Raw genomic sequence first — 72089 nt, forward strand, 5'->3', positions numbered from 1 at the left:
AACGCATGACAAAAATCATTTGGACCTGATGTTGGGTCTGATGCTAGACGTTGTCGATGATGATAAGTCAGAAGTGGTGGCACTGTGACTAGAGATGTAGAAGTAACTGTAGATTCATCAAAGTTCGGTGTAAGTAAAACCTGAGGTATAGGTAAGACCTCAGAGATATCAGGATAAGGTAAGGATACCTAAAGTAGGGTTGAGACTCAAAAAATGTGGATTGGCAGACATAAGATATCAACAGAGATCAGGTGAGAAGCAACGATACCCCTTTTGAACCCGAGAATAACTAAGAAAGACACATTTAAGAGAGCGAGGAGCTAATTTCTCTGTCCCCGGAGCTAGGTTATGCACAAAACATGGGCTCCCAAAAATACGAGGAGGACGAGAGTACAGATATGACCGAGGATATACTATGGAACATGAAATCTGATTCCGAATAGAAGATAAGGGCATTCGATTAATTAAATGGCAAGACGTGAGGACTGCATCACCCCAAAAACTCAACAGAACATGGGATTCAATGAGTAGAGTACGAGAAATCTCAATGAGATGCCTATTCTTCCTTTCTGCTACCCCATTCTGCTGAGGGGGTGTAGGGACAAGATGTTTAATGAATAATTCCTTGTTGAGTCATAAACTGCTGATACTGGGAGGAATTATATTCTAAGGCATTATCACTATGAAAATTACGAATAGAAAGACTAAATTGATTTTATATTTCAGCACAAAAACTCATGAATATAGAGAATAACTCATAACGATCTTTCATTACGAATAGCCAAGTACATCCGGAAAAATCGTCAATGAAACTAACAAAATAATGAAGTCCTAAAGGTCAACTGACTCTACTAGGACCCTAAATATCAGAATGAACTATTGAAAAAATAGACTTTGCACGACTCTCAGCACTACGTAAAAAGGTAGTGCGAGAGTGTTTCCTAAGTTGACATGACTCACAATCTAATTTGGACAGACTAGACAAACTAGGCACCATCTTTTGTAGCTGGAACAGACTCGGATGTCCCAATTGTTTATGGATCAAGTCTGGAGGATCTGTAATAGAGCATGTTGTCGAGGAATTAGGAGAGGTAAGTATTAGATAGTAGAGGCCTTGTGATTCATATCCTGCACCAATCACCTGTCCAGTATTGCGGCTCTGCATAACAAAAGAATCATCAAGAAATATTATGGCACAATTTAGGGCACGTGTCAAACAAATGACAGATGTAAGATTAAAAGGACAACTAGGGACATAAAGAATAGAGTTTAGAGTGATAGAAGATAGGGAATTAGCTTGTCCAACCCCTTTTGATTTTGTTTGGATCCTATTGGCTAAAGTAACAGAAGGAAGAGACTATGAATAAATAATATTTGATAAAAGTGATTTGTTACCAGAAATATGATCAGAAGCGCCTGAGTCAACTGTTAAGCCTTGTGGTTTTATACATTTAGAATCATCGTATGTAAGCTATCTTAGTTTGGATACGAGGATTTGTCTTCAGAGATTATATGAGATTGGACATGCCTAACTTATGCTTAAAGGTGTTTAAGTTCATGTTTGGTAAGCTACGGGAGGACTACAGAGTAAATGAATCAAAGCGGAAAGGTTCGTTAAAAGTTATTTCTGGAAAATATAGGATATGAGCTATATAAGTGAGATATGGTCGGCCAGAAAGTTGGCCGTATAATGCTATACGGCCAAGTATACGGCCAGTATAATGTAACGTCGGTGGAATTTTCCAAATTTTAAGTATGACGACCCCTCTTCATTTTAAACATAACCCTAAGTTCAAGAAAGCTCTAGAGACTTCTCCAAACATATTCAAACACATCCCCAAGCCAAAATCAAAGATCAAGGTGAAGATTGAAGTGTTTAGGGTTTCCAAGTGAGGTTTACACTTGTCTCCTCTTCTTGAAGATGCTTGGGTGAGTATTTTTAAGGTGGAGTAACCTTAGAATTAAGTGTTCTTGAATTTGGAGGTAAGATTTCATCTTAGTTTCATACTTATGATCTTATTTGGTAATTATGCTAAGACTTGAGCAAAAGAAATTGGAGAAAGGGTCATAAGGTGTTGTGTTGAATGTGTTGTTATGGATTGATTATGATAAGAAGTTCTGGGGCTGAATTGAGTATAATTTGATTATAATCTTTTGATTATGATATTGTTGATGTTTTATTGTGGTTTTGGGAGCTATTTTGGAGTTGGTGCAAGTAGATGATACTGAGAAAATGTTGTCCAATTTTCATCAGCTTACCAATTAATTTAGTTTGACCTCGTGAGAGTTTCAATGACTTAACCTTAATATGAATCATTTTGAATGTAGATTTGTGAGCTCGAGAGGATAGGCGTTGAGTAGTTAAGGAGACAACAAGGTATGTTAAAGTTGTCCATTTCTTTCTTATGGCATGATCATATTGACACAAAACTCATATAAATGATATCCATTGTGTCCCTATTCCTAGAAATACTAGAAGTTCATGTTTCTTGATGTTCTTATGATGTTATTAATCGAGGTCTCATGATTATGGATCTTTTCATATGATTATTGATATTGGTTATTGTTGTTAATCTCATCTTATGATTATTGTTCCTTCAAGGTGAGATATGTCGATGATGATAGCTCCATAATAGTAATCGGAGGTTGCCGATCTTATGTCAATCGGATAGAGTCATAACATTTCCTTGGGCTCTCATGCATGCTTATATACATATATATACATAATACTGTACCTGGCCATAATATATATATGAAAAATGTTTTTTTTAAAGGAAAGCATGCATGAAATCCGCCTTAAGAGGCATTTCAGATGTACATGTTATTTCTTTTATCTCATGTTACTTGCGTATCTTTCTTATGTTGTTATTCATGACTTACATACTCAGTACATTATTCGTACTAACGTCCTTTTGTGTGTGGACATTGCATTCATGCCAGCAGGTAGATAGGGAGACGGATCAGACCCTAAGGCTGCTTCCTCGGCGTTTGTACAGGACCACTCCACTTGTTCCAGTGCTGCAGTTCAGTTGGTATGAATTTTTTTTTGTATATATGGGCATGGAGGGGTCCTGTCCCGTCCTTATTATGTTATGCACTCCATGTAGAGGCTTGTAGACAGATACGTAAAGTTAGATGTTCTGTGACCTTCTCGGTCCATATTTTGTCATATCATTTTGAGAGCCTTGTCGGCTTGTATATATGGGCACAGTTGATGGCGTGTATATATATGTATATATCTCTTAGGCTTATGTACCTTACAGTTTATGATGATATCTATTAACTAGTATTGTGGCCCACTCAGGTATGATGATGAGATGCATGTATGTCATGTGGTAATCGGTAGGTTAGCTCGGGTGCCGGTCATGGCCCTCCGGGTGGGTTGTGACATCAATGACCCACGATGGAGGGATACTAGACTGTGAAAAACAAGCGAAGGAATTACCAACAATAGAAGTATTAGGCTGAGAATCCGTGGCTACTTGTGAAAATGTCTGCGTACTTGCTCGATACTGAAGGTACTCATTATATTCAACTTCATATAAAAGCCTCGGATTTCCTGTAGTGTCAATCTGAGCAACACGACCATTGTTGGGTGGTTGACCATGCAAAGCACGACATACGTCACAGGTGTGTCCAAACTTATGACAAAACTACACTGAACATCATTGGGTAGTGGACCATGTAGAGCATGCCATACGTCGCGAGTGTATCCAAACTTATGACAATAACTACACTTAGTTTGAGATTTTCCAAAGCGACCTCCTCCTCGTCGATTATCCATAGATTGAGATGTTCGATTCTCTATGGTTTGAGATGCGAGAATAGAGGAGTCAACGGTTGGTGATGAAACCACTGTGTGATTAGGAGGCGCATCAAGACAAAGCAAACGAGAAAATAGTTCATCAATTGTAGGAACTGTAGGACTAGACAAAATTTGATTGCGCACCGAATCAAGGTCAGTAGGAAGTCCAAAAAGTGTAAGAACTAGAAACAACATCTGTCTTTTCTCCTGTTGTTTTTCAACGTTCGTATTGACTGGCATCAATTGCTTAAATTCCTCTATGACTGCATGTACCTGTCCCAAGTAAGTAGATATATCTGATTCCTATTTCTTTAAATTGGTCATCCGAGATATCACATCATAAAATCGAGATATGTCATTAGTGTATAAAGCGCGAGCCTTTTTCCAAACTGAATAATATGTTTGGAAGCAACGGAACAAGGTCATCAACTTGGGATCAATAGATCGTCACAAAAGGATACATAATTGAGCGTCAACCTTCCCCCACTGTGCTTTGGCCTTTCCATATGTCTCACTAGCCTTTTCCTTTTTGTCAACCACAATAGCCTTTTGCGTTAACTGATCTTGAACACCTCGACCCTTGCACCACAACTCAACCTAGGAGGCCCAAGCTAAATAGTTTAACTTCCCATTAACGGTTCGAAAGTAATCATAGGGCTTGAAGTTCTGATTCTCGTGTTTTTGGAGCCAAAAATATCATATTTGAGAGACATGGCTCAAAACTTCAAGAAAGACACACAAAACAGGGACAAAACTTAGCTGAGGGTGCTAAGAAAATAGAGATCCTGAAGTTGCCAGAAATTAGCCGTCGAAATTTTTTGCCGGAAAACTAAAAGTGATCGGAAGTTAGAAATAACCTTCGGGGAAGGTGCGGAATTGCTGACACACCAGGCAGGGAACAAAAATTTGTCAAAAAAGTGGTCAGAAACAGCGCAGCAATCACCGAAACCCTAATTTCGGCGATCAAAATCTTTTGCAAACTGATAGAAAGTGCTCGAAAGACCTGGGCGACCTCAACTAAAGAGAAACAGATTGGAAAACAGTGTTATATCACCGATAAAATAGTGCAGAACTACCGAAAACACTGTTCACACTTACTCTTCACGTCGAAAAAATTGTTCCGGTGAAAATATTCTATTATGGCTCTGATGCCATGTGAGAAAATACGGGAGAAAAATAATATTATTGAATTGTGTATCTACATTATTACATTGAGCTCTATTTATAGACACTACATCCTAATCCTTTTCCATGTAGAATACTATATACAAATCCTATTCCTATTCTAACAATCTTTGTGATGGAACATGTGTTTTGACCAGTTCCATTCACCCTGTGCTTTCACCATTTCCCTAGTCTTGCCTTGACACACATATGTTGATCATCTTTGTTCATGTGTCTGCATTTGTCTCTCTTTGCTTTCCTTGCAATGGAACATGTCTATGGACCTATTCTAGCCATCCTGTGTTATATGCTCCTTAGGCCTTTTATATTGTCTGGAACTTCTGCTACAACTGTTTGGCATTGTTCAGTTGCCTTGTCACTTCTCACATGTATCTAGACCTGGTTTTTTTCATTGTAGGTTCACTTTGTCAATCATCAAAACTTCACATATGGCTTAATAACAACATATTGTTATAAAACATAAGTGGGGAAATAGTCTGGAAACATGATAATGTAGCCTACAAGGACGAACATAACTGAATGCCCAACATGACATGACTGACCAGTCTAAGAAACCTCTAACATGAATATGAAATACTAAACAGTTGCTGGGACAAGGCTCTAGCATACCTGACTGTCTAACATGACATTACTGCTGATAAATAAAACAACGCCCTGAAGGAAGTGGGCCTCACCAAATAGCTGATACGATGAAGTCCTAATGAGCAGATCCGTCATCCTGTAAATCAATACCTGCATCATGAAATGCAAGCCCCGAGCAATAGGGACGTGAGTACATTGGAATTGTAATTATATGTAAAGGAACTGAATGAAAGGACAGTAAGTGGGGTGATCGGGGAGTGGGCAGCCCAAATTAATAACATGGATACATGAAGTAATCTAAAACTGTAATTGCAAACTGAATCTGTATTGTAAGTTGTAAATCGTAACTAAATACTGTAAAGCTATAACTGTAACTGAAACCTGGACATGACCATGATTTGCATGACCAACCTATAAACTGAGTAAAATATTTAAAGTGGGAGAGCCTTAGTGTCATTGGCAAACTGGAGTCACCACGTGGGTACGTGGAGTTTGGTCTTTGTCCCGGCCACGTGAAAATGATCTCATACCTTGCCAAGGCATGAGGCACAAATTGACATGAAAGCATCCAAATCGATAGTCATAGGTTATCATTCTAATTGGGTAGAGCGACCCTTACCCTTCATTGGCATACGTAGTTTCAGATGTCTGAACCTTCTCAGTAAACCTATGCTACTCCCAAAAATACTGAACATGTACATAGTTGGCTTAAAAGCTCATAAATTTATAAACATGGTTTCTAAGTAGTTTTACATGGAAATCTGTATAGATATATGTATATAATTAACATGAAAACATGTAAAAAAATCCATAAAATGGAGCAATATGAGCTCACAACTAGTATCTGAGAGCTCATGGAAAAAATTACACGTGCATGCATCGATTACGAACAGGCTCATGACAATTGTAATGAGTTACATGAATACAAATTCTGGAACATGATTGATTTTAACAATACATATACATAATTAACTGACTTGCATCTGAGGTTTCTCATGAACTGAGACATAATTCCTTAATTATGAGGAGAAATAGGGTTTCAGGAATTAACGTGGTGTGGGGAAGAACAACAATTTTTCCATACTGAGATAGAATCCCTACATACCTTAATTGCTCAAAAATACCCAAAGAAGAATCCAAACTTTGAAGAAGAATCCCAAAAATCTGAACTTGAATCCTTGAGAAGGGTTTTCTTGAAAACCCTAGGTCTGCAGCATAGGATTTTGCTTAATTCATGTATAATCGCTAGAATTACTTAGAAATACATAGAAGAACCTTACCTTGATATGGAAGGATGAGGAGAGGAGAGAACATTCGTGGTAGGGTTTGAAGAAGTAAGGAATACAAAGAAAAATCAGGAAACAACACACTTAAAAAGGTTGTAGGGATCGCACGCCGTGGAGGACACGTTGCGTGCCTAACAGTGTGCGCCGCCTTGCGTATGAATATGTATGCACACGCACTCAATGGGCCTCACTTTTCTGCCCTGATGCGCACGACATGGCTCTGGGACGCCAATCTGCTCGCGTCGCGAGCCTGTGGACGAGCACCATTGACAACTCTTTAGTAAAACGTACATAACTTTTTGTACAAGGATCCATTTAACCTGATCAATGTATCGATGGAAAGGTATTTCAAAGGTCTACGACATTCATCAAATAAACTTTCCTAAATTCCCAACAAATAAGGGGTTTTAGTCTCTTGAAGAAAGCCCTCATGCAAATTCACTTAAAAACATGGTTCGTAGTGTAGCTTCCAACTCTAATTTGCCCAAATACTCTTCTTACACCCTTTATAGGTTTCAAAAAAATTCCTAAACCTCTCATATTAGTTCCATTATACTCTCATCTTACGAGTCAAACCTTAGCCTGAATGTACGGGGTGTCACATTTAATAGCTTGCTAAAATCTGCACGATGATAGCTCGTTACTGCAATGGTAAGAATGACATTCAGGTAGCTTGTGGAGTAGTTCGTGACTAGATCAAAGTAAGTAAAATGATTAGTGGCAGAGAGGGAAAAATGATGTCAAACCCTATTAAACTGTATGAGCATAATAACTGTATGAGCATAATAGACAATACTCAATGTGACACACTATTGTGAAGTAAAGAGCATAAGTCAATGTATTTGAACTCAAGAAAGTGTACATCGAGGTTTCGGAGGTAACACTCACACAATTAATTAAAAAGAAAGATTATGCCAATGTAACAAGTGGAAATCATACCACATGTTGTGATCTCATGCGATGAAGTGTTTCGAGCATGTTGGGATACCTGTATTTCGTTATGTGGCATCGAAATATAGTGTGGCAAGATACGCAAGAATGTATGTCGGGCAGTTCTTACCACTTGGTGATGCGGCTTATTGACCACCACATTCATTTACTATGATTTCTAACAAGAGATATTTGCATAAAGTACGTGTGGGAGAAAACAACTTTCCAATCAAATAGATATTACAAAAGGCACATACACTCACAAGTGCGGAATATGCAAGAAATATGGCCATTATAGGTGTAATGTAACCGACAGGATCTTGAAGGAAGTACCTCACATAGTAGCAGTAGATATCGTGATGTAAATACCTTCAGGCGTTGATGATTGCTTTGTTGTTCTAATTAGGGTTTTATTTTCGAACCTTATATTTTAAGTGTTTCATATTTTGAATAATGCAATGAAATATACTATTTGGTCTCATTCATATTTGTCTTTTAATTCAGAAATAACTTATCTTATAAAATGATAAGGTCTTAACAAAGACAGAGTACTTGGAGTGAAGTTTAGTGATGTAATTCACGAGGCAGGTATGGAAGTGAGGATTGATACTCAAGTCGTCTCTAAGAGAGAAATTTTCAAGTATCTTGGGTTAATAATACAAGCAAATGGAGAGATTGACGATGCTATGACACATCGCATTGGAGCGGGGTGGATTAAATGGAGGCTCGCATTTGATGTCTTGTGTGATAAGAATGTGCGACCAAGATTTTAAGTTTTATAAAGTGGTTGTTAGACCAGGTATATTAAATGGGACGGAGTGTAGCCAGTAAATAACTCACACTTTCAGATATTAAAAGTAGCGAAAATGAGGATGGTGAGATGGATATGTGGGCATACGAGGAGAGAGAGAATTAGGAACAAAGATATTCAGGACACGATAGGAATGGCCTCTGTGATGTACAAGATGAGAAAAGTGAGTTTAAGATGGTTCGGGCATGTGTAGAGGAGGTACACAGATGCTCTAGTGAGGAGGTGTTAGAGGTTGGCTATGATGGGTCTGAGGAGAGACGGAGGTAGGCCAAAGATGTTTATCTTTTTGGAGAAAACATATGATAGGGTATCATGCAAGGCCCTTTAGTGGGTGGTTGAGAAGAAAAAAGTTCATATTAAATATATAAATGTCATAAAGGACATATATGAAGGATCCGTCACTAGCCTAAAAATGATAGTAGGTGATATATACATAGGAGTTTTCCATAACAGTGAGTTTATACCATGGATTGGCTTTGAGTTCTTGCTTTTTCACCCTAGTTATGGGCAAGATAAACAACACAATACAAGATAACGTCTCATGGTGTATGCTAGTTGCTGTGTTAATTAACGAAACTAGCAAGGGTGTCAATCAAAAGCTTGAAATATGGAGAACACATTAGACGGTAACGTTTTAGGATAAGTAGACGTAAGAATGAATACATGCATTGTATGTTTAGTCAACATGAAAACAAAGAAGTTGAGGTGAGACTAGATGGGATTGTGGTGCCAAAATGCAAGCAATATCTAGGCTTGTTATTTCAAGAGAATGGAATGATAGATGAAGATATTATTCATAGGATTAAAACTGGATGGTTGAAATAGAGAAGTGCTATCAGGGTGTTATGCGATAGAGGGATGCCTACTAAATTGAAAGGCAAGTTCTATAGATTAGGTATAAGACCAGCAATGTTATATGTAGTGAATGTTGGAGCTGCTAAAGTCAAACATATCCACAAGATGAGTATTCTAGAGATGCGGATGCTAATATGGATATGCGATCATACTTGATTAGATAAGATTGGAAATGACCATATTCACCGGAAGGTGCAGGCAGCACACATTGAGAATAAAATGTGAGAAGGTTGCTTGATATGGTTTAGGCATGTTCTGTGTCGACCTACAGATGAACCATTTCGTAGGTGTGAAACTTTGGTAAGTGAAGATGTTAAAAAGGGAACTAGACCTAAAATCACATAGAAGAAAATTGCCTCGAAAGACATACAAATGCTTGGTATCAGTGTAAACATAGCTAAAAATAGGGCACAATGGAAGAAAAAGATCCATATAACTACTGGTTGAGGATACATTTTAGACTTGTTAAAGAACTTTTAGGGTACATATATATATTAGTTTTGCTAACCTACAACATGAAGTTGTAGGCTAGCAATGTACACGTTTTTTCCGCTCCAAAATACCCTTAAAAACACATTACAAGATATTAACTAATGGGCATTTTTGTATTTCCCTATAACTAAACCCAATTCTAGTTTTCCTCTAATTGGACCACATTTTCTTCTTCTTCCTTCTTTCAACGCTAGACTCCTTCCGTTCCCTCCGTCAACAAAAACTTCAATTCACAACAATTAACATTGATAAAGAGTTTTTAAAAAAAATCTGAGTTAACAATGAAAAGCCTAATCATGAATGTTGCTGTAATTGTTTCCCCTCTAGAAACAGAAGCAAAGATTGGAAGGTTATTTGGGAATTTGTTTTCTTTTTAATTCTTAATGTCTTTCTTTGCTTTTGAAAAAATGATAACTAAAATTTCATCAACAAAAACCAAGATGAGATCAGAAGTATGATGGGTGAAACCAAATAGGGATTCACAAAACTTGCACAAATAGTGCTTGTAAACCCCATCATAGAAGAACAAAGAAAAACAAAGGCACAGAGGAGAGTAACAATTTTGTAGCTAGCCAGAGAGAAAGATCTCGAATCTGGAGGAATTCAATGTTGGTCGGAGAAAGAGGCATTAAACTCGAATGGGGAAGAAGCCAAGAGTATTAAAATGTTGGATAAAGACAAAAATACCCATTAGCTAATGTGCTTGTAATGTGTTTTTAAGAGTATTTTGGAGAAACAAAAAAATGGGTATATTGCATGTTGTAGGTTAGCAAAAACCCTATATATATGGCTGAACCCATCGGGAGACATCTGTGGTTGGCAGGATTTTTCACTTAGACACCTCAACTAAACCTTGTACCATTTAGACACCTGAAGTAGGACCCTAATGTGCCATTTAGACACTTTCAGCTGACTTGGCACATCATGTGTGATGCACCAATTCTGAGCGCGCGAGGAGGTTTTTTTGGCAAAAAATATATTTTTTCTCCTTGTTCTTCCTCATTATTTCTCCCTGCTGCCTACTCCACCTTCCACCAGAGCACCGCCACACTAATTTTGGAGAAGGAGGAAATCTGATGGTTTTGTGCTGGTTATCAGAACTCAAAAGAGAGTGAAGGACGGTGATTCAGGGCTCACATAGTGGAAGTATAAACTTGGGTTTGATCTGTGTCAATGGAAATTATGAGCTAAAAATGAAATGTCAAGAATCAAGAAAAAGGGTGCTGTGAAACCATTGATATGACTGATTTTTGGCCTTGGCAAAACATACTATTTAAAACCTTGTTTATGGTTTTCCATTTACATTTACCTTTCCGTAAGAAATAAATTATCCCTGCAGCACAAAAACTAACAAACAACTACAAAATAAAGAAGAGGCGACAATGAACTTGACTTTGGAATTGAAATTATTGTCTTTATAAGCTGGTTCGTCGTAGTTGGGCCATAATTCGCTGGCGTCGAACTTGTTTCGGATAGATGAACAGTGGATCATCGCTTGGAGTTCGTTGAAGTAGGTGGTGTTGGTGGTTCGTGGTGGTTAGCTTGCAGTAGTCCGGTAGGGGTGGGGTAGGTGGGGTGGGATTTAGAAAATAGGGTTTTTTATTTAATTTTTTGTTGAAAAATAGTTTTTCTCTTCTTTTTCCTTTTTATTCATTTTTAAACTATTATTTTGCACCCAAATACCACATGTCCTCTTTTAATTAGTAATCATGCCACGTCACCCGGGAGTGTATTGCACACACTTTGTAATTTTAGCTGATTGTCCAATCTAATTGGAACAAATTCGATGTATGAGTGCTCAATAGGTACAAGGTTTAGTTGAGGTGTCTAAGTGCAAAATGTTGTCAACCACAAGTGTCTCCGGATGGGTTCAAACCTATATATATATATGTATCATACTAAATAAAAAGTAAATATATATATATATATATATATATATATATATATATATATATATATAGAGAGAGAGAGAGAGAGAGAGAGAGAGAGAGAGAGAGAGGGGCTAGATGAACAGTGGCTCATTGCTTGGAGTTCGTTAAAGCAAGCGGTGTTGGTGGTTCGCTCGCAGTAGCCCAGTAGGGGTGGGGTAAGTGGGGTGGGATTTAGAAAATAGAGTTATTTATTTATTTTTTGCTGAGAAATAGTTTTTTCTTTTCTTTTTCCTTTTTATTCATCTTTAAATTATTATTTTGCACCCAAATATCACAGGTCCTCTTTTAATTAGTCATCATGCCATATCACCCCGCAAGTGTATTGCACACACTTTGTAATTTTAGCTGACTGTCCAAAAAGTGTCTAATTGGAACAAATTCGATGTAGTCTGAATGCTCAATAGGTACAAGGTTTAGTTGAGGTGTCTATATATATATATATATATATATATATATATATATATATATATGTGTGTGTGTATGTATATTTACTTTTTTATTTAGTATGATAATGATATGCTATGAGTTTCAATGAATAAAGGGGATTCATATAGCCAACCCTAACTTGTTTAGGGCTGAGGCGTAATTGCTATTGCATAATATACTCCTTTATATTATAGCATAAATTGTATAAAAGATTGCTCAATTTAGAACTAGTATCGCAAATATTAGTGAATTTACTGACTTTGGATCAGGGCCGGAGGTAGAAGCCTATATCCGAGTTTTGCTCAAATGATGTATTTTTGCTAGAAAATTCATATATATATATATATATATATATATAGAAACTCAGCTATTAGCACTTCAAATCGTTATTTAAAATTTAGAACCCATAAAATTAAAATATCAAGTGTCACTTCTGCCTCCGCTTTGGATGGCCTAAGAAGAGTAAGCATAATAACGTACAAAAATATACCAATCCCCCCTAATAAACTTGAAAGCAACTTCTTTTTGAATATTCTAAGACAAGCTGCTAATTTCTAACTATTTATTGCTTTCATGATGATAATTAGGGCTATATGTGAGCCGCCCCATGTTTCTTTTTATGTTTAAAAAGAGATAACTCGAAACCAATTTTCTGGCAGGATCAAATTTCATTCGCTTGTGTGCAAGAATCTAATAGAGAAAAATTAAAAATAATTACGAGATAAATTTTACGTTCTATAAAATTGTATTTGACCATTATATAACTATATTTATGACTTTCAAATATATTAAGAATTTAATATTTTTATTTCAATGAACTAATATTAAGGATTTTGAAGTTTAATATAAATTTGTCACTTTGAGTTTCCAAGAATTTTTGGCATGATACAATTGAAAAATAAGTATTTGATTTTCTTTTTTCTAGAGATAAGTTCGACATAATTAATTCACCACGTTGAAAAAAAAAAATATAATGTTAACGACTTGGTTTCATAAATCCCATATACAGAGTATTCTCATATACTTAGGTAGGTTTTCCTTGTCCATTTTGTTGATACGAGTAATTGAAAAGTAATATTGATAATAAAACATAAATGATATGAATATAGAAGGATTTAAAGGGTACATTATAAATTCACATGAATTCAGTAATTTTTGGTCAAATTCATATATATATATATATATATATATATATATATATATATCATATATATATCATATAGAAGGATTTAAAGGGTACATTATAAATTCACATGAATTCAGTAATTTTTGGTCAAATTTATATATATATATATATATATATATATATATATATATATATATATATATATATATTAAAAAATTTATTAAATATTCGATAATAGATGCGACTGATAGTTAATATAAGATATTTGAATTATAACCGAAAAGTGTTGATGTCAATGCAACTTGAAGATTCTAAGTTTACTACTCTTTTAGTTAATTTGAAATTTTGATTTTTTACAACAACCCCAATTTAATAATAATATACTCATCAACAGTTCCAATATATCTATTCTCTTACTTTAAAACACTGGCTTAATATTTTTTTCTTCCTATCTTATTCTTCAATTTTCATTTCAAGGATATTTACATGGGATGTATATGTATTCAGATTTAAGGGGCAACTAAACTTGACAAGACTAAAAGCTTATTAGAATTAGATAATAATGTTGTAGAGTTTTATGAGAAACCCCCCTTTAAAATGCGGGCAGCTTGAAATATCCGCAACAATTTTGATGCATTAAGTTCGTAAGGATTTTGAGGACCAAAACTTCCTATCAGAATTGTTGGTTAATATGCATATCTATTTCCTTTAGGTCACAGCCCAATTATTCCTTCTGCTGCTAGATAAATATATTTTGATTCAAAAACATTTGCCAAGGCAAATGTGCAAATATACCCCTTAACTTTGCGATTTAGAGCAGATATATTCCCATTAAAAACTGATGTATATATACCCTTGCCGTTACAAAATGGTGCAAATATACCCCTGCCCTTACATAAATAGTGAAAATATACCCTTTTCGCTAACGGAATTGTTTTTAAAAATAATTTAGCTTATTTTTTAATTAAGAAAATGCCATGTGCCTTTACAAAAAAAAGTCTACTCATTTTTTTTTTGGATACACATATTTTTCTAACGGCACGTGGTAAATTTTTTTCTGGTGAATCGGGTCTGGTTCGTTTAAAAAAATATCTCCGTGGCTTTAAAAAAAATAAGTCTACCCATTTTTTTAAACTAACCGGACCCAACCAGCAGAAAAAAATTATCATATGTCTTTAGAAAAATATGTCTACTAAAAAAAATGGGCAGCCTTTTTTTTTTTAAAGCCATGTGGTATTTTTTTAATTAAAAAATAAACTAAATGATTTTTTTTTAAAAAATCCGTCAGCAAAAAGGATATATTTGCATCATTTTATAATGGTAGGGGTATATTTACACCACTTTTATAACGGGGGTATATCTGTTCTAAATCGCAAAGTTGAGAGTATATTTACACTTTTTTCCTATTTACAATGCACATTTGTAAAAATTAGTACTCCCTCCGTCTCAAAAAAGATTGTCCTCTTTTGACTTGACACAAAGTTTAAGAAATAAAGCAAGACTTTTGAAATGTGTAGTCCAAAACAAGCCTTAGATATTTGTATGGTTGTAAATCATCTCATAAAGTTAAATTGTTTCTAAATATAGAAAGGAAACAATCTTTTTGGGACAGACCAAAAAGGAAAGGAGGACAATCTTTTTGGGACGGAGGAAGTACATATATATGTAATAATAATAATAAAAAGTTTGCCAATCACCATTGGGTTGGAGGGTAGCTCACGTGGTGTGAACCCCTCATCCTTCACTATGTGGTGAGGGATTGAATCCAACTCTGTAAAAGAATATAATCATACAATGGCGATGATTATAAGGCCCCGTTTGGACATGGTTTGAAATCATATTTGGATATACAATTTGAATATTTTAAGTTGTATTTTCTCTTATAGACATAAAAAACTCCACAAATTGTGAAAAACTATCAAAACATTCTCAATTCTTATACAATCTTACCAAATGAGCAAATCATAGTTTATAACAAAATTAGTACACTACTAGAAGGCTTTTTTTAAAAATGCAACATCAATTAATCAAATTTACTTCAATAAAATCGAAAATTTAACATGAATAGTAATGTAACTACTATTTAATATAATCTTCCCACATAAATTAAAGATAGATAGACATAAATAAACGTTAGTGAAAGTTAATGAGATTGGTAAATGATTGATGGGGTAATTGTTAAAAATATTTACCAACTTATGAGTTTTTTTTTACAAAATATTAACTTATGGGTTAAATTTTGTATTTAACAAAGTTGAAACCATGGTTTCAAACCTAAACCATGCTTTTTTGGATAATTTGGGTTCAAACGCTGGTTTGAAACCAGGTTTCAAACCACGACTTAAAATTAATGGCCAAACGTTGGTTTGAAACCATAATTTCAAACCATGGTTTCAAAATTGATGGTCAAACGCCTACTAAGTCTTTCACTTTTAATTAAAGATTTTATATACGAATCTTGAGAATATCTAGTGAAAGCAAATTCATATTAATCAAATTAGTGAATTTGGATACAAACGGTTAAATAGAAAAAAATATCCTACCTAACAACATGATAGTGGACTGGTAGGGCTAGCAGAATGCGACTCGACAATTTGCCTTGTCATTTTCCTTTTTGCTAGCACACAACACAGTCAATGTACGCCACGTTTAAATTTTATATAATTCATAATGTTAACATAATTGAACACAACACATATATTAAGCTGGTCCACTCCTATTACAATAATATCACCAACTTTTTATAACATCAAATGTGCTAATAACTCTTGATACATGTATCACAAACTGTGAATCCCATTACAATTAAAACATACAACCAATGTAATGAACATTAGAAACGCTAATAATGACATTATCAACTCTATCCAGATTTCTGTACTGAAGCACACAAGATTCACGAAAACTCTCAAAAAAAAAAGGGAAGAAGAAGAAGGAGGAATTACAACTTTATAAGTAAAAAATCTTGATTCATAGGCGCCAGCAACTTGATATCTGTCAAGAGTTAAAAAGGAAAAGGATTCGCATGGTAAGGAACACAGTGTCTTCTTAGCAAATTGACAGAATACTTGTAAAGAAATTGCATGTTTGTGTTTACACCAAACTAGTGATAACAAAACATGCATCTTCTACAATTTTATTATTTAACCTAGTTAATTATTGTGTGTTTTCACTTCAGTGTATTACTTAACCATGGTTAAAGCACGTGATTCGACATAAACGCCGGGCATAAGTTGTTGGATATGGGTCGTGGGTCACTCTGTCCGTAGGAAGGGACAGGAATAGAAGGTTAAAGAAAAATAATTTCCTGTAGATAAGTCTATATAATTATTTAATAATGGGTAAAATCAGTTTTTCGAGATTAATGCTCCTTCTTCTCTGTCTTTGGTAGAAAACGTAGCCCCCTCTCTCTTGCACTTTAACATGGTAGAACTCTTTTCTTGTTCTTCCAACAACAATATACACAAAAGATGAAATTTTAGTTCGTGGATTAAATTTTGCTTACCAGTGAAACGAAATTTGAATTGGGATAACTTTTTGGGTGGTGAGTTTAGCGATATCCATAGCGTTGTAAAGGTGCACAATTCATTGTTCTCTCTCCCCGATTTATACTTATATAAGTAAATTTTGCAATATTACTCTTATTAGCTTAGTATAAAGTAATTTGTAAATTCAAGCAAGGGAAGGGCGGCATTTGAGTAAGATTACCATGTGGGAAGAGATGATCAGTTCTTGGTAAGGACCCAAATAGCATAAATAATACCAGGCAGCCATCCGAAGAGAGTCAGCAAACAACAGATCCAGAATTCACACTGTTTTTTATACCAATCAATACAAAAGGTTAATTCAACAAGATAGACATACATCAAAAAGTTGGGGATATAAACTTTATAGTTGTAAACCTTTTTTCTCCTAAACTTTATATATACTGCCTCCGACCCAAAAAGACTGTTTGGATTCGAATTATGGGGTCAAACTAACTAATATTTGATGTGAATTTGGACATAAAATCTTTAATTTTTTTAAAATAAAAATTACATATTTAGAAACTACATATAAAGTACTAAGTCACAATAATTGACAATTTAAAATATTTAAAAAATATCTGAAAAACTTATGATCAAAGAAAATACTCTTTGACTGTCCAAATAGTAACTATGACATCTTTTTGGGACGGAGAAGCATGTTATGTTTAAGTAACAGATATGAGATACTGCACAACTTCCATAACTAAAACAGAGAATTGAAAAGGAAGGTTACCTTGCAACCAAACTTGAAGAAGACACCAAGGGGAGGCAAGATGATGGCCAAAAGGATGTCTATGCAAGTCATGGCCCCCATTTTTTCTTTTACTAGTCACAAGAAATTTACTGAAAATATATATGGAAGAGAGGGAAAGTGATTTTTCAGTATTGATAGAAACTGAAATTGTGAACTGCCTGCTGATACATAGGCAAAGTGAGACACCCCCCAACGACCATGTGTTTCACGTTTATTCGATGAATGAAATATGCTTTTTCTACGTTTACGCGGAGGCTTCGTGTTGCCTAGAGCCCGTTTGGATTGCACTTAGAAGTTCTTTATAAAAATTTGTTTTCGATTTTTTTGAGTGTTTTGGTTGGTCAAATTTTAAAGTCATTTTATGCATAAAATAAACCTAAAAAATAATTGAACGTTTGGCTTAAAGCTTATCTAAAGCACCTTATAAGTTGAAAACATTTATAAGTAAAAAAAAAAAAAGTTAGCCTACCCCAACTTATTTTTTTTTTATTATTCTTCGTTTATTTTGCCTCATCCAAATAGGCTCATATCTCATCAGTTTACTTTCTTTTTTTTTTTTCTTTTTTTTTTGGATTTTTTCCTAATATCCGGTATCTATATTGAAGCCCCGACTGATTTAAATTCACGCCGCATAAGACTCATTTAAAGACAAAGCGGAAGGGCTTCTTAATTTTTTTTTTCCACAGGCAGGACTCGAACACAAGATCCCTATTAAGAATGAAGGGATCGTATCCATCGCACTACAACCTTTTGGGAAGTGTTTCTAATAAGTGAATTTACTCAAAAGTGTTTTTTAAAATAATACTTTTGGAAAGAAGCTATTTTTTCAACTTCTCAAAAAAAAAAAAATTCTACTTCTACCCCAAACCATTTGTACACTATTAAATAAAATAGGCAATTAATTTAAAAATGATAGATAATTTTATTTAATAGTGTACAAATGGTTACTTGCCTATTTTTTCGCGTTCCGTCGAGTTAATGAAGCCTTTACTAAATGTAGTAAATATCATTTGCAAATTAAATTAATATTGTACTTCCTAAATAGTAGCCGGTAAAACTTGATCGATATTTGAAAAAAAGTAGTATTGAAGTTAAAAGCCTATTTGGCCAAACTTATAAAATTAGCTTATTTTGAAAAATATTTTTTTCTATGAGTGTTTTTCAAAAAGGTATTTTTGGTGAGAAGCAATTTGTGTTTGACCAATTAATTTAAGAAGCACTTTCGAGCAACGATTAGGATTTGACCAAGCTTTACAAAGTGCTTCTACGTGTACTTTTTCTCAAAAGTGCTTTTCAAAAAAGTGTTTTAAGAGAAAAAATTATTTTTTAGCTTCTCAAAAACAGATTTTGCGATTCCCCCGGAGCACTTATTTTTTCCTAAAAGCTTGGCCAAACACCTCACTTTTTTTAAAATAAGCACTTTTTGGTAAAAAAAAAAAAAAGTTTTTGCCTTCCAAAAGCTTAGCCAAACAGGATATAAGTTGAATAAAGATTTTTAAAAAGTTGATCTTTTTTACAAGTTTGGAGTGAAAAATTAACACAGTGTATAACTAATAATTTTAAAATATATATATATATATATATGTTCAAACGAGTTCTTAATAAGATGAAAGTATTTATATTAATTGGAAAAGGGCCAAATAGCCCTAATGTATTGAAAATGGTTCACAAATGCCTTCCATTAACCTTTTGGTCTATAAATACCCTTAATGTTTTTTTTTGGCTCAAATAAACTCCTACAACTAAGAAATTTTTTATCATGGTTGAGGCACAACCACAATAGTTGTGTGAGGGCACCTTATATTTGTGACAAGTGTTTCCGTGGCCCCCTTCAGGACACCCTCCTTTTCACTTTCGTTTGAAAATTCCCCTGTTTTCCCTGTTTCTTTTCTTTTTCTTTCTCTCCAACGCTTAAAATTTTAAATTCAATTAATTAATGGCATTAACAGGTTGCTACAATTATGCTTTTCAGTTTAGCAGCTTTTCAAAAAAAATTACTATATAAATATTATTGCGCAGAAATCAAAAGTAGAACGTTAGAAGATGAACCTCCCTTAATTGGAGAAGATGTGTTACATGTAGCGATCTATAAAATCTGCACCATAATTTTATATGACTAGGATTTCTTCTTCCACCTATAATTAATGCCTTTTTGAAAAAAAACTATCAAAATTTTACTTTAATTGTTGTTAAATTAAAACTAGCAATAGTTTCAACTATTGAATCTCGTGCGAATTAAAATAATTCTGTCTTTTCATTCTGAGACGACCGTATAGTGACTCATTCCGTTTGTACTCGTATTAGAAGATCTTGTACTTATGACACTAGGTTTTGGGGTTGTGCTTTAGTATTCCACATGTTTATGAGTATGAGACCCAGTTTATGATTTCAATATGGTTATCACTTTACTTTACCGCACATTAATTGATTAAGTGTTTAAAATGGCTTACGGTTCGCCTATTGAGTTTCAAGTATCTTGGGTTAATAATCCAAGGAAATGGGAAGATTGACAATAATGTGAGACATCGTATTGGAGCGAGGCTCGCATTCGGTGTCGTGTGTGATAAGAATGCCCCACCAAGACTTGAAGTTTTATAAAGTGGTTGTTAGACCAGTTGTATTATTTGGGGCGGAGTGTGGCGGTCAAGAACTCGCACTTCCAGATGCTGAAAGTAGCAGAATTGAGGATGATGAGATGGATGTGTAGGCATATTGGGAGAGATAAGATTAGGACCAAAGATATTCGGGAAACGGTAGAAGTGGCCTCTGTGGTGGACAAGATGAGAAAAGAGAGACTGAGATGATTCGGGCATGTGAAGAGGAGATGCACAGATGCCCGAGTGAGGAGGTGTGAGAGGTCGCTATGGTGGCTCTGAGGAGAGATAGATGTAGGCTGAAGATGTTTACCTTTTTAGAGAAAGTATACGATAGGGTGTCACGCAAAGTCCTTTGGTGGGTGGTGAAGAAGATAAACATTCATATTTTCTATTATATACTAGTTCATGAAAGCCCGTGCTGAGTCCGGGCCCAAGGTCAAGGTAAAGAGTACTCATAAAAGTTTTAATTAGAAAAAATTAATTTGTGTTGCGTTCTTTTCTGGAAAACTCCTTTAATATGGTTGCTTTTTAATTATGTATTGTTAAAATTATTTAGGGCTGTTTGGAAAGCCACCCAGGTAATTGGAATTGGGTGTAATTGGGTGTAATTACACAATTTGGCATGTTTGTTTGACCAGGTAATTACACAGTTAGGTGGGAATTGGGTGTAATTGACGTGAGGTGTAATTACACTCTCCAATTCTCAAGGGAAATTTGAATGGGTGTAATTACCCCCTGTAATTACAGGGTTATTTTTTAGTTTGTTTATTTTTTTCTTTAATTTATTTTTATTTTTAATTTATTTTTTATTTCTATTATTTTAATTTTTTTGATTTTTAATTTTTTAATTTCTATTATTTTAATTTCTTTTTTATTTTTACTTTTTAATTATTTTTATTTTTTAAAATGTATTTTTCTTTTTATATTATTTATTTTTCATTTTCTTTCTTTTCATTCCCAACCTTTACTTGGGGTTTCGTGTAATTCTTTCGTATTTTTTTTTATTTTATTCATTTAGCATAACCGTGTTATTATTCTAATATTTGAAACTACACCTCTTAATATTGGAAAGAATGAGTCATTAACAAACTTGACATATAACGAGTGACGTTATTAAAGTAGAATTTCATTGTGAATGAGGTTATAAACTTATATTTTTCCTTTCTTTTGAATTATTTACTTAAGTTACGTTGGAACTTACTTATGCAATATTGGAATTTGACATAAGAGTATTATGTTGAACTTTTTCTTTTGGATTTTGAATTTAGGTTATATTCCAACTTTAAGTTATTTGCCTTCACATTGCATGTTGTTTATTTTTCACTTACATTTGATGGATATTTTGTGTCAAACATTTGAATAATGTTATGGCATTATATTTATTAATATTTTTTTTTTGTCAAACATCCAATCCATGACGTTCTCACAAAAAAATCTTCTTTTAAGTTTTATAATTAATTAAAATTAAATATTAATTTGAAAAATATATATCAATTATTTTTGTTACAATATTAGTTACAAATATATAATTATTAATTAATATATTTTCAAGAAACAATGTGTTATTAAATAACTAATTTAATATCATTTATAAAGGCAATATTTTTTAAATATTAATTTTAAATTTTTTATAATTAAATTTTATTTTTAAATTAAGCGATTGTGTAATTACACTTGTGCAACCAAACAAAGATGCTTGTAATTACACTGTAATTACATTATGACAAACAAACAGGTCGTTGTAATTACACTACTGTGTAATTACTAGGCAGTGTAATTACTACCCTAGTAATTACACCAATTCCAATTACCAGGTGGCTTTCCAAACAGGCCCTTAAGTTAGTCACATAATTAATAGGCGTTTGGATATGCAATTTCATCTCATGAGATGTAATCCCAAATCATCCAAAAAGGCATGATTTGGGATTTCAAATCATGATTTCAAAATTTTTAAATATAAAACTTGACCCATAAGTTTATATTTTGTAAAAAAAGACCCATAAATTTTTTAAATGTAACAATGTTGGTTCATTTTCACGGTCATCTGATCGGGAAATGCATGCTCGGCGTAAAGAGATTGTTCGTACCATGTGGGAGGATTATATTAAAGAGTAGTGGCATTACTATTTATGTTAAATTTTACTTTTTATTGAACTAAAGTTTGATCAATTGATGTTGGATTTTTTAGAAAGGCCTTCTAGTAGCGTATTGATTTTGTTATGAACTATGACTTGCTCATTTGGTAAGATTGTATAAGAATTGAGAAAGTTTTGATGGTTTTCACAACTTGTGGGGTTTTTATGCTATAAGAAAAAATACAACTTAAGAAATCCAAATTGCATGTTCAAATATGATTTCATCTCATAATTTCAAATCATGTCCAAACGGCTCCTTAGATAACTTACTTAAAAGAATTGTTTATGAGGAAGCAAGTATTGCAGGAAATAAGTATTAAAGAGGTAGATATAACTTAATGTTTGTAGATATAACTTAATGTTTGTAAGCTAACATAATTTGAAGTATGTAAAACAATTTCAAACTAACTTTAATTAATTGTAAACTGAGAAGTCATTTTATGAATTTGTTAACATATAATTTTTAGTTTAAGATAAAAATAGATGTTTTGGTATATATTGAATAGCCACTCGTAATCTCATCTGCTTATGCTAGTAAAATATGATGATTAAAGCATATGTCTAAATACATCTATACACACTATATTTATTCTTTCATTGAGAGATTTAGCGAACTTAACTATAAATAAAGATAAAATTAAAAATTAAAAAATAAATAAATCTGAACTTATTTTAATAGATGCTAATTCTAATTAAATAAAAAAAATGTATTAAAATTATCAAATAATAAATGTTTTTCTTAATTTAAACTTTCTTTTCCTTTCAAAAAATACATGCGAGGAAACGGTATTTCTTTTCGTTTTTCTTAGTCTTAGTGGAATATTATTTTGTAAAATTTACATCATAATAACCTTATGCTAGTTATCTCAAATTAAGTTAGGATCGACTAAATTTAAATAATTTAATCATGTCTCAATGCGACGACATAGCTAATAATTTTGTAAAATTGTGTTAAGATATAATACATAAATTTATACTTTCAAAATAAAAATTAAATATCATTAATGAATTAGAGCATGGGAAATTTAATAGTAATTTTAAAATTTACCAAGTGAAAATACCATCTACATTGTACTTTTTCAACAGTATGAGTTCTTTAAAATTATTGTATTTTCTTATATTTGTCACAATTGTTTCTGTTAGATATGAAATCATCATTTTAGACAACTTCTGAAGCATTTTAAAGAATTTCAATCTTGTTATATTTACCCACTTGAATGTGCAATCTAAGTAATAAAGAAATAAAGTAGGGGTAAAATTATGGGATAAAAAAAAGTACACATCCACATGCAAAAAGTTAATTTGAGGGATCATGTATTACCCAAATAGGTTTGGAAGTGACTTGATTTATTGAAAATATAATTTGGCATATATGCAATAAATATCAAATACAAGGCCAAAATTGAAAGTGCAAACCATTTGGTTAGCAAACTCCCCAACAAGAAAGTTGAGAACTAACTAAGGCCTACAAAACCCATTATATTGTCACTGATTATATATATAAATAAGTGTGGTGGGAGGACTAACACAGCTTTGAAATCTTGTACCAAAAGCTTTATAAATTGTACACGCAATGAATGCTTATACTAAAAGCTATATAATTTGTAAACTTTCACCAACTACTTTTTTATCCCACGTGGACATATGTCATAGTACTTAATATTTATTCTCTTCTCATGTATACACGTATACACTTATTTATTTCCTCTATGCACTTTTACTTGTTCACTTTTGACTTTTCACGTTCTTTAAGAATTAATAAATCCCACGTAGACATATGTTATAGTACTGAATATTTATTCTCTTCTCATTTATAGACGTATGTACTTCAATTTTAATTTTTCGACACATTTATTTCCTCCGTGCACTTTTACTTGTTCACTTTTGACTTTTCACGTTTTCTTGAATATTTATTTTCTTCTCATGTATACATGTATGCACTTCAATTTTAATTCTCCGACACATATTTATCTCCTCCATTGGTTTTTTACATGTTTGCTTTAGACTTTTAGCGGTCTTTAAGAATTAATAAATGAAGTACTCCCTCGTCCCATATTACTTGGCCACGTTATCGACTTTTCACGTTCTTTAAGAATTAATAAATGAAGTACTCCTTCGTCCCATATTACTTGGCTCCATTCTTATACTTGACTTTTCACATTCTTTAAGAATTAATTAATAAATAAATCTTTCGTCCCATATTACCACACATTACTATACTCGACTTCACATTCTTTAAGAATTAATAAATGAAGTACTCATATTCGTCCCATATTACTTGGCTACATTACTAAAAATATATGCCTATTTTTCTATTCTATATTTTTCTTTATTATATATAAACTCCCAAGATGGACGAACCCAACAATAATAAGTTGTACAAAAAGCAACTGAAATTGTACTCTAAGCAAGAACTAACATGAGTACATTTTAGAAGTTGAACATTAATTCTATCTCTTGTGTGTTTACTTTTTAAGTCCCCATGGGTCCGCAGTGTCTTAATTATCCTTTCATTTCCTTCATTTGGCATATACTCCCTTTGTCTCAATTTAAGTATCTACGTTTGACTAGACACGACGTTTAAGAAATAAAGATAGACTTTCAAATGTTGTGGTTCTAAATTAAAAATGTGTATATATAATAAAATATCCTTTGAATCTTGTGATTATAAACTTGACATGTAGGATATTTGAATTGTCAACTTACTAAATAAAAAAAGAGGCGGACATAATCAAAATAAGACAATTTTTTTTATTTAACAACAAACGCCCAAGGTGGACGAACACAACAACAATAAGTTGTACAAAAAGCAACTGAAATTGTACTCTAAGTCGGGACTAACATGTGTACATTTCAGAAGTTTAACATTAATATTACCTCTTGTGTGTTTACTTTTTAAGTCCCCATGTTTACTTTTTAAGTCTGCACGTGTCTGCAGTGTCTCAATTGTCCTTTCATTTTCTTCATTTGGCATATACTCCCTCTGTCTCAATTTAAGTGTCTACGTTTGACTAGACACGGAGTTTAAGAAATAAAGATAGACTTTTGAATCTCGTGGTTCTAAATTAAAAATGTGTATAATATAATAAAATATCATTTGAATCTTGTGATTATAAACTTGACATGTAGGATATTTGAATTGTCAACTTACTAAATATAAAAAGAGGCGAACATAACCAAAATAAGACAAATTTTACCAACAATTGAGAAATTAAGGGGAAAAATAAGAGGAAAGGAGGAAAAAAAATATAAAGACTCACTAAGGAGAATCGCAGTATCATTTGCAAAATATACAAATCATAAAGACTAACTAAAGTGAGTAACCAAATTAATCATGTTGGGCCCCGTGCATTGCACGGGCATAGTTTGCTAGTTAAATATATAAATGTCATAAAGGACATGTATGAAGAATCCTGCTTAAAACAATAATAGGTGATATAGAGGAGTTTCCTATAACAGTGAGTTTACACCATGGGTCAACATTCAGTTCTTACTTTTTTACCCTAGTTATGGGCGAGCTAACCAACACAATACAAGATAAGGTCTCATGGTGTATGCTAGTTGCCGATGATGTTTTGTTAATTAACGCAACTAGCGAGGGTGTCAATCAAAAACTTGAACTATGGAGAAACACTTTAGAGTAAGGTTTTAGGATAAGTAGACATAAGACTGATAATACATGCATTGTATGCTTTGTCAGCATGAGGAGAGAAGTTGAGGTGAGACTAGATGGGATTGTGGTGCGAAAATGCAAACAATATAGATATCTAGGCTCGTTATTTCAAGAGAATGGAATGATAGTTGAAGATATTATTCATATGACTAAAACCAGATGGTTGAAATGGAGAAGTGATGCCAGGGTGTTATGCGATAGAGAGATGCCTACCAAAGTGAAAGGCAAGTTCTATAGATTAGCTATAAGACCGACACTATTATATGTAGTGAATGTTGGACAACTAAAGTCAAACATATCCACAAGATGAGTATTCTAGGGATTCGGATGCTAAGATGGATATGTGATCATGCTTGATTAGATAAGATTAGAAATGACCATATTCACCAGAAGACGCAAGTAGCACACATTGAGGATAAAATACAAGAAGGCTGATCTACAGATGCATCAATCCGTAGGTGTGAACTAGGTAAGTGAAGATGTTAAAAAGGCATGAGGTTGTCACGACCCAAATCGATGGGCCATGACTAGTGCCCGAGCTGGACACTCGTATACGAACCTGCTAGATATAATCGGCGAAATTAAGGACAATATGGAAATTTGTAAAAGCATGTTGTAGACTCGTAATGTCATATATCGGAATGAACTTTGTCTCTACGAGAGTCACGAGTTAACAAAACATAGCAAAATATGCAACGACGGGGGCGCCTGTATATACGGAAATGTCCAAAACGAACTACGTCGATATAGCTGACCAAACATAAATACAACCCACGCGTCTACGGACCTCTAAAGTATAACGCAGGTGAAATACGACGGAACGGGGCACGTACCCCGGATATGCATAGTCTATATCAAAGAACTGTACCAAAATGACTCGAAAACTCGGACCAATGGAGCTCTCCCGAATGGTGAGCAAAAGTCTTAGGTTTGGAGGATCACCAAGCGAGGTGTCTATGCCTGTGGCATGAAATACGACCCCGAAGAAAGGGGTCGGTCGAGAGAAAATGTACCGAATATGTAAAACATGAAGTACAGTAATGAAGATCATGACTGAGTGAAAAGATGACAGGAGATAAGTATGATAATCAAGGGATACCAATGCATTTGTAACTTATGTGTGAGTCATGCATACATATACGCGGTATACCGTACCCGGCCCATTAGGGGACTCGGTGAGTGAAATCATATACATACATATATACCATACCCGGCCCTTTAATGAGGGACTCGGTGAAATGTAAATATGTTACCGTACCCGGCCCTTTAGTAAGGGACTCGGTGAAATGTAAATATGTTACCGTACCCGGCCCTTTAGTAAGGGACTCGGTGAAATGTAAATATGTTACCGTACCCGGCCCTTTAGTAAGGGACTCGATAAAATATAAATATGTTACCGTACCCGGCCTTTTAGTAAGGGACTCGGTAAAATATAAATATGTTACCGTACCCGACCCTTTAGTAAGGGACTAGGTAGAATGTAAATATGTTACCGTACCCGGTCCTTTAGTAAGGGACTTGGTAAAATGTAAATATGTATACATAAGAATACATAAATGAAATCAACATCATCATTAGCATTATCATTATCACTATATCATTCCTTAGAAGATCAACTATCTTAAGGTGAAGTCGACGATGTCATGGGAGTCTGGAGAATCATGAACTTAGATAGCATTGAAAATAGAATCATTATCTTCGCTATATCTCACCTCTAAGGAACGAGTAACATGAGGTTGGACCATCAACAATAAGTAAGATCAAGGGATTCATGGAATGGCTCAATAATTTCATAATGCTCTCAAATCATAGCTTCGGAGTTTCTAGAATAGAATTGTCATCATCGTCATAATCATTATAGAACATTTTTCATCTTTAGCATCGTAAGCTTTTAAGAATCATGAACTTCTAACTTTTGGAAGTAAGAAGGTTATGAAAAATATGTATGGAATCATAACATAGGAATCATACCTTTTGAAAGAAAGGGACTAGCCTTAACATACCTTTCCGGTCGCCTTACTCTAATTACTGCACGCTTGTCTTTCCAAGCTCGTAAATCTATATTTAAGAAAATTAATACCCTTTGTTAGGACGTTATCATACGCTTACCTTAAGCCCTTAAATTAATCCCTTTTAAATTCTCAAAAAATCGAGCAAGATTCTCCCTTTTTATATGCCTAACGAAATTACAATTCGGTAACCAACAACAACAACATCAATACCAACATTAACAACATCACTTTCAACACCAACATATGTGCCATAAAACGGCCCACACGCCGTTTTCCAACTTCCATAACTAACCAACTTACTATACAATTATTTAACGGCTTTGTCTCCGAGAATAAACCGGTATTAACGTAAATAGAAAGAGATTCATACCTTATTCTTGTTAAAACAGCAATATCACCGATATTCATTTGAATCCACGCTAAAATCTACCACAAAGCAATTCTAGAATCACAACCATGGGTTATTCGAGCTTGATTTACGCTTCGCCACTTGAAAATCACTCAAACCCTCACTTTTTTTATGACTAAATTGCCCTTTATGGTGCTGAGCTCCCAATCTGATTTTTTGATGAAAAAAATGGGGTTTTGCCCTTTTATAAGGTCCAAATTCGGGTCGGGTCACTGTGGCAGTTTACTGTAGCAGTACTGTAGCATGCGTTTCTGCTCTATCAGCCGAACTTGTAACGTCCATAATTCTCTACTTCGATGTCCTATCGACGACGGTTTATTGCGTTGGAAACTAGAATCGACGAACTTCATTTTAGGCTTTTGAAACATCTTAAAACACTTCATATGCTAAGAGATATTCTTCCCTCAAGTTGGACCAAAATTTTCACACGAAACTTTACCCATCCTTTCTCGAAAGTCATGCTACTCCATTTCTTCCACTCATTTCGTTATAAAACCTTCCAGTATACCTTATGTACATCCTTCACTCATTAAATATACTTAATAATGCTTGCTCCTTATATTTCAAAGTGGTTTTACTCAACGTACTTATGTTTCAAATTTGATAAGTGCTTCTTCGAAGATACGGGGTGTAACAGAGGTAGACCTAAAATCACATGGAAGAACGTTATCTCGGAAGACACACAAATGCTTGGTATTAGTGCAAACATAGCTAAATATAGGGCACAATGGAAGAAAAAGATCCATATAACTACTAGTTGAGGATACATTTTAGACTTGTTAAAGAACTTTTAATTTTATTACTTCTATATAAGTGTGTGTGTGTGTCTATATATATATATATATATATATATATATTTTTTTTTTTTTACTTTTCATTTTTTTATTTAGTATGATGATAATAATGATATGAGTTCAAATAAAGAAATGAGGATTCATATAGCCGACCCCAACTTGTTTGGGGCTGAGACGTAATTGTTGTTGTATAGTATACTCCTTTGTATTATAGGATAAATTTTATAAAAGATAGCTCAATTTATAACTAGCATCGACAAATATTAGTGAATTTGTTGACTTTGGATTAGGAGCGGAGGTAGAAGCTTATATATGGGTTTTGCTCAAACAATTTTGTGCTAGAAAATTCATTATATATGTAGATATGTCAAATGGGAAACTCAATTATTAGCACTTCACATAGTTGTTTTAAAATTTAGAACCGATAAAATTAAAATTAAAATTCTAGCTTCGCTTTCGCCTCCGCTTTCTTTGGCCTACTTTGACTCCAAGAAGAGTAGCATAATAACCCACAAAAATATGCCTACCCTCACTAAGAAACTTGAAAGCAACTTCTTTTTGAATATTTTTAAGACAAGCCACTAATTTCTAACTATTTATTGCTTTCATGATGATAATTAGGGTCATATGTGACCCACCACTTGTTTCTTTTTCTATTTCTCCTTTTTCTGTTTATAAAGAAATAACTCGCAACTAATTTTCAGGCAGGATCAAATTCTATTCGCTTGCGTGTAGGAATTTAATTAGAAAAAATTAAGAAATAAATTCTATGTTCTACAGAATTGTAATTTGAACATTATATAACTATATTTATGACTTTCAAATCTACTAAGAATTTAATATTTTTTACTTATATGAATTAATATTTAGGAGTTATTGTTGATTTTGAAGTTTACTATAAATTTGCCATTTCAAGTTTTCAAGAATTTTTGGCATGATCCAATTGAAAAATAAGTAGTTGATTTTCGTTCTAGAAAATGGTTCGACGGAATTAATTCACCACGTTGAAAAAATATAGTGTTAACAACTTGGTTTCATAGATCTCATATGCTAAGTCTTCTCATATACTTAGGTAAGTCTTGCTTGCCCATTTTGTTGATACGAGTAATTGAAAAGTAATATTGATAGTAAAACATAAGTGGCATGAATATAGAAGGATTTAAAAGGTAAGTTACAAATTCACGTGAATTCAGTAGTTTTTGGTCAAATAAAAAAGTAAATATTGATAATATTTAGTAGGGGATGAATTAGTTTATATTGGAATCTTGAGAATATCTACTCAAAGCAAATTCATATTAATCAAATTAGTGAATTTGGAGACGAATAGTTAAATAGATAAGGAAAAAATCCTACTCTAACAACATGACACTGGACTGGTTGGGCTAGCAGAATGCGACTCAACAATTTGCCTTTCTCATTTTCCTTTTTGCCAGCACACAATACAATCGTCGTACGCCCCGTCTAGAATTTATAAAATTCAATAATGTTGACATAATTGAACACAACCAAACATATATATTAATAGTCGACTCCTATTTCTCCATCCGTCTCAAATTAATTATCGTGATTACTAAAAAATATTATCTCAATTTATTTATCGCTTTAATAGTTATGACACAATTAATTATCTTTCCCAATTTTACCCTTAATAGAATTTTATCATTAATGAAGATAACACATAAATAGAGTAAGCATTTAATGGAGAGAGATTATAACTTGACATAAATAAGAGTATAGTTAGTCAAATACCCCTCCTAATTAGTAGTTCTTAACAAGCGTTTAAAACAAAAAAAAGTGACAGCTAATTTGAGGCGGAGTGAGTACAATAATATCACCAACTTGTTAATATATATATATAGCATCAACTGTGCTAATAGCTCTTGATACATATATCACAAACTTTGAATCACATTACTATTAAAACATACTACCAATATAATAAACATTAGAAATCCTAATACATGACAGTATCAATACCCTATCCAGATTTCTGTACTGAAGCACACAAGATTCACAAAAATTCCAAAAAAAAAAAAAGGATGGAGGAGGAATTACAACTTTATAAGTACCAAATCTTGATTCATAGGCACCAGCAACTTGATATCTGTCAAGAGTTGAAAAGGAAAAGGATTCGCATAAATAAGGAACACTGTATATCTTCTTAGCAAATTGACAGATTACTTGTAAAAAATATTACATAATTGTGTTTACAACAAACTAATGATAACAAGACATGCATCTTCTACAATTTTATTATCTAACCTAGTAAATTATTGTGTGTTTTCACTTCAGTGTATTACTTAATCATGGTTAAAGTACGTGATTCAGTACAAACACCGGGCATAAGTTGTTGGATATTGGGTCATGGATCGCTTCATATAGGGTGACCTGATCAGTTTGAAGGGGCAAGATTAGAAGGTTAAAGAAAAATAACTTCCTGCAGACAAGTTAACTGCCCTATACAATTATTTAATTCCTCTTTTTCTTCGGTAGAAAACCTCTACCTTGCACTTTAACAGAGTAGAACTATTTCTTGTTCTTCCAACAATACACACAAAATATGACATTTAGTTCGTGGGTAAATTTCGTTTCCTAGTGAATCGAAGTTCAATTTGGGGTAACTTTTTTGGTGGTGAGTTAGTAAGCTCCTCTGCGTTGCAAACGTTCTGACTCCACGATTTATACTTACATAAGTAAATTTTTTAATACTACTTAGCTTGGTATAAAGTAATTTGTAAATTCAAGAAAGGAGGGAGGGGGGGGAGCGCATTTGAATAAGATTACCATGTGGGGGAAAGATGATTAGTAAGGACCCAAATAGCATAGATAATACCAGGCAGCCATCCGAAGAGAGTCAGCAAACAACAGATCCAAAATTCACTCTGTTTTTTAACCAATCAATACAAACACACCCATAAGTAACGATCAAGTTAGAGACATAGTATGACAAACTTTTCTAATTTGATAAACCTTCCTACTATCTTATTAATTATGTGAAAAAAAAAGGTTAATTCAACAAGATAGACATACACCAAAAAGTTGGGGATATAAGTTATAACTTTATGCTCCCTCTGTCCAAAAAGATTGTCATGTTTCGGGTTAGGAGGGTTAAATTAATTAATGTTCGATGTAAATTCGGACATAGAATCTTTAATTTTTTTGAAATGAAAATTAAATATTTAGAAACTACACTAAATCACAATAGTTAATTCAAAATATTCAAAAAATATTTAAAAAAATTATGATAAAAAACAAATTCTTTACTTTCCAAATAGTAGCTATGACAATTTTTTTGAATCGGAGGGAGTAGTATAAACTTTTTTCTCCTAAACTTTATATATAAATGTTATGTTTAAGTAACAAACATGAGATACTGCACAACTTCCCTAATTAAAATAGAAAATTGAAAAGGAAGGTTACCTTGCAACCAAACTTGAAGAAGACACCAAGGGGAGGCAAGATGATGGCCAAAAGGATGTCTATGCAAGTCATGGCCCCCATTTTTTCTTTTACTGGTCACAAGAAATTTACTGAAAATATATAGAAGAGAGGGAAAGTGATTTTTCAGTATTGATAGAAATTGAAATTGTGAAGTGGCTTATATAGAGGCAAAGTGAGACACCCCCCACGACTATGTGTTTCACGTTTATTCGATGAATGAAATATGCTTTTTCTACGTTTACGAGGAGGCTTCGCGTTGCCTTTATCTCATCAATTTTACTTTTTATGTTTATTGGATTTTTTATCTAATGTGCGGTATCTATATTGGAACCCCGATTAATTTAGATTCACGTCTCATAAGACTCATTTGAAGAAAAACGGAAGCGCTTCTTAATTTTCTTTTTTCACATGCAGGATTCGAACCCAAGACACCTAGTTAAGAATGAAGGGATCACATTCGTTTCACTACAATCTTTGTTGTGTGGGTCATCAATTTCTCCTACTTTCTTAGTTGCCTTTTGACTAATTTGATACCGGTCCGCTTTAGGACTATTTCCTTAATAATTCATTATAAGAAAGATAATATTTTTTATTTAAAGATAATTTTATTTTTTATTTTTTTATTTTTGGGTTTTGCTAACCTACAAGGTAGTAGGTTAGCATTGTCCCCACTTTGTGTTTTCCTTAAATGCCCTTACTATTTCTTACAACACATAAAAAATAGGGACCTTTTTGTCATTTCACCAAAAACTCTTAACTCATTTAACAATTGAAGCTTCATGTAGTAAGTTAGTAAAGCCCTTTATTTTTATTATTAATAATATCTTTTTATATATTCATAATAATTTCTTAACATGTTTCAACTTATAATTTTTTTAAAAATCTTTCTTAATTTTCATGTTCAATTAAATTACGTCAAATAAATTAAAAGGATGAGAGACTTACGTGCGTTGTCAATATTATCAAATTAAAATCCAATAGCTCGTTCTCATTTATCAAGTTCAGGCTCTTTAACGTGGCCTGACAGCTTCATTTATGGTCAAATACACAAATTGAATCTTTCTAGAGAGAAAAAAAAAAATTGAACTCTATCTTCAACCCATCCAACTCTGCACTCTATCTTCCATCCTTCCAACTCTCAGAAAAAGATACTAGTAGATTTAACAAAAAAAAAACAAAACAAAAAAAAAAATTGCCCATGTTAATATTCATACGACTTAATGAACACTTGTAATGTATTTTTAATATTCAATTTTATTCCCTCAACATAAAACTCTAGTTAATTTTGTATATTCTTATCTCAATTTATCACTTTTCGATAATAAATCACTAAGATTTATTGGAAACATCGAGCGTATATAAATATTTTGATTTTATTGATAACAAACACGTACAATAAGGCGACTTTAAGCTCCAAATAAGTACAAAGTACTTTAGAGTAAAAAGATTCAAGAATTAAAAGTTATATAATATAGTTAATTAAGAGCTAAGAATTTGAGGTCCACTTGGTGTTATTGTTATCCCTGTGTTCAAATCAAAAACTGAAAAATGAAAGATCGTTAGAACAGAAAATAAAAGGGAAAAGGACACAAAGGCCGCTGGGCCCAAAATAAACCCACGCCCTGGCCCAAGTTTTCCCAAACCCAATACGTAGCCCCTAAACAATTCCCATCCGGTAGCCAAAATCTGTAGCAAGCCTTTTGTGGTTTAGTCGCCACAAAAGAGTTAAAAAGTCGCCACTAAAGGCTGGCCAGCCCAACAGCCCAAGCATTTTTTTTTTTTAAAAGTCAAACTTTTAGTCGCCACTAAAGGCTTGCTGCAGAAAAATCAGGCTTTTTAGTGGCAACTAATAAAGTCGCCACTAAAGGTTAAATATACCAAAACATGTATAATATGTGCATATTTAGTAAGAAATATTCCAAAAAACTCTGAGGCGATTTTTATATATAATATGTATTATTTGTGTATAAAAATATGTATCAGTACCTATCTGTAATGTATAGAAACTGTATGAAATATGAATCACTCAGGTATGTATCATTTTTGTATATCATATGTATCATTTGTGTATATAATGTGTATTATAGAATAGCAAACTGTATCATTTTTGTATATAATATGTATCATTTTTGTATAGAAAGTGTATATATAATTGCAGCATGTGTATATAAACCGTATCAGTCTTGTATAGAAAGTGTATTATACGTATAAAAATTATATCACAGAAACCGTATCATTGTGGTATATAATATGTATCACTATTGTATATGTAAAAAAAAAAAAAATATCATATCATTATTGTATAATATGTGTTTAATAAATGTATAATTAACGAATAATTTATGTATAATAAATGTATAATTAATTCCAGCATATGTATATAAACTGTATCATTCTTGTATATAAAGTGTATATGTATATAAACTGTATCATTCTTACACATAAAGTGTATATATAATTCCAGCATATGTATATAAATTGTATCATTCTTGTATATACTCTTAAATATACACATATTATACATATTTTGGGATATTTCTTACTAAATGTACACATATTATACATGTTTTGGGATATTTAACCTTTAGTGACAATTTTTTTAATTGCCACTAAAAAGCCTGATTTTTATGTAGCAGGCCTTTAGTGGCGACTTTTAGTTGCCACAAAAAGTCTGACTTTTTTTTTTTAAAAGCGCTTGGGCTGCTGGGCCAGCCAGTCATTTTTTGGCATTATTTTGGGCCGAGCGGACTCCTGGGGGTATTAGGCCCAAATATTGACCAAATGTGGCATTACTTTGGGCCATTGGACATACAGTGTCCTTTTCCCAAAATAAAATATCTCGAGCCCACAAAATTCTCTGTATGTCCTTAAGAAATTTTACACCCCCCTCCCCCCACAGTTGGCCAAGGTTATCGGACTATTTCTTCCCAGGATAGAACGGAAAAACGTTTCTGTAATAGCAGCAATGCAAATTACAGAACTCCGATGAACTCAACAAATGGAGCAAATCACACGACTCTACTTTGTGTTTTGAAAAACAATGCAAAACATAATTTAAAGGGGAGAGGGCTCTGAAAATAATTAATAATCAAAATTGAGACAATGCCTTTGAATTTATAGATGTAACAACCCGTTAGATCGTTTTGAGATTTTTATTCCCTTTTTCCTAAATGACCCTTCTCGTAGCTTTGATATGATATTTTTTGACTTACGAGGATGGGTGGCTCGATTCACGAAGTATTTGGGTGAGTTTTGAATGAAAAAAAGGATATTTTGGAAATCCTTAAGTTAAGAAGTAGAGATGTTGACCAAGGTCAACATTGGGCGTTATGAACCCGTACGTGAGTTTGAAAAGTTCTGTTAGGCCCGGAATGCGATTTTTGACTTAGTTGGATAGTTGGGACGAATCCCGATGTCACGACCCAATTCGGGACAGTGCGGGCACCTACCTTTTCCACCTCGGTAGGCGAGCCCTCTCATTTAATAATACATCAATTTAACAACAATTCATTTTTTTAAGCATTAGATAATTAGAAATACAGCGGAACTCCATAATATATTCAATAAACTCAAGTGTTTATATGATTACAACAATACATGATTGCAGACTCGATACAATTTCCCATGACCTGATCTAGACTAGTACAAGACCGACTAACAATATCTGATTACTACTACGTTCTAAGACCTCAACCTCCGTCCCGGAATGAAGTGGGAGGAGATCTTCCAGATTGGCACCGCACATTCCGCTTCATAATCAAATCAATCACCTAAAACAATCTACACCCCAAAAAGGGTGTAGCAAGTGCAATATCAGTACAATCCACGCGTACTGAGTAAGTATCATAGGTCGACAATGGTTAGTAACACATATTGGTAAAAGAATTCACAAACAACCATGATTGTCATTTAATCAAGTCATACATTTATCTACCGCACGTCACAACATTAATACCTTTAGATCACAAGTGCTCCCTAACAACTACAAGTCAAATATCACCAGTGCAAATTCCCAATCCTCAGATCGTTCATTATAGACTAGGAGTCAACTCATCATTATAACACCTTTTATCCCACATCACTTAGGAACAAATCAAATAACTAATCTTATGAAGGGTGCTCCGGGATAATTCAACAGGCACAAATCAACAAGTATAATTCAAATGTAATCGAATCCAGATACACATCATCACTTAAGTAAGCATCTAATCCCCAATCATGCCGAATCTGAATACATTCAATCCAAATCCAACATCACAAGTACAACACCAATATCCCAGAATCAAGTCATAATGCAATGCAATGCAGTAGTGTATGAATGCAATGTAATGCCATGCAAATGTGGTGTACACATGTACTCCGGACGGAAATATCGATGTCTTGGTAGCACAACCTAGTGTGACTCGCGAAGTCTAAGTTCCACCCGTTCCGGATCTTTGCCCAACAGACAGACGGGGTCCCGAATCTTTGCCCACGTGCGGGGTTCTCACCAACACCACCCTGGGGGACCTGCGGAGTCCATGCATTAGCAATGATTCTGGAACTAACATCGGATATCGGCCATGCAATCAACGATTCTGGAATCAATCATCAGACATCAGACTCTCACGTCACTCAAGTAAAAGAGTTTCATCAAGTATCAGTTTCACTCAATCAACGATTCCGGGATGAACATCGGACATCGGCCATCTCACGTCACTCAAGTAAAAGAGTTTTATCAAGTATCAACAGTATCACAACAGTGTATCATGAACATGAAAGTGTGTGCTATGCATGAATCAACATCAATAATCATGTTCAATATCACAAGTACCAACAGTGGGTACGCCAACAATATATTTGAATCACAAGTACCAATAGTGGGTACGCCAATAATATAACTGATTCACAAGTACCAACAGCGGGTATGCCAAATGTATCATAATCAAGATGATAAAACAGAATCCACTATCTATCAACAATTCATGGCATCAAGCCAGCACAATAAAACAATCAAATCACATATAACGGGGTGGCTGGTCCCAATACACAACAGGACACACAATCGATACACATTATTACCTTTCCCCCTAACGCAGCCTAGTAACTTGGAACAAGTAAATTCATTTCCTACTCACAATCAATCCTCACAACTCAATCTAGAACTCAGTCACAATCTTGGTATATTTTACCCTTCCATCTATCAACTAGGTTCGCCATTAATGGTAAAACACAACTAACCACATATAACGGGATTTCCTATCGTAAGGCATAAATAAATTACGTACCATCCACTAATCCCAAGTCACATAGATCTACCAACAAGCAAGAACCAAACCAAACAACTTAAGGAGTCTACAGGCCACAAGCCCGAACACACAAATCGCACATCAATACCATCCTAAAGTTCCATCCCAGATCTCCAACTCCCATACATGCATTCTCTGGTCCTTCTAATACATGAATATATGAAACTAACCGGAGTATACTGAAGGGAAGCCATAACCTACCTCATGGCCGAGCAGGAGCCACGAACATCCATTGATTCTTCCCATCGATCACCAAATCGCAATCTGCACGAAATAGTTTGGAGACAACAATGTTGCCCAAGATTAACACTTCCCATTTGAATCCTTTATAAGAGATTTGGATTAATAGGGAGGTTTGGGGGTCTTAACCCACTTCTAGCTTCCCTCTATAACAATGCTAAGCGATTTACCCATTTTCAAGCTTATATTGGGAAGAACCCATTTCCCAGATCCATGCAAGAATTTATTATTTAAAGGAAAAGGAGTGTAGAGATCTAGGTTATTAGCTCATTTTTGGTGAATAACATGGGAGATGGCTTAAAGGGAATTTAGTGGGAAATGTTGCTAACCTATCATTCCTCCAACCCTAGATTACTTGAAACACCCACTTGATGATTTTCTATGTGAATATGTTTAGGAGTAATTTACTAGGTGGGAGAAGAGTTGGAGGGTGTTAGGAAGGCTTATCAAGACTAAGAATATCATTTTTAGGCTTTCCCACCGAACTGGGCGGCTGGGATTTAGGGTTCTGGAAAAATAGGACAATTCCCAAAATGATTCTTTAAATAGGAAAATTCACTGTGCGATACCTCCCCAGCGGTAAGTTCACCACTACAGCGGTGCCACTAGGGTGGCTAAGATGCCGCTATTGCGGCTGTGTGGCCATGTGCTCTTACCGCTATGGCGGTTAGTAGACCGCTACAGCGTCACCGCTGTAGCGATAATACAACCGCTAGGCGGTCCAGTTGGGCCTGGTCGCCCATGCTTCTATTCCTTACGCGATGCGTGCAACGATTTTGGTTGACTTAAATTGTTTCCAGGATATGACTAGGTGGAGACCTTATTAAGGAGCCATAGTTGTCGCCTTCCTTCGAAATTCACAGTAACGATAAAACGGGTCGTTACGTCAGATACCAATTGAACAACCGTTCGTCCCCGAACGGTAAGGGAACAAACCAATGCTGATGGGTGATGCGTTTAGTAGCCAGGACTTAATGGTACTATCTTACCTTCGTATTTCGAGTCCAACAGGAAGGAATAGGGCGAATAATGTAGTCGAGAACCTTTTGTGACTTAACCCTTTTTGATGTATTCTCAATAAGATCACCTGATTATAACAACATTTCTGACTCATGTAAATCCCCCCCCCCCCCCCACTATACTGGTGATCTTGACCGATTTCTCATCACTCGGACTAAGATTCGCGTAAATTTTGGAGTCATTTGGTTCACAAAAGCTCTATGAGGTATTAAAGCAAGAAGGACTCGAGGTGAGGAGTGGTTGCGAGAGGTTCACCACAAGATGTACGGCTCTAATATACCTCGACGTATCAAAAATCCTATGGACGAAGTTGGAAACCTCTATAGCAGCTATTTTACCGCTAGGACGGTACCGCCACAGTGCCAGAACTGGCCGCTGCGGCGGTCGCCCAAGAAATCCAGGGTAGGGCCATAACGGTCCCATTATCACCATGGCGTCCCCGCTGCTGCGACTGCGTTGCCACCATAGCGGTCCCGCTGACAGAATATTAAGGGACAGCAGTCCCTTTTTCTTCATTATCCACTCCAAACTATTCGAAAAACCCCTCCACATTCCTCAAAACTCCTACTCCCACTTCACTCTTAATCCCATTAAAACTCTACCAACTCCCTACTCCCCCTACTTAACACTAACCACACTTAGTTTTCTGTCTCCTTAGAACTCAAGGATACAGTGGTCATTCCTCCAACCCTAGATTACTTGAAACACCCACTTGATGATTTTCTAGGTGAATATGTTTAGGAGTAATTTACTAGGTGGGAGGAGAGTTGGAGGGTGTTAGAAGGCTTATCAAGACTAAGAATATCATTTTTAGGCTTTCCCGAACTCGGGCGTTCGGGATTTTGGTTATGGAAAAATGGGACAATTCCCAAAATGATTCTTTAAATAGGAAAATTCACTGCGCGATACCTCCCCAGCGGTAAGTTCACCGCTACAGCGGTGCCACTAGAGAGGCTAAGATGCCGCTACGGCGGCTGTGTGGCCATGTGCTCTTGCCGCTATGGCGGTTAGTATACAACCGCTAGGCGGTCCAGTTGGGCCTGGTCGCCCATGCTTCTATTCCTTACGTGATGCGTGCAACGATTTTGGTTGACTTAAATTGGTTCCAGGATATGACTAGGTAGAGACACTATTAAGGAGCCATACTTGTCGTCTTCCTTTTAAATTCACAGTAACGACGAAATGGGTCGTTACACCTGAGGGGCTCGAGGGTATTTTGGTCCTTTGGTTAAGAAACTAGCTTTTTGATGAATTGGAGTTGACCACAGTCAACATCGAGTCAAGATGACCCCATTTAGGTGTTTTGAGTGCGCAAGCAGGTTCGTAGCATGTTTAATGACTGAAATGCATAATTGGTATGTGTCCGAGGAGTCCCAGATGAATTTCGGGTGTCGATTCCGAAATAGGAGGATTTTTCTAGTGTACAACTACTGATGTTCTTCATCGCGGTCATGTGGCAAGGGACGCGATTATGAGGCGTTGAGAGATTCTTCATTGCGATCGTGACGCCTTGCGCCGCGATCGCAAAGGATAAATAGCCCGGGGTATTAAGGGGGGTGCGCTTCCACTATCGCGATGGTGGGTCCTGCGATCGAGAAGAGGAGGTGACCTGGGTAGAAAATTAAATCCCTAAAACGAACTTGGATATTTCATTTCCATATTTTGAGCTAAAGACCTCAATTTTGGGAGATTTTTGAAGGGTTTTTCAATATTCTACTCGGGGGTAAGATTCTAACCTTCCTTTTATCATTCTACCTTCGACTCTTATGGAATTTCATCGTTGAAATAATGATTTGGGTTGGAAAATTGGAGTTTTAAAGCCCGAAGTTAAATATATGAATTGCATCAAATTGGAAGTCAAATTGAAGTCACATTTCAGTAATTTTCGAGATATAGACTCTATGGCCTATGGGAAAATCGATTTTGGGGCGAAATTACAGGTTTGCCCTCCGGGGCTTGAGATTGCCTTTTTGGGTTTGAAAATTTGGTATAGAGCTATGGGTGTCTATAGACTTTTATGCTAACGTAGAATATGTATTTGAACAATTGGGATTGTTCAGAGGCCCTATGAAAGGGCAAGGCCTTGTTGTGAGCGTCAGACTCCAAATCAAGCAAGTTAAGACCTTAATTGACTCTATTTAAAGCGCATAGCTAGTTAAAATAAACTAATAAAGAGGGAGTAATGGGAAAATAATAGAGGTCCATACTTGTGAGGTGACGAGTACTTGTATTCAGTACCAGTGCCATGCTTTCAGAAATTGTATAGTATTGAACTGTTTATTATCCCAATCGGAATGCCAAAGTATATGGGCATTAGCTGATACTTCAGATTAATTGATGTGAATCGTGATTTGAGATGTGGATTCTGTTATTTGATTCTTTGTATATGTTATATGCCTATCTTATTTGTTGATTATGTGTTCTGATCACTTCATAATACTCGTTTAAAATGAAAATAGCTAAGATTAAGCCTTTTTACGTCATAGCCTTGTTGCTTATTATGCGCATGTCATATCATGCTTTCATATGATATCTCATGTATATTACACTTGAGGATACATATGTGATATCCGATGGAAAATGGTCCTGGACGAAGTGATGCGAATGATAAAGGCCGAATTGGCTAAAGACAGGTAAATGGAGCCAATGTGGCTAATTATCGAGATTGAAGCCTAAATGGCTTAGAACCCAATGGGATTTGGTTCCAAGTGTTGTATGGACCTCGCCAGTCCCCTATGGGTCATGCATTCCATATTACGATGTATGTTTATACTGGTGATAGAAAAGCCTCGCATTGAATTTGCATATCATATTATTCATTGAATGCCTTGTTGGTTGATACTATTCTCTTATTGGACTAATCACAAATTTTTTTCGTGTTTAAAGACGGCAGGTAACCTCAGTGAGGTACTTTTTAGAAAGTGGTGAATGTCACTAGAGATGTGGAGTCTATTCGACGTCAGAAGCTTAAGGGGAGAGCGGGCAAGAAGCCCCGCAGTTCTAGAGTTATGGAGGTACCTCATCTGGAAGCCGATGTTTTGATGCAAAAAGAGATGAAATATGACTTTGAAGTTTGATTAGAAGTCATTCTTGAGTATTTGGAATAAGCTAAACACCCAGGGGCCACGTACCCATGAAAAGGAGTTGAAAAAGTGATATGTCGCAGAAATAACAAAGGTATGTCGCATAGGGAGCCTTCATAAAAATAAGCTGCAGAAGTTGCCCCAAATTTTCAAGGGAATGTCACATGAGGAGTGCCCTCTGTGCGGCATGACCTTGTATTTCTTGCCAATCTGAGTCGGTTTTGGACTTTACTTAGAGATCCGACCCATGATCAAAATCTAACACTATAAATATAGTTCTATACATTTTTAGAGGAGATTCAGACCCTGAAGAGGCATACAACGCAAGGTAGGTGTATCGGGGAAAATATGACAAACCTCAAAAAGCATACACGTGGCAACTATTGGATTAGATCGGTGAGTTCGAAGGAATCCGGAGGAGATAGTCGTAGGATTTAAGGAAAGGTACATCTATTTCCGTCTCAAACCCTACCCAAGACTCAAAAGGACAGTTGATTCACGAGCATGCCCGGGAAATAGCAGTTAGAGATGGTCATGCCTTATGAGATTAGGGGATCACGACTTGTCCCATTTTCCAGAATCCACGATCCTCACACCCACAATGGCTCCAAAGTGCTTATGGTTAGGGAGTTAGTTAAACAAGTTCACCCTATATGTACCCCTCAATTTCTGATTTATAGGGATCGAATGACATACTAAGCATTACAATTACAATGTTCTCTTATTCTCGTACAGTCAGTTCATCAATTTCATATTCGTTGTTTTGATTCTCGAAGGCATTCAGTCCATCGTTTGGAGACTGAATAAGCTTTCTTATTTCCTTTTTGTTATTATTTCCGTTTTTATAATTATTTCGTTTCATGTTGTTCCTGCGTTCTTGTTTCGAACATCACATTATTGATTTTCAGAACTAACTTCGATAAATTTTGTTGTTAAAGACCTCAAACAAATAAATCTAACTAGTTTTCCTAATAAATGAATATTAGGCTAAGCACATCATCATGGAGCAATGATTCACATAGTTTATCATATCTTTCTTCTATTTACTTAGTTGAACGATTATGTATTGTGTAATCGCAACATTATGAGTGGCTAGTTTTCTATTATTCTAGGGTTACGGGATTATTCATGATTGTTGTTAGTTGAAACTTGATGTTAGCATATGTTTGATTATCATCGATTTATTTTCATTTAATTAGTTTACTTACCTTATCCTTGGCTTAATTATTTGATTGCTTGACCACCAATTGAATACTATATACGAATTTAGCTCATGCGGGTCCTGGCGAAGAGGTCTATTTTGTATTATAGGATAAGGTAGGGCTTTTTGGGTAATTTAGTGGTTTGTCCGACACTGATTAACGACACTGACTAGTTTACAATTAGTAAGTGACAGACTAGTTGTAAACCTTTACTTTTTTCGCCTTGCTTAGTCAAATATAGGAGATACAACTACATCATTATTATTAGAGTAGATCAAAGGGTACATAGATGTTTCAGTAGTTTAGGAGCTTCTTTCTAGAATGGTTCTTGTCCGAAGTAAAATTAACCTTGTGGCTAGTAAACTAGATTTCCAACGGACTACCTCAAATAGACATGCAACATGAATGGAGGCCAAAAGTGTTTATTTTCTCCAAAAAATGCTTATTGTAAAAAAATGAGGTGTTTGATCAAGCTTTGAGAGAGAATAAATGCTTTTGAAAGTAGCAGAAGCTGTTTTTTGGAAGCGAAAAAGTAGCTTTTCTCAAAAGTACTTTTATGAAACACACTTTTGATAAATATACACTTAAAAATACTTTTTAAAAGCTTAGTCAATGGCTGCTCAAAAGTACTTTCTTAAAAAATAATTTTTTAAAATAAGTTAATTTTAGAAATTTAGCCAAACATGCTTACTTATAGCAAATCGAAATGTATATTTCTTATATGCATGTGTGACTTAATTATATATTTTAATATTTATTTTCAAGTATTAAAGTTAAATTATTTGATTTTTTTAAACCAAAGCTTCAAGGACTATTTTATTAATTATTAATAAAGAAATAAGTCTTAAAAAATAAAGACAAAACAAAAGACTATTCTAGAAAGGTAAAGTGCAATAGCGGGATTAGGAATCCCTCGAATGGAAAGTGTAGAGACAGAGCTCCAGCTAGGAATTACGATATTTCCTCTCTCCGCCAATGATACTTCTCACAGATCTTGTTCCTGGTACGATAAAGAGTCTTCATTTGAAGTTGAATGGAACGAATGCTAACCTTGCAAGTCCAATCGACAATCGACCACACCCCTCATTGCATTTGGGTTTTTCAGGTACAATCATTGATCTATTTATTGTTGAGTTTGTGATTTCTTCAAATTTCCGCAGTGTGTGAAGCTCTATAATGTTTGTTTGGTCTGTACTGTTGTTTTTGGTGTCGACTTATCTTCTCTGCTGTTAATTCCTTCTGAAAATGTTCTTCCTCTGTTGTGCCCCTTGCATGATGTTGAAACTTGAGAATTTGAGCAAATCTCCTCTATCATTGTCACTATCTGCCATGGTATTTCCCAGGTTTTGTGCAAGACTTTCTCAAGCAGTAGAGAATCTATCTCTATGATCACCTGCTTGATCTGTGTGCTTCTTAGATATCTCAATGCCTTTAGAATAGCCATAGCTTCAACCTGGGTATTTGTGCTATAAGCATCTTTCATTTCCTCTGCCTGAGTATGTAGGATATCACCTCTGTCATCCCTAACACAAAAATCCCATGAACTTCTTCCTAGATTACCCCTTAAAGAACCATCTGTATTACATTTGATCCATTCCTTTTCAGGAGGTTTTCATACCCGTCTGATCTTATATCTAGGGGAATAAACTTGTGGTACTGGTATCAACTCCTTCCACTTATAAGCGGCATATTTAAAGTTCCTCCTTCTCACCCTTATAAACAAAACAATGGTATGCATAATCTGATACATAAGCTTGACATGAGACATCTTCCCTCCATGTTTTATAGCATTCCTCCTTTTTCATAATTCACATAAAATAATTGCTGGAATAACTTTAAAAATTTAACTTGCATGAGGGTTCACTGGGGGTATCCCACTATAGATTAATCACCTGAATGATCTGCATGCCCTGTATGTTAAGTCATACTGGTCCACAAAATTGGCTCTATCTATACTGAGCTGCTGAAGAATGTTGTTGCTCCCAAACGCACCCGCAAGTATACACGATCGTACAAGTAATATAGTGATTTAAGAAATCAGATGTCACACCCACAGAGACTTATGATTAACCATCAACTAAATTAAACTAATGCTAATTATCTAAACAAGAAAAAAAATCCAAAGATATTATTATCAACTAAATAAAAGAAAACAAATAATGAACTTCAACCAAGAAAGAGAGGGTTTTTATCGGAGAAGAGAAAGATCTTGGGCTATGGCCACTAACAATCTAGCTAAGTCTTTAAGTCGTACATCTATTGATTTCCCTGAGTCACTTGTCGACAGGTTGATATTAACTTTATGAGTATCTCCCGAATTGCTCACAAGTCTATTCAAACTACTCTAACGCCTATATCCCTATGGTCATTAGAAAATAGCAAGAATACATTTTATTCTCCGTATTCGACTAAGCGAGGCTAAGGGGCATATTCCTATCCTTAATAACGAAACGATCACCCTCAAGAGGATCATGAACAAGCTCTACTTATTCTCATTACGCACGCAATTCCCTTTCCCAAGTCCAATTAACGCGCCACATATAGTGTTCAACTATTTCATCAAATAGTCAAACAATTAAGACCAAGAATAAATAAATAGCCGAAAGATGGAAAACCAATAGATATAAACGATAATCAAACGTCAACTTTGATGGTTGGGCCAAAACCCTAGAACTAAAGAATTAACTCCACATAGACATGGAGGAAAAATAATAAATCATCCGAATAAAAAAAGGTAAAAATGAATCTTACATAGAAGAAAAGGCCAAACCCAATAACTCTGGCCTCCACGGAGGCTCGAAGCTCTGCCCGAGTCAAAAGTTCTGAACTCCTCTCTCTTATATTTCCACATGAAAGTCGTCCACCCCAATGTCACGTACACTACTTCCTTTTTTAGGTATTTCACAATCCTAAGCCCATCCCTTTTTTCCAATTTTGATCCACTTCCAAACGTGACTAATCCTATCTACAGAAGCCTTCTGTTTATACTTGCCATAAGTAAATGGCACTTTATATGTTCAATAATTCCCTCCCAAAATAATACTAGAATTCAAGACTTTTCTGTTCCTAGTTGAAGTCCTCTTCAATATTTTAATAATTGTGCCACTTGAACTTTCCTCAGCAATTTCCTTAGCACTTACAGCTTCACGTATTCCTTTGCTCGTCCTCTTTATTTTCAATTCCAACACGTTACTTTAATATTCGCTTCAAATCTTCTCATTCTCGCGATGCTTTATTCCTACAGAGTATAAATATAAAATTAAGCACAATTCATTATAATTAATACTCAAAAGACGATTAAAAATACTAAGACGTGAGGCAACAATGACTAAATATATGTATTTTGGCCGGACATCAAATGTAGAAAGACATGATGAAAGTTTTCAATATCTGGAACATGGCAATAGTAGCATCTAGAGGCAAATTGGAAACCCCATGTATTAACCACATCATCCATTGGACGTTTAAACTTCCAGAATCTCCAAAATAAAAAGGAAATTTTGCTAGGCAACCCTTTAATCCATATATTCTTGTACAGTATATTATTGTCCTGCCTCTGTCTCACCAGTTGGACGAGATCCAACTGTGAATTTCTCTCTAGACTATGGCTTCCAAAATGGTTTATCTGTGACTTCCTGATTCACTGGGGGTGGTACACTACTCACAATATGATCCATTATTATATTTGGAAGTAATTCCCTTAGCATTGGTTTATTCCATCTCCCTGCTTCCATTGCCTCATGAACTTGTACTATAGTTCTATCACAGTCAAAGTCTGCACCAATAGAATGATATAATGCAGTTATCCAGCCAAAAGTGAGACATAGCCTGTTTTTGTTGCCACCAAATCTCATGTTCCAGCTGTTCTCTCATATGTAACATCTTCTTCCTGAAATAAGTACCCCTTTTTCCAAACTACTAGAACAATATTCTCCTTCTACTTATTGCTTAAGTACATTTTCCAGAGGGATTGTTTTATTCTGAAGTTCCACCAGCTTAGCAAATAGGGTTTTTGAAACATCTTGAAGACTTCTAAACCCTAATCCACCTTCTTCATAAGGATAGCATAAAACAGTCCAAGATATCCAGTGCTTGCTAGAGTTTCTTTCTAAATTACTCTAGAAAAATTTAGCAGAAATTCTGTGAAGATTAGATATTATCCCAGCAAGAGAGCCACATACTGATAAAAGGTGAATGGGCATGCTTTGAAGAATGTTTTATTAGTGTGATTCTGCCTCCAATAGAAAGTAATTTCCCAGTCCAAGAGAACAACCTGTTACTCACCTTGTCAGTGATCTATTTATAATGTGCTATCATTCTTTTCTTTGTGTAAAGAGGCACCCCCAGATAAGTGAAAGGGAACTATTTTCTAGGGATCCTTCTTTATCATTCACAAGATTGACAGCCATAGTAGATGTCTTTTCATGCATATATACAACACTCTTTGCCTTATGGATCAACTGTCCACTAGCTTTTTCATATTCAGTTAGAGTCTGCATCATCAACCTCAATGAATAATCATCTATAGAACTGAAAATGATAGTGTCATCTACATATGCTATGTGGTTGATATAAGGACTCTATTTTGGCATTCCAAATCCCTTAAACCCCTCCTTCTGATGCAAAGCATTTAGTGCTCTGTAACATGCGTTGCGGCTAAAATGAATAAGGTCGGGAAAAGAGGGATCTCGCGTTTCGCCCGACCCTGCGTGGGTATAAAGAAACCCTAAGGCTGACCATTAATAAGAATGGAGTACCAATTATTAGAGACAATCATGTATACCATGTCAATTGGCATTTCACCACAGCCCATTTTCCTTAATACTTTAGTCAGGAATAGCCAAGAAACTCTGTCATAAGCCTTTGTCATATCAAGCTTAATTACCACATTAGCTAGCTTACCCCTTTACAAAGGAAACTTGTTGAGGTGAGATAAAATATGGAAGTAACTTTACCAACTCACATTAATGATTCTTAAGAACATTTTCTTTGGTGAAGTTACTGTAACACCCCATACCTTAAGGCTAAGGTTTGACCCATAAGATGAGGATCTAATGAAACCAATATGGGGAGTGTAGGAAGTATTTTGAAACCTATAAAAGGTATAAGAATAGTCTGTGGGCAAATTAAAATTGGAAGCTACTCTAGGGAGCGTGTTTTCGAGTGAGTTTGCACCAAGCCTCACTTAAAGCGGGTATTAAGAAATATCTATATGGAATTTGGGAAAACTTCCTTCATGAAAGTTGTATCCCTTCAAAATAACTTTCCATCCATCTAATGACCAGCTCAAACAGACCTCTGTACAAAATGTTATACCCATTTTACTGAAGCTCGCTCGGCCAGCCCCAGAGGAAGCTGGGATCTCACCCAGCGAGACCCAGAGCGAGGTGTGAGCTCGCCTTCGAGCTCGCTCGGTGAACCAAGGAGGAATTCACCCCAGGCCTATAAATGCAACCCTTAGATGATTTTATGTCATTTATCACATTCCAACTTCGTTCTAAATCCCTAAGCAACCGTTTTTCTCCTATTCTCATCCTCCCACGTCAAGGCAAGATCGCTCTAACGATCCCTACGTAATCCAACATTAATTAATGATTAGTAACATGATTCTTCAACCAAAACATAGGATTTCCTAGGTAAATCCTTCTCAAGTGATTCAAAGCTAGGGTTTTGGAATTCTCCGTCAGAGAAGCAAATTAGTTCATTAGATTGGAGCAATTACAGGTATGTAAGGCTAAATCTCTACGTGTAGGAGTGTTATTGATCTTCCCCACTCCTCGTTCTTCATGATTACTATGAATTGCATCAGAAATAGAGATTATTCATTAATTTCATGAAAAGTTCCAGAACTTCTATTCTTTAAAGACATAGTTTCATAGTTGTTCATGATTATCATTCTGAATATTGTGAACTCAGTGTAATTAGTATATGCTCATGTTTGACATTCCATGATCATGGAACACTTATGCATGGTAATACTCTAAATCCCGTGAATAATTCATGAAATCCATGTCTCAGTTCAGTATAGTGATAGTCAGTACTTCATATCAGGACCTCAGTATGAATTCATGTCTCAGTACTGTTGACACCTAAATTTTGACCTCCCATGATTTATTTTAATTACCCCAGAATCCCTGGATATCAAAAGGAGTGAAATGTGTATTTTCTACAAGTCAAACTGATTTTATAACATTATTCGGATAATATTTTGCTATTTCATTTGGCAAAATAAATTCTATAATATTATAAATCATTTATAAAATAATTCACATATTTTTATAATTAATACGAAGTATTTTGCCAAGTTCAATCAGAAGATACATTAAAGCAATTATTTAATTAGTTGTTAAAATTATCAAAAAACCAATTAGCAGGCATTTTACTCCATTTAATTCAAAGAATTTGATTAATTAAATAAATTAATCATTTTTACCCCTCAATTCTAAATTTTTCATGTCCCAGTTTATTAAGATTAATAATAACTAATTAAGTGTTTAATTATGGTTAAAATTCCATAAATTGTTTTCTATATGGTTAATTGTGGCTACAATTGAAATAATCAATTGTTAGTTTAATTCTGGCTTTAATTGATGTAGCTATTTTCTATGGCTTAGGTTAGTTGAAGTCATTATTGCAATTCTGGACTAAATTGAAAAAGCCAATGTCCATGGCTTAAGTCAATTGAGGTCAATACTGCAATATTAGCTTCTAATTGGCTAATTGGGCCAAAAGTGGCCATAGTTGAAATGACCTATTCCATAGGTTAAGGTCAATTAAGGCTATATCTGCAACTTAAGTCAATTAAGGCTATATCTGCAACTTAAGTCTATTTGCATAATTAACCTTCCTTATTAGATTATTTAATTGGTTAATTAATTATGTTTTGACCATAATTAAGGAGTTTACACTAATTGATTTTCTTAATCATTGCCATTTATTAAAATAGTGTCAAGTCCTTCCCATATATATACGCATATATACACAGATATACATGTGTGTACATGTATATCATGTGTATATGCGTGCATATATACAAAGCCTCCTCTCCCCCTTTATTTTTCTCGGCCAGGCCCAGTCCATCAAGGACCTGACCCGGCCCATTCTCAGCATAAAGGGGCAATACCCCCTTTCCTCCTTTCATTCATACCAAACGACCCTTTAGAGCGTAGAAGAGAGGAACCCTAGCCGCCCCTCTTCCCTCCCTCTCTCCTACGTCATACGTTGTCGGAAACGATAAAAGTGAGGGCCCACGATGTCTACTAGACTTGGTATAGTCGAGAATGGCAAGAGCATTTATTGCTCTGCCATTTCTCAACTAAATCGATCGTTACACCACCCAAACAAGGTATTACTCCTCTCCCCTTTGCTTTTCTGCATTTTAACGTCCAAGAGGGTACAAATCTTTAATGGATTTTGTCTTACCCTCATTTGAATTCTCGCTTTTCATTGGTTCGTGAGGAACTGAGAGGATTGAAGGATTCTAGGTCGTTTCTGGCAGTAGATGCGTTTGTTTATACAAATCTCGACCATTGATTCGTTGTTTGAGGTAGCAATTCTGAGAATTGCAAATAATCCCACATCGATTTCGAGCTAGGGTTTTTAGAATTGGGGGTTCTATATAAAGAACCCCATTCTTCACATTTCAAACAACCTTGAGCATACCGAAATATCAGAAATACTCAAACAATCGAATTACATAGGGTTTCTATTTCTGAGACCTTTCGTTATTCGATTTTAGTTAAAGTTTTAAAGTTTTTAATTGTTGTTCTTGTGTGTGGCTGAGTGTGGAGGAGCAAGAAGGATTCTTCAAGTCCATTCTCGACCAAGGCTGTGCTCAAGAGAGGTAATCTTTCTTCCTTTAAGCATTTTTAATATTTGTTTTGCTTTAGCTGCTTGTTTGTTAGAAGTAGTATGATTTGTTTATGTCTTAGATGCTTCTAGTTGATTACTTGCTTAGCATAAGTAGTAGGTATTTATTAGCTATGTTAGTTTAAGTATTTGCTAATGGTGTTTAATATAGTATATGCTGCATTTGTTGATTAAAACCATGTGTTAGTTATAATACTGTTAGTTTAAGTTAGGTTAGCATATGCTAATCGTTAATCTTGCTTAGTTTGTTCTTTAGGTATCAAGTCTAATTATGTTTATAAATATTCAACTTCTGCTTGTATGTGGCGTAGTTCCTTGTTTGAGTTAGGATCATTATGTGAAATGAATGGTCAGTATTGTGCTTTGTTTAACTCCTGTTTGGTCTGTTGTTAATCTTAGATCCTGTTCAGCTACATTTCTACTATGTTTCTAATGAATCAAGCCTCTATTATCTTTGTTAAGTAAGATTAAAGCATCGATTCATGTCTAGGCCATGTTTTAGATCTTACTTGTCTTGCTTAAGCTCTGCTTATACTCTTAATCAATGTGTTGGTCTCTGTTACATGCCTATGTTCAAACCGATTAGTGCATCCTGTGCTGACATGTTCATGTAAGTAGGATTAGCAGCTTGGTATTGAGGTTTGCAGTTTGTTTGTGACTAGTATAAGATCTGTCTATGAATTGTTTGGTCTGATATGCTATAGTGTTGATTAAGGGGAGATCTTTATTTAACTAATATTGGACTTAGGGCCTGCTAATTGATAGATGAGTATAGCATGCCTACCTTATTGTTATTAGATTCATGTAGAAATTTCATTCGGATATACCCCGGTTGCTTGCTATGGTGTGGTTAGCATCTTGTCATCCTATCATCTACAAGTTACATTAAATAAGCATATTATTTTTTTTAAAAAAAAATCCCTTAAGCACATATGCTTTGTGTGATTAAAAAGTGAGATTTAAATGTTAGGCTTTATTGTAATGTCTTTGAATTCGTCCCATATGTGTGCTAAAGTGCATAATCACAATTAACTCATGGAAACCTTGCATCTTTGCTCCTCTTTGGATCTGTTGATGTCTATTTGAGCATCTATACTTAATATGAATCAAGTTAAAGACCTGCATAGTGTAATACTTGAACAATGAGGTGATATTGTGATTTACATGATATGTTGTCACTTGTTAGAATCGTATATATCTTCCTCTAAGTCTAAGTGTGGATTTCTGGGTAAATATACTAAGGATATACCTGAATACCCCAGGTATATATAGTCCTGTATACTTTGAGTTTAAAGGAACTTGTATATTTTGGTATAAGTCAAGTATATCACTTGTATGGGTTCAGATTTATGACTTGTGAATCCAATTTAGGCTTGGTTCTCTTTTCTATTTGTTGTTGGGCCTCTCTCTTATATGTTGAGCCTTTGGTTTGTATCTGGGCCATCTTTTCTGTTAAATATCGTAAAAAATGGGCCAGTTTTGTTTGAATACCTCTTGTGCTAATATCTGGGCTGAATATCTTTTATGAACATATGTGCATTTTTCTTGTGTGTTTATTTGAGTAACTAGCACATATTAAATACTTAGTTTATATTAAATGTTTGCAAGTTTAAATTAAATGTTTGCTTAAGTTCTAGATGCCCCTCTAACCCATTATCTTTCCTTCCCCCTTTGTGTTTGCATGAGACAATGTCTTGGGCAGTCTCTTCTCTCTTGAAACCTATTGGGCCTTGAGGCCCAACTCTTCTTTGAAAGAAAACGGAAGCTAATATATTGAAAGCCCAACCATGGGTGAAAATGGTCAAATAATTGAAGGCGCTTTATGGGTGAAAATGGCGATTGGTGGGCTTATGGGCTCCACCAACCACAAACCTTTCTCCATTATTCATTTGTGCATACTAAATGTATTTGTAAAAGATGTTTTGACATATTGAAACCCCTATGAATGCTTAGAAGTTAGGAAAATGATTACTATTATTAGGAAGTCGTCTAAATATTTTTCGAACTTGGACTAGTCCTAATATATGCATGAAATCAGTGATTAATGTTCTATAAGCTTTTTATTTAAAATTAAAATTGGTTTGAATATGATTAAGTCTAAATAATTTTTCTGAAAATCGGAACTAATTGGCATTTTGGGCCTTCCGTCCTTTGTAAAAATCTGGAAATGAAATAATGAGGATCAAATCTGCCTTTGGGCCTTAAGCGCATTTCAAACGTTTTAAAGTAGGGTCAACTACGTATATATACATCTTAAGGAGAAATATTTACGAAACGTGACGCTAGTTTTATATTTACAAAACATAATATTACAAGCCCTATACAAAACATGCTTTATATTTTTTTAATTTTTTTAATTTTTTTTTTAAATACTTTTTTTCGCTCAAAAATTTATGTATGAATATGAAATGTGTATATTTCGCTCAAGACTTAAAAAGTTCGCTCAAAATTTAGTGTATGAAATGTGTATATCACGTTCAAGGCTTAAAAAATCCGCTCAAAATTATGTGTATGAAAACAGTATAAAATTTGTATCTCGCTCAAGTCTTAAAATTTCTCTCATATTTTCGTATATAAAGTTCATGTTAGATTTCTGTAAAATTAATACAACTACAACAACATTGTATACAGCTTTGATACAACATTCAAGACTTAAAATAATCGCTCAAATTTTTGTGTATGAAATGTGTATATCTTGCTCAAGGCTTAAAAAGTACCCTTAAATTTTATGTATGAAGAACGTATGAAATGTGTATATCTCGATCAAGGCTTAAACATTACGCTCAAAATTTTATGCATGAGAATGGCATGAAATGTGTATATCTCGCTCAAGATTTAGAATTACATTCACATTTTTCGTATATAAAGTTCATATTAGGTTTCTGGAAAATTAATACAACTACAACAACATTGTAACAACTTTCATACAATATTCAAGGCTTAAAGTTTTTGTTCAAAATTTTGTGTATGAAAATTATATTAAAAATTTCGCTCACATATACACATTTCATACATGTTTCATATGGCTTTCATACACAAAAATTTGAGGTAATTTTTTAAGCCTTTGAGCAAAAAAAAAAAAAAAAATTGAAAATAATAAAAAAATTATTGTTTTAAAAAAATATATTTTCTGAAAAAAAAAATAAAAAAACGAAAAATATATGAAAATCTGTCATGTTTCGTAATATATCATTATGTTTTGTAAATAAGGAAAATTATTGTCACGTTTTGTAAATATTTTATAACATGTATATATATGTAGTTTTCCCTTTAAAGTAACTGTCTCTTTGGGCCTTAGTGTCAATTTGATTTGAAATTGGATTTCAAAATAGCTTAGATACAAGAACTATTTGCAGAACTGAAACTAGTAATTAGAAAGTGATAATTCAGAACCTTCACAATGAAAATTGGACCTTCTAAAAACTTTTTTGGACTCAAAACGGTTTTCATAAATAGTGATGAAGTATTTTGCGCCAAAAGCCCAACTTAAAGGGATAAAAACAAGAGGAAATTTATTTGGGCTGATCCTTGAGATAAGATGGTTTTGGTAGATGTGACTTGACCCAATTGAGCTTCAATGGACTTAACCAAAGCTTTCCAATTCCTATTATATATACTACAAAATGGGAGACATACTCCATACTTTTATACATACATACACACATATATATATACATATACATACATATATATAAATATACATATACATACATATATAATAAAACCTATAAGAACTAAACTCGTTTTATTCGGATGAAAATAGTAGTGACCCTATATATATATATATATATATATAATAAAACCTATAAGAACTAAAATCGTTTTATTAGGACGAAAATAGTAGTGATCCTACTTGGGAGAAATCCCGAGTGTGTCTTGGTCTGGAAATAAAGTGAGTTAAACACTTATACAGATTTTGAAACCAAAAACCCCCTTTTCTAAGGGTACATTTTGCCAGAATTTTTGAATTTTCTATGATAAAGAATGACATTTTGCAATAAAATAAACACCTTTATGAAAGTAATTACAATAATCACACATTGAAGCTCGTAGGTCAACCGTATTCTATAGATCCTTAATACTAGGGTGCTTAAAACCTTCCCTAGGAGATCACCAGAACCCTTACCTCGAACTCTAGTCTAAAAGGATTTTTCTCTTATTTTGATAAACCCTTTTAACCTGATTTTCCTAATTTTCCTTAAATAAATTAGGTGGCGACTCTAAAAATACTCAAATCCATTTAGAGCACCAACAACCTCTAGTAGTTTTTACGCACCCGCGTAAAAGTGAACCGTAAAAGATGACGACTCTGCTGGGGATTTTTCTAGGTTCTAACTATAAGGGTTTCAATAGAATGTGATTACATTTGTAATTATTTGCTTCAATGTGTACTTTTCTGCAATTAAAATTATTATTCATTTTCATATCATAAATTCCGCCACTCCTGGCAAAAAGCATGATTTCAAAGGGGACATGTGGGCTCGCGGTCTAGCCTTCACTAAAAAACCCGAAACACCCTTTCTTTGGAACACGTTGAATGCGGAGTTAGTGTGTGGTCACTCAATAGCCGACAACGGTTCATCCCAAGTAGTCCGCTCAGGTTCAAGGTCAATTCAAAAAGCCCACTCTTGCATAAGCCTAGGTTAGAGCTAAGACAAATCCAAAGATGAACTAGACTGAGTTTGGATATTTGAGACGTATCTAAACCCGTTAGGAAGAATAAACCATGTCAAGTACGGTCTATGATGCAAAAAACATCGCATCTCATATTATATGCTAATTGGAAACATATAATGTGCCTATGTGTTAAACCATTGCCTATTTGGTGAGGGAGGGGGGAATTAACCTTAGCTTTGTTTTTGTAGATGTCTATTGACTTGGAATCCACATGGTTCTTAACACCCCAGACTTACTACACATATGGTGGGGGCCAAATGACTCAAGAGGAGAAAAGGGTATTTCTTGCCATCTAGGGAACTGGACCCCTGTAATGACAATGAAGGGTTGTAAGGAATTGATAGAAGTGATCACTGGGTTTTGGGACCGAGATAGAATGGTTTTTCGCTTTGGGGATAATGTAGAAAAGGCCCCGACTTTGGAAGAATTAAGGGATGTCTTTACTAGTTTAGGATCGGGCCTAAAAAGGTGAAAGAAACCTGACAGAAACACCCTAATCCAGGAAAAACCTAGATAATCCCAAATACTCAAAATACTTTCCCTATACCATGACAATTGGGCACATGGCCCATCCATACCCTTTAGAGAGTTGTATGAACGGTTCAGTAATCTAAACAGATTTGTGGAGCACCCGGGTGAATTTGAAACCTATGCCAAGTGGTTAGCCACCCGACCCTTAGCTTATGCCATTAGTTTCTTAGGACTTATGGTCTTTCCAAAAGATTGGTCTTTAGCCATAGATACCCGAGTCATCTCAGTCACCCATGCCATCTTTTACGGCATAACCCACCAAGAAGACACCAAATATTTTGACCTAACCCCTATCATCCTAGCTGATATGTACTGAGCCCTAAGCCTTTGCAGAACTATTGTAAATACTTCCAAGGATGCAACCTACTCCTACAAGGGTGGATCCTCAAACACATGATCAAAATCGGGGGTAGCCAATACCTAAGCAAGCCAGTAGAAAAGGACAGTCTTTTTAACTTCTGTCCAAATTTTGGGGACCAAACCAAGCAGAGTTGGACCTTCACTTTCTCATGACTAAGAGAAGAAAGTGTTAAGTGGATGTTTGATGACTTCATGTCCGACACGGTTGTGGTCAAGGATAGAAAATGTCAATTCTTCCCGCTCATGGGAATTCGAGGGTGTTACACCTTGGAAACCTCGTGCCATTCATATTATGCAGAGACTAAGGTAAGTATGGGGTATACATAAAGTCCCCATACATTTAATAAGGATAATTGATGATTCTAATTCAGATTTCAAAGACATTTGAGGCGAAAGAAACCAGTTCGTCGAAGGAAGATAAGGTTGAGCCATGTTTGGAAGATTTTGTATCATTTGAACTATGCAACGTCTAGCATCATCTTGAAGGAGAGATATAGATCCTCTTGGATGGTTAATGAAGTTTTATATAAGTTCCAAGAAGGTTCCATGAGGATTGGAGGTCAAACAAATCAAAGGAACGCATTTTCGCGAAATCGGTCAAAACAGGGCCATATGCGGCCGCATACTCAGTATGCGAGACCGCATACTCAGTATGCGAGACCGCATATGGGCCGAAAAATCCCCAAAATGGAATCCCTCACTGCCTAGCCTCCTCCCTCTGGAGAGGAGGGGAGATGCAGCCGCATCTCCACCATGCGGCGCCGCATCTCCACCGCAAGGAGATGCGAGGGTGCGAAGTTGCTACCTTTTTAAACCCCAAACGACCCTAAGTTCATTTCTAACTTTTCCCACTTATTTCTACACCTCCCTAGAGGCTTCCAAGAGGTTCTTGAAGATTCCTTAACACTCTTCATCCTTTCATATTCATCCAAAGAGAGAATCAACATTAACACCCTAAGGTAATCTAAAGAAAGTGACTGTTCTTGATTTCTTTCAAGGTTGGAGTGAACTTGGACTTGAAGGGAGTTGAGCTAAGTGAGATTCCTTGACCATAAGGTATGTATTTCCTCTTATTTATGTAGTTAGATTGATGTGGAGCTCTAGTGACTCCTTAAAAAGGAAAAGAATTAAAGTGGAGAAGCTATGGAGGTTGTAGTGAAGAAGATGACTACGGTGTGCACTTAAAAAGGGATGATGGCTGAATTGATACTAAATTGAATATAATTCATTGATCATGATATTATGAATGTTGTTATTGTTGTTTGGGAGTTGTTTATTAAAATAGTGGAAGTTGATGAAATTAGGGAAACGCTGGCAAATTCCGTTAGCCCTTAGTTGCTCTAGTTTGAACTTAAGCGTATTTTCAATAACATAACTCTAGTGCGAATTCTCTTGAATGTAGAGTGCGAGCTTTGGAGAAGAACGTTTAGTTGTTAAGAAGACAAAAAGGTATGTAAGTCTAACCCTTTCTTTCAAAGGCATGATTCTTATGTTATGATTCCACATATGCTATCCATAGTACCTTTATTCCTAAAGGGCTAGAAATCCATTGTTTTCAAGATTCTTATGGTGACTCCATGTTTAGCGAAACCGAGGTCGAGGGGCTAGATGTTACTATGTTATGGTTGAGGCTTACTCTATTGACTCGGATTATACTTGTATAAATTGACCTCATTTATGTTATTGTTATTTCAAAAGGAAACAAGGTAGTGATGATGATGATGATGATAGTTTCACTTCTAGAAATGCCAAAGCTTGAGGTTCTTATTGTTTCCATGATGTTAGTGAGTTGTCATGATTATTGATTGTATTCCTTGTTGTTGATATCACTTCATGATGCTTGTTCCCTCAAGGTGAGACCTAGCGATGATGATTGCTCCATAATGAATCAGAGGTTACCGACCTTACGTCACTCCGATAGAGTCGTAGCTTTTGATTGGGCTCTCATACATGCTATATGTATATGTATAATTACACCGCGCCAATTTGGCTAGGCAGACACCACTAGTGGGCGACATGAGATGATTACCCCAGATGGGGGTTAATGATTACTATGTATATGTTTATCTTTGTTTTATGAGTAGTAGCTAGGATGCGTGGTTTCGCCAAGAGCGATTTTGATACACAAAGTTATCTCTTTCCTTATGTTCCTTATTGGTTTATTACTTTGTTGTTCGTGCCTTACATACTCGGTACATTGTTCGTCGACGTCCTTTCTTTTGTGGATTTGCGTTCGTACCGCTCGGCGGAAACGAGAGACGATCCGGGCCCCTAGGGAGCTTTGCCCGCGGAGATACGGATACTCCATTTCTTCGGAGTTGCAGTCTATTGGTATACTCCTTTTGTGTATATATAATTGGGGCATGGCGGTGTTTTGTCCCGTCCCTATGATTTTCGGTTTTCCAGATAAAGGCTCGTAGACATATTAGAAGTCTCATGGTCTCCTTAATGTATATTTTTGTATGTCATTTTGTAGCGTTTTGGACTGGTGCATATATTTATATATCTGTTTGAGGGTGGAAATTGAAGGTTGTCATATTATGAGTTCTATTTTGAGAATTGCATTCATTTTAGTGGTGCTAGTTGAGAGTAAGCGATACGGTTCACCAAGATGATTTGAAGTGATTCATGATAGCTAGTGCTCGGTAGGCTAGCACCGGGTACCCGTCATGGCCCTCTAGTTGGGTCGTAGCAAATGGTATCGCTCGACTTGATTCGTCCTAGGGTGTGTTTATGAGTCATGTCCAGTAGAGTCTTGTCTATGGGTGTGAAACGCGCCACACTTATAAACAAGAGGTTGCGGGGCATTTAGGAATGATTGACCTTCTTTCTTCTTATTAGATCGTGTGATAGAGCCATGACATAAGGATCCTCCTTTTTCCTAATCGTGTGTTATGATTTCAGCAATGCCTATGAAGAGGAAGGCGATAGCTGCGGAAAGGGCAAAAACGACGACAGAAACCGTCGAACGGGAACCGCTAAAGAATATATAGGAGGGTGAGTCCCATAATGAGGTTCCATCTCGGGCCTCTCACACTCCACTTGCCTCAGAAGAGCATGAAGGGGTTTCAGCTCCAGCCCCAGTACCTTCAGTCCCTCCACTAGGTGCCTCAGGCCAACAGATAACTGAGGCTATTCAATTGTTGACCCAGTTAGTTTCCACCCAGGCTCAGCGGCATGGTGTGGGTCAAGTTGATAGAGTGGTTAGTGCAAGAGCCCGTGATTTTATTAGTTTGAATCCTCCAGAATTTTACAGGTCGAAATCGGATGAAGATCCGCAGGATTTTATAGATGAGATGTTAAGGATGTTGAGGATAATACATGCTTCTGATATTGAGTCAGTGGAATTGGCCTCCTATAGATTGCGCGATGTGGCCGTCCTTTGGTATCACAATTGGATATCTTCGAGAGGGGAAAATGCACCTCCCCCGGTATGGCAGGAGTTTGTAGATGCCTTCATCCGCCATTATTTTCCACCCGAGGTCCGACGGGCCCGAGCTGATAAATTTTTAAATCTTAGATAAGAAAGTATGAGCACCCGAGAGTATAGTCTTCGATTTAATTCTTTGTCTTGGTATGCTCCGGCTATGATAGCCGATATGGGAGACCGTGTCCACCGGTTTGTGAGTGGTTCTGGACCACATTTGATTAAGGATTGTTTGACAGCTTCACTCCAGGAAGGGATGGATTTCTCCCATGTTCGGTGCCCTTGCTCGGGAGAGAAAGCGGCCCAGGCCAAGAGTGAGCGTGATATTGATAGAGGGCATAGTAAAAGGGCCAGATCTGCAAGTGCTAGCAGTGAGTATAGAGGGGATCAGAGGCAGCAGTATTCGAGGTATTCGGGTCAATCTGCAACTAGTGTGCCTCCTTGATTTGCGCGTAGGAGATTTGACCGCCCTATCTATTCTGGATCAGGTCAGAGCTCTAGAGTTTCGGGTTCCCAGTATGGAGGCGATCCCAGTCAGAGAAGACCACCTGTACCACGATGCAGCCAGTGTGGTAGGTTATATACAGGTTAGTTTCGCTGAGGTTTAGATGCTTGTTATGCCTGTGGTCAGATTGGGCATGTGATGCGTGATTGTCCATCGGTGGGTGACAGAGGTAGAGTCCAGCCCACAAGATCAGTAGCCGGCTCCTCATCGCCCATACGCCTTTAGGGCAAGTTTCGCAGGCGCCATCAGGCCATGGCACTGGCAGAGGGGGAGCATCCAGTTCGAGTGGCCCTCAGCCCCGTATTTATGCATTAGCCGGGCGGCAGGATCTTGAGTCCTCTCCTGATGTGATCACAGGTATATTATCGGTATCTTCTTGTGATGTTTATGCATTGATTGATCCGGGTTCTACTTTATCATATATTACTCCTTATATTACTGATTGTATTAGGACGAAACCCGAGCCAATCAAACCTTTTGAGGTGTTTACTCCTGTTGGCGACCCGGTAATAGCTAGACAGGTTTATAGAAACTGCGTGGTTGTGGTGTGTGATCGTCATACTGTAGCTGATTTGATTGAGCTGAAAATGTTAGATTTTGACGTTATTATGGGCATGGATTGGTTAGCCTTTTGTTATGCCAATGTTGATTGTAGAACAAAAGTGGTTCGATTTCAATTCCCGGGAGAACCCGTGTTAGAATGGAAAGGTAATACAGCGTCCCCGAGAGGTAGGTTTATTTCCTATGTCAAAGCGAGGAAGATAATTGCTAAGGGCTATATTTATCATTTAGTTCGGGTTCATGATACCGAAGTAAAGCCGCCAAATCTTTGATCTGTTCTGGTAGTAAATGAATTTTCGAATGTATTTCCAGATGAACTTCTCGGTCTCCCACTCGAACAGGAGATTGATTTTACTATTGATGTATTACCGGATACAAAGCCCATATCCATTCCTCCTTACAGAATTAAAAGAGCTAAAGGCGCAACTGAAGGATTTGCTCGAGAAGGGATTTATTAGGCCCAGTTCATCGCCATGGGGAGCACCTGTATTGTTTGTAAGAAAGAAAGATGGCTCCTTGCGAATGTGTATCGATTATAGGCAGTTAGACAAGGTGATAATAAATAATAAATACCCGCTTCCGAGAATCAATGATTTATTCGATCAGTTGCTAGGTGCTAGATGGTTTTCAAAGATAGACTTACGATCGGGATACCATCAAGTGAGGGTTAAGGAAGAAGACATTCCAAAGACAGCTTTCTGAACTAGATATGGTCATTATGAATTTCGGATAATGTCGTTTGGGTTGACAAACGCCCCGGCAATATTTATGAATTTGATGAATAATGTGTTCATGCCTTTTCTAGATCTATTCGTGATTGTGTTCACTGATGATATTCTGGTATATTCTCGATCGGAGGCAGAGCACGCAGATTATTTACGTATTGTCCTTGGAACTCTTCGAACCCGGGAATTATATGCCAAATTTTCAAAATGTGAGTTCTGGTTAAATTCCATAACTTTTCTGGGGCATATCATTTCAGCTGATGGTATTCAAGTAAATACTCCGAAGATTGAAGCTGTGAAGACTTGGCCAAGGCCCATAACTTCTACAGAGGTTCACAGTTTTCTGGAGTTGACAGGTTATTACAGAAGATTTGTAGAAGGATTTTCTTCTATTTCTTCACCATTGACGAAGCTAACTCAGAAATCAGCGAAATTTCAATGGACCGATGCTTGTGAGCGCAGTTTTCAGGAGCTGAAATATAGATTGACTTCGGCCCCTGTTCTGATACGTCCAGAAGGATCAGAAGGTTATGTTGTGTATTGTGATGCCTCCGGTGGAGGGTTGGGTTGTGTGCTGATGCAACACGGTAAGGTCATTGCCTATGCTTCAAGGCAGTTACGGAAACACGAGAAAAATTACCCGACCCATGATCTTGAGTTAGCTGCAGTTATTCATGCGCTAAAGATGTGGAGACATTATTTATATGGTGTTCATGTCGATATTTATACAGATCACAAGAGTCTCCAGTATATCTTCACACAGAAGGAGTTGAATTTACGGCAGAGGCGATGGTTAGAGCGGTTGAAAGACTATGATATGAGTATTCTATATCATCCTGGAAAGGCGAATGTGGTAGCTGATGCTCTTAGCCGCAAATCCATGGGCAGCCCATGTGATATTCAGCCCGAGAAGAGGGAATTAGCCCGTGAGCTTCAGCAGCTAGCTAGCCTAGGTGTTCGCATCATAGACTCGAACAGTGCGGGGGTTGCTATCCATAACCTAGCTATTTCATCCGTAGTAGTGGAGGTGAAGAAGCACCAATATGAGGACTCTAAGTTAATTCATTTTAGAGATACATTTTCTTAGAAAGAAAAACCACCATTTGGGATTTCTACAGATGGAGTTCTTAGATATCGAGGCAGATTATGTGTTCCTGATGTTGCAGGGCTACGTCAACAGATTTTGGAGGAAGCCCATTATTCCCGCTATTCCGTTCATCCAGGAGCGACAAAGATGTACCATGATCTCAAGTCTATATATTGGTGGGATGTAATGAAGAGAGATATAGCAGAGTTTGTAGCTCAATGTCCTAATTGTCAACAGGTGAAAATTGAGCAGCAAAAGCTCGGTGGATTGTTGCAAGCTATGGAAATTCCAACCTAGAAATGGGAAGTGATTAATATGGATTTTATTGTGGGCTTGCCTCGTTCTCAGCGTAAGTATGACTCTATATGGGTAATTGTTGACAGACTTACAAAGTCAGCTCATTTCCTGCCAGTCAGAACTACGTACTCAGCAGAAGATTATGCAAGGCTGTATCTCAAAGAGATAGTACGGCTTTATGGAGTTACAATATCCATTATTACTGATAGAGGAACCCAATTCACGGCCAATTTCTGGAAGTCCTTTCAAGAAGATTTGCGAACTCAGGTGAGACTTAGCACAACCTTTCATCCATAAACTGATGAGCAAGCTGAGCGCACCATTCAGACCCTTGAAGATATGTTGCGGGCATATGTACTAGATTTCGGAGGTAATTGGGGTGATCATTTTCCACTCATTGAATTTTCATATAATAATAGTTATCACTCCAACATTCAAATGGTCCCATATGAAGCTCTGTATGGGAGAAAGTGTAGATCGCCAATTGGATGGTTCGAAGTAGGGGAGACGAAGCTAGTGGGCCCATAATTGATCCAGCAAGCGGTAGATAAGATCAAGTTGATCCGAGACCGGTTGTTGACTGCCCAAAGCCGTTAAGAAATCATATGAGAATAATCGTCGATGAGACTTGGAATTCCAAGTTAATGATTGGGTATTCTTAAAAGTATCGCCAATGAAAGGTGTAATGAGATTCGGCAAGAAGGGCAAGCTTAGTCCCCGATATATTGGACCTTACAAAATTGTGCGTAAAGCAGGTCAGGTGGCTTATGAGCTAGATTTGCCTTCAGATTTGGAGTCAATCCACCTAGTTTTTCATGTATCAATGCTTCGTAAGTGCGTTGGAGATCCTTCCAGAATTGTGCCTATAGATGATGTCCAAGTTACTGAGAAGTTATCCTATGAAGAAGTACCCGTTGCCATTCTAGATAGGCAAGTTCGGAGACTTAGAACCAAGGATGTAGCTTCGGTAAAAGTTTTGTGGAGAAACAATAACAGAGAGGAAATGACTTGGGAAGCAGAGGAAGATATGAAGTCCCGATATCCGCATTTATTTCCATCCCCAGAAGAGGTTCAGGCAGAGACATCATTGTTCCCAGGTACGTAATGCTTCTTTTGATGATTTCTTGGTCGTGTGTGGCCAATATGGTTATTGTTGTTGTAGCCCTATGAGGCATTGTATATTTTGGGCTGTTGTGATAGGATGGTAGTGATACCGTTACAGGGGAGACTCTGGCGAAATTTTCGTAGAATCCTTAAGAGTTTAACATTCGGGGACGAATGTTCTTAAGGGGGGAGGAATGTTACACCTTGGAAACCTCGCGCTATTCATATTACGAAGAGCCTAAGGTAAGTCTGGGGTAAACATGAAGTCCCCATAAGTTGAATAAGGATAATTTATGATTCTAATTAAGATTCCAAAGATATTTGAGGAGAAAGAAACCAGTTTGTCGAAAGAAGATAAGGTTGAACCATGTTTGGGAAATTTTGTATCATTTTAGCTATGCAGTGTCTAGCATCATCTTGAAGGAGAGATATAGAGCCCCTTGGATGGTTAATGAAGTTTTGTATAAGTGCCAAGAAGGTTCCATGAGGATTGGAGGTCAAACGAATCAAAGGAACGCATTTTCGCGAAATTGGGCAAAACAGGGCCATATGCGGTCCCGCATATTGAGTATGCGGCCGCATATGGGCCAAAAACTCCCCAAAATGGAAGCCCTTACTTCCCAAACTCCTCCCTATGGAGAGTAGGGGATATGTGGCCGCATCTCCACCATGCGGCGCCGCATCTCCACCGCAAGGTGGTGCGGGGGTGCAAAGTTGCCACCTTTTTAAACCCCAAATGACCCTAAGTTCATTTTTAACTTTTACCACTTATTTCTCCACCTATCTAGAGACTTCCAAGAGGTTCTTAAAGGTTCCTTAACACTCCTCATCCTTTCATAATCATCCAAAGAGAGAATCAACATTAACACCCCAAGGTAATCTAAAGAAAGTGATTGTTCTTGATTTCTTTCAAGGTTGGAGTGAATTTGGACTTGAAGGGAGTTGAGCTAAGAGACATTCCTCGACCATAAGGTATGTATTTCATGTTAGTTATGTGGTTAGATTGATGTGGAGGTCTAGTGACTCCTTAAAAAGGAAAAGAATTAAAGTGGAGAGGCTATGGAGGTTGTAGTGAAGAAGATGGCTATGGTGTGCACTTAAAAAGGGGGATGATGGCTGAATTGATACTAAATTGAATATAATTCCTTGATCATGATATTATGAATGTTGTTATTTTTGTTTGGGTGTTGTTTATTAAAATGGTGGAAGTTGATGAAATTGGGGAAAAGCTGCCCAAATTCCGTTAGCCCTTTGTTGCTCTAGTTTGAAGTTAAGCGTATTTTCAATAACATAACTCTAGTGCGAATTCTCTTGAATGTAGAGTGCGAGCTTTGGAGAAGAACGTTTAGTCGTTAAGAAGACGAAAAGGTATGTAAGGCTAACCCTTTCTTTCAAAGGCATGATTCTTATGTTATGATTCCACATATGCTATCCATAGTACCTTTATTCCTAAAGGGCTAGAAATCCATTGTTTTCAGGATTCTTATGGCGACTCCATGTTTAGCGAAACCGAGGTCGAGGGGCTAGATGTTCCTATGTTATGGTTGAGGCTTACTCTATTGACTCGGATTATACTTGTAGAAATTGACCTCATTTATGTTATTGTTATTTCAAAAGGAAACAAGATAGTGATGATGATAATGATGATAGTTTCACTTCTAGAAATGCCAAAGCTTGAGGTTCTTATTGTTTCCATGATGTTAGAGAGTTGTCATGATTATTGATTGTATTCCTTGTTGTTGATATCACTTCATGATGCTTGTTCCCTCAAGGTGAGACCTAGCGATGATGATTGCTCCATAATGAATCAGAGGTTGCCGACCTTACGTCACTCCGATGGAGTCTTAGCTTTTGATTGGGCTCTCATGCATGCTGTATGTATATGTATAATTACACTGCGCTAATTTGGCTGGGCAGACACCACTAGTGGGCGGCGTGAGACGATTACCCCGGACGCGGGTTAATGATTATTATGTATATGTTTATGCTGTTTTATGAGTAGTAGCTAGGATGCATGGTTTCCACCCTAAGAGGCAGTTTTGATACATAGGTTATCTCTTTCCCTTATGTTCCTTATTGGTTTATTACGTTATTGTTCGTGCCTTACTTACTCAGTACATTGTTCGTACTGACGTCCTTTCTTTTGTGGACGCTGCGTTCATGCCCGCGGGTAGACAGGGAGACGATCCAGGCCCCTAGGAGCTTTGCCAGCGAAGATACAGGAGCACTCCACTACTTCGGAGTTGCAGTCTATTGGTATACTCCTTTTGTGTATATATATTTGGGGCATGGCGGGGTTTTGTCCCGTCCCTATGATTTTCGGTATTCCAGATAAAGGCTCGTAGACATATGTGGATAGTTAGAAGTCTCATGGTCTCCCTAATGTATATATTTGTATGTCATTTTGTAGCCTTGTGGACTGGTTGATACGCTCAAATTACACCTATTAATGATATAACGCGGACGTTGTCAAATATAGTAACCTAACAAGGTTGGGGTCGAATCCCACAGAGAACAATATGTTGGCAATTTAAGCAGATTAGGAATTATCACTAACAATAGCTAGACCGAACGCATCAATGGTGGTTTTTGAAAAGGTTTTGATAAAATACGGAAATATAAATTCTAATCTAGAAAGCAAGTAAATTGATCAATGGCCACAAGTAGGGAATCAAGGAATCTATTTCTCAAGTAACGATCCAATCTATTTCACAAATTATAAATAATAGCAAGTTTATTTTATTTAGCCTCGGATAATGACTCTAAATTAACTTCTCCTGAAGATTAACTATACTACCAAATTGAAGATCTCTCAAGCAATTAGGAGCATTAAGAACACCCGAATATGGCTACAAGTGGTATCGCCTATTCCTAGGTCAATTTCCATTGGATGAGGGTTAACGCCCCAAATTCATGTTAATTATTCTATCCCAACCCGGTTCTTCCTCTTCCGAGTTTCAAACAAAGTAAATGGGCGAGTCCTAGCGTTAGCTAATCCCTTGAGAAACGTTAAAGATCAAGAATAATTAAAATAAAAATAACTTACTTGATTAAAAATAATGTCGATCAATAAATAAGCACAACAAGAGTTTCAATCTCAATTGTCACCAAGAAATTCCCATAAACAAGGTTTGAATAAAAGAAAGAAAATATACGTAGGAACCCTAGCCTCTAAACTTGTGTTTTATGCCAAAGATCTCTAGGAATTGTGGCTTATGAAATATTTATAGGTGTAGGAAAAAGCCCAACTAAAATAACTGAGTCCAAAACGAAATAGGAAGAAGTAAATTTCCTTGGCTGCGTTGTACACTAGACCGCCTCAAAATTGTTTGATGTTTTCTTTCTTAAGCTTCCAGGTACGTACTTCTGCTTCTTTCTTGTTTTCATTTCCTTTCTCTTTCTTTTTTTATTTATTTTCTTTTTCTCTTTTCTTCCGAGTTTTATTTAATTTTGCTCCAAATCTCTTCTTCACACCGCTTTATTCCTCCAATTTTTATTCATCCAATTTTTCTGTTTTTCGCTTGTTTTCCCACTTAGGCTCTCGGGACCTCGTAATACCTGAAACACAATAAAAACACGTAAAATCACATAGACTTGCTTAAAAATAAGTAAAACTTATAGCCGAAAAGCATCGATTGTGGCGTAAAATCATGCCACATCAATACCCCCAACTTAAAGTATTTGCTTGTCCTCAAGCAAGACATACAAAACAACGACTCAATCTAACACCTAGATATCACAGAGTAATAATGTCTATATTGGTTTTGACTCTGAACTACCGGCATGCATGTTTTTCTTCCAAGGACCACCCCAATTTTCTATTTTAAAGCAATATACACAACTCAAGAATGCTATGACTAACAATGAAGCTTCAATGCATGACATAACATTATCGAACATATTATGATGCACACAAACGCTACTTTAGGCGGTCACTTTATTTTGCTCAATTCTCATCCTTATGCCCTCACATAGACCAAAGAATCCTAACACACATATATACAACAAGAATGGGACGAAGATGAAAAACACACTCACAAATAAGTTCATATCTACACATTTAAATACCATAGGCTTGCCCTTATTTTCTATGTTTTCATCCTAGGCTCGTTCGGTTGTGATCACATTAGGACTAGTTTTGGCTTGTAATGTAGGCTTAGGGACGGGTAGGATACTTTTTGGATATTAGTGACTCACCCTCCTGAATACTACAACATCTCTTCACCTTAATTCACCTCTTTTCTTTCCAACCCCTTTATTTTCTTTCAAGTTTTCGACCTCGATGTGGTTTTATTCCTAACCAACTTACAAATCTTTTTGTGTTACAATTTTTTTATTTTTCTCTTTTTTTTTTCTTTTTCTTTTTATATATGCAACTACCACATCGAATCTTCACCACCCCCAACTTATGTTTTTAACATCTACTCCACATTTAATTCACCCCCAACTTAGGCATTTTACCTCATCTATCTAGTAGCATCAAGGAGGGAACGGGTGCGAAGATGGATTAATTGCACAAAGGGTAAGGTTTCATAATTGGTTAGCCAAGAAAAAGGTCAAAAGGCTCAAAAATGGAAACTAGGGATATTTGAAATTTTTGGTAAGGCTTATTTAGGCAAAGTGACTATTTACACAAAGAAAGCCTAAGATCATCTCACAACCAAACTAACCTTCGGATTTCAAACACGACCAACCAGGCAAGTTCTAGATTATACATGCATAAATAGAACCAAACTAACAACTCACACACACATTGGCATAAGGACAATTATTTTTACACTTGTGACCTCCTAAGTAGTCATTCATCACACAGAATACGCCAATAATCATAATGTCATATAAAGAATCAATCATGTCAACCAATAACTGTTCTAAGTGTGCATTTTTCAAATTTTGGGGGTCCAAAATTTCCAACATGCCATCAGTTATAGAGTAGCACCAAATAAGTCAAAACTACTCTATTCAACCTAAGCAACATCCTAAACATGCTAGTTTCAACAAAAATAAAACCCCTCAGGAAAAGAACTCTGGCATTGAAAAGCCGAGGGGGTTCCTAAACACATATATACAATACTTTCCAGATAGCCCACCCCCAACCAAAAAATTTGCTGTGTCCCCACTGCATCACATAAGCATAAAAAGGGATTAGGCATACCTTCTAGCACTAACTTTTACCGCTTTTCTCGCCATTTGGAGCTTATAAACTGGGCACCCAACATTGATTCAAGTTTGTGACCACGAGCAGCGGGGGGTGGTAAATAGATGACCACGTCAAGTAAAATATTTTTTATCTTACACTTCTTGGCTTTCAAGTGAGGAATGTCGTTTTACCTTCTTGAATTTTCAAATTGCAAAATATAAGGCTCTTGAACTTCTTGAATTACGACATGCTCTTTTTCCCCCGGGTTGGAGTCAATACCAACCATATTTTTCAGAGAAATGGTTGACTCAAATTTTTTTTTTCTTTGGCATTCCCAATAAACTCATCTTCATGATTTACCTTTTCATCTTGAGCATTGGGGAATTCATAATGATTTGCCGATGGCGGATTTTCTTCGTCTGTCGTCAAACCAAGTTGGAGACTAGTTTCCAAGTGTTTTTCCAAGTCTTTTTGATTTTCGTTACCCTCACCTAGCAGGCACTCCATCATGAGTTTGAACTCACCAATTTGGCCATGCTCACAATAAAAATCACTACTAAACAAGTTTTCATGGAAAGATGCCATTGTTATTTTCTAAAAATAAAATAAAACAAAGAAAACAACTATACAGATGTTAACGGGTTCGATTCAAAGCAAGTTAGCTTATTTCCTAAATTAGCCAAAATACGCTAATTGTTCCCAGCAACGGCGCCAAAATTTGATAACGTCCAAATCCACTCCTCAAAGAAAAAGTGTACACGGTCGTATGCAATATAATTTACCCAACTATGAGTCGGGGTCGATCCCACAGGGAACAATATGTAGGCAATTTAAGCAGATTAGGAATTATTACTAACAATAGCTAGACCGAACGCATCAATGGTGGTTTTTGATGGAAATACAGAAATATAAATTCTAATCTAGAAAGCAAGTAAATTGATCAATGGCCACAAGTAAGGAATCAAGGAATCTATTTCTCAAGTAACGATCCAATCTATTTCACGAATTATAAATAATAGCAAGTTTATTTTATTTAGCCTCGGATAATGACTCTAAATTAACTTCTCCCGAAGATTAACTAGACTACCCAATTGAAGATCCCTCAAGCAATTAGGAGCATTAAGAACACCCGAATATGGCTACAAGTGGTATCGCCTATTCCTAGGTCAATTTCCATTAGATGAGGGTTAACGCCCCAAATTCATGTTAATTATTCTATCCCAACCCGTTCTTCCTCTTCCGAGTTTCAAACAAAGTAAATGGGCGAGTCCTAGCGTTAGCTAATCCCTTGAGAAACGTTAAAGAACAAGAATAATTAAAATAACAATAACTTACTTGATTAAAAATAATGTCGATCAATAAATAAGCACAACAAGAGTTTCAATCTAAATTGTCACCAAGAAATTCCCATAAACAGGGTTTGAATAAAAGAAAGAAAATATACGTAGGAACCCTAGCCTCTAAACTTGTGTTTTATGCCAAAGATCTCTAGGAATTGTGGCTTATGAAATATTTATAGGTGTAGGAAAAAGCATAAATAAAATAACTGAGTCCAAAACGAAATAGGAAGAAGTAAATTTCCTTGGCTGCGTTGTACACTAGACCACCTCAAAATTGTTTGATGTTTTCTTTCTTAAGCTTCCAGGTACGTACTTCTGCTTCTTTCTTGTTTTCATTTCCTTTTTCTTTCTTTTTTTATTTATTTTCTTTTTCTCTTTTCTTCCAAGTTTTATTTAATTTTGCTCCAAATCTCTTCTTCACACCGCTTTATTCCTCCAATTTTTCTGTTTTTCGCTTGTTTTCCCCACTTAGGCTCTCGAAACCTCGTAATACCTGAAACACAATAAAGACACGTAAAATCACATAGACTTGCTTAAAAACAAGTAAAACTTATAGCCGAAAAGCATCGATTGTGGCGTAAAATCAAGCCACATCACTGGTGCATATATTTATATATCTGTTTGAGGGTGGAAATTGAAGGTTGTTATATTATGAGTTCTATTTTGAGAATTGCATTCATTTCAGTTGTGCTAGTTGAGAGTTAGCGATACGGTTCTCCAAGACAATTTGAAGTGATTCATGATAGCTGGTGCTCGGTAGGCTAGCGCCGAGTACCCGTCATGGCCCTCTAGTTGGGTCGTGACAGAGGAATTTGCCCTTATGCACCTTTTAGAGTCTTGAGGAAATTTAGGAGGACCCAAA

The 72089-nt window shown here is 35.8% G+C and overlaps 2 protein-coding genes across 2 annotated transcripts; both read right to left on the reverse strand.

The window, feature by feature from the left end:
• Positions 1-16148: 16148 nt before the first annotated feature.
• On the reverse strand, positions 16149-17919 carry LOC132053651 (hydrophobic protein LTI6A-like). Its single transcript, XM_059445755.1, has 3 exons — positions 17690-17919; positions 17138-17241; positions 16149-16423 (listed from the first exon to the last, which is right to left on the reverse strand). Exons 1-2 carry the CDS (start codon positions 17768-17770, stop codon positions 17155-17157), a joined length of 168 nt encoding a protein of 55 aa, XP_059301738.1. The 5' UTR covers positions 17771-17919; the 3' UTR covers positions 16149-16423; positions 17138-17154.
• A 13235-nt stretch (positions 17920-31154) lies between these two features.
• Positions 31155-32918, reverse strand: LOC132053652 (hydrophobic protein LTI6A-like). Its single transcript, XM_059445756.1, has 3 exons — positions 32751-32918; positions 32115-32212; positions 31155-31434 (listed from the first exon to the last, which is right to left on the reverse strand). Coding segments are annotated over exons 1-3 (180 nt in total). The 5' UTR covers positions 32832-32918; the 3' UTR covers positions 31155-31433.
• Positions 32919-72089: the final 39171 nt, after the last annotated feature.

Source organism: Lycium ferocissimum, chromosome 4 (assembly GCF_029784015.1).
Source record: "Lycium ferocissimum isolate CSIRO_LF1 chromosome 4, AGI_CSIRO_Lferr_CH_V1, whole genome shotgun sequence".
Taxonomy (NCBI): domain Eukaryota; kingdom Viridiplantae; phylum Streptophyta; class Magnoliopsida; order Solanales; family Solanaceae; genus Lycium; species Lycium ferocissimum.

What these genes read in the sequence shown, in the direction of transcription:
- LOC132053651 (XM_059445755.1), bottom strand. Translation starts at nt 17,770, where the DNA reads ATGGGGGCCATGACTTGCATAGACATCCTTTTGGCCATCATCTTGCCT. An exon ending in TCTTCAAGTTTGGTTGCAAG is followed by an intron (nt 17,242 to 17,689) that starts GTAACCTTCCTT and finishes TATAAAAAACAG; the next exon opens with TGTGAATTCTGGATCTGTTG.
- LOC132053652 (XM_059445756.1), bottom strand. Translation starts at nt 32,831, where the DNA reads ATGGGGGCCATGACTTGCATAGACATCCTTTTGGCCATCATCTTGCCT. An exon ending in TCTTCAAGTTTGGTTGCAAG is followed by an intron (nt 32,213 to 32,750) that starts GTAACCTTCCTT and finishes GTTAAAAAACAG; the next exon opens with AGTGAATTTTGGATCTGTTG.